This window comes from Scyliorhinus torazame, chromosome 15 (assembly GCF_047496885.1).
Source record: "Scyliorhinus torazame isolate Kashiwa2021f chromosome 15, sScyTor2.1, whole genome shotgun sequence".
Classification (NCBI taxonomy): Eukaryota; Metazoa; Chordata; class Chondrichthyes; order Carcharhiniformes; family Scyliorhinidae; genus Scyliorhinus; species Scyliorhinus torazame.
The window spans coordinates 42,165,329-42,237,417 of NC_092721.1; positions in this window are offsets into that span (position 1 = coordinate 42,165,329).

Sequence of the window (72,089 nt, forward strand, 5' to 3'; positions counted from 1 at the left end):
TGCTTCCACTGGGAAATAGTTTTAAGCAGGCAAGTCTTCTTTTTCAATTGCTGCCTTGTGGTCACCATGTGCAATCGTGCTGACATCAGACTGCGGGGTCTATTGAAACCTGCAGTCGTTAAAATGGGACTTGCCTCGTGATGCTTGCTTACTGAATCATTGATTTGATGATTTTGAGCCTCATTCAAGATTTATTTACCTTTCCTCAATTGTCGCTAGGTTCTTTGACTCTGCTGCCGGATCCGAACATTTTATGGACAACCACATGCTATGGTGCAGTGAACCAAATGGTTGATTACTCTGTCTGCATTTCAGCCACTCTATGGAGATGTTGTGACGATTCTCAACTGTCTCATCAAAGTCTTCAGTTCTGGCGCCTGTTTTTCACGTCAGACCTGCAAACTTGAACTTAATCTTTGGAGATTTTGAGGTCCTGACAGCTGCGCAATGTTGTAAGATCCTGACTCTGAGATTGGAATGTACGTTGGTTGTGCTGGTTAATGAAATGAAACATTTGCAGAGGAACAGACCAGGATCTTACAGCCCGCCATTTAAATTGCCCTTTACTTCGGCGGGGCCGTAATATCCCGCTGGGTGGGAAGGTCACTAAAATCTTGGCCATGGTTATGTCTGAACAATAACTGGTGACTTGGATTAACATAACTTCATACAGAATTACAAGACTAAGTGTTATTTTGTCTAAACCGTGGGCTTTCTGTCATAATATACACCAGTATATCATGGTGCAGACACACACACACACACACACTGATGGACATGCAGTGGGACCAATCAGCATACACAACACCGCAGCCAATCACCAGTGAGAGCACACGCACTATAAAGACAGGAGGCAGGAGAGTTCCCGCTCATTCTAGTAGCAGCTAGCTAGGAGCACAGAGCTCACAGCCTGCAACAGAGACATTCACCATGTGCTGAGTGCATCACCTGGTTTGGACTAGGCAAGGGTTAACAGTTAACGCTGGTATTACATTTACCCACAGTTCAAGTATGTTAATATAGTTAACCTTACAATAAAATAGAGTTGCACCACTTCAAGTGTTGGTGAGCTGTTCGTGATCAAGAACACCCAACACATCATGATACCAGGTGTGAACTGCTTCAGTCCAGATAGCCACACCTCAGCGTTCAGTGACAACCAGCAACGATACCCAGGCAAGATGTTCAAGATCCGGGTTCCACAGCATCTCCAGTGCCACGGCGATTTCCGCGAAAACTGGCGGGCATTCCGGCAAAAGTTTGAAATCTTCCTGCTGGCAGCCGAACTAGAAGACCTGGCCGATCCTGAAAAGACAGCGCTTCTCCTCACCATTGCCGGTGCCAGAGCAGAAGAAATCTTTAAAAAATTTAAGTTCTCCAAGGGGCAAAACAGGAGCGACTTCCAGGCAGTCCTGGGAAATTCGGCAAATACTGTGAAGAAAACACACTCCAACCAGCAAGGAAAGGTAAGAGAAGCGCCAGTACTCACCTCGAGGCTGAAATCCCAGAGCAGAGAACGATTTTGGTCGGCGGCCATCTTTCTAAAGGGACTGCACTTGCGCAGTTGCGCGATGCCGCGCATGCGCAATCACGAAAACGGCCATCAGTAAAGGAACCACGATCTGCGCATGTGCAAACGCCTCCGACGTGCTACGTCACGCGCGTCATGATGTCAGAGGCCCCGGACCACACCCATTTAAAGGGGAAACGTCCCAAATTAAAGAAAAAATCTTTTAAAGCTGTAAAACAACCTTCCTTCACCTGGAATGACAGCACAATGCCTCAAATTGAACCAGAAAATGAAATAAACCTCCGAAGAACCCTGCAACAAGCAGTTACCTACGCCCAAACCGAGTCCGATTCCGACTTCCCGCAGATCAGTGACACTGAGGACCCAAGGGAGCCTTTTAGAGTCGCTGTTATAACAAAGAACAGGCTGTCCCCAAATCAAAACCACCAGCCGCTGTTGGTGCACAGCATTGATCCAGACGACGAGTGGTGTGCCACCCTGATGGTCAACCGATCCCAGAATCGATTCCGCCTGGACACTGGTGCTTCCGCTAATCTCCTAGCGTGGTCAGCCTTTCAGACCCTTGGGGTTAAACCAATCATTCTTCGGTCGACCTGCCAACTAGTGGACTACAATGGCAACATCATTCCTGCTACCGGTTCATGCCAACTCGAAGTGACGTACAACTCGCGAAAAGCCGTCCTTCCCTTCGAGATCGTGGGCTCCTCGAAGGACTCTCTGCTAGGCGCACAGGCGTGCAAACTCCTAAACCTTGTTCAACGAGTACACTCTCTCTCTCCAGAGAACATGTCTGCCTTCCAGGATGCAGACTTCAGGGCGCAACTCAATGCCATCATTGACCAGCACCGCAACGTTTTCGAAGGCATGGGCACGCTTCCATACACTTACAAAATCCTGCTCAAACAAGACGCCACGCCTGTGGTTCATGCACCTTGCAGAGTCCCAGCATCCCTCAAGGACCGCCTCAAGCAGCAGCTACAGGACCTCCAGGACCAAGGAGTGCTCTCCAGAGTGACGAAACCAACCGACTGGGTCAGTTCCATGGTGTGCGTAAAGAAGCCTTCAGGCGAGCTCCGGATCTGCATTGACCCAAAGGATCTGAATTGCAACATAATGAGGGAGCATTACCCTACCCCCAAGCGGCGGAGATCACGTGCGAGATGGCTCAGGCCAAAAACTTCACCAAACTTGACGCCTCGAAAGGATTCTGGCAAATTCAACTAGACAGATCCAACAGAAAGCTGTGTACCTTTAATACCCCGTTGAGCAGATACTGCTACAACAGGATGCCGTTTGGAATTATATCGGCATCAGAAGTATTCCACCAGATCATGGAGAAATGATGGAGGGCATTGAGGGTGTGCGCGTCTATGTTGACGACATCATCATTTGGTCCACCACCCCGCAGGAGCATATCAGTCGCCTCCAGCGCATTTTCAAACGAATACGGGACCAAGGCCTTCGCTTCAACAAAGCCAAATGTTCCTTCGGCCAGACGGAACTCAAGTTCCGAGGGAACCACATCTCCCGGTTGGGTGTGCAGCCGGATGCGGACAAGGTGGCAGCCATCAAGGCTATGCAGAAGCCAGCAGATAAGAAGACGGTCCTCCGATTTTTGGGCATGGTCAACTTTCTGGGGAAGCTAATCCCCAACTTCGCATCCCATACCACAGCTCTCCGGAACCTGGTCAGGAAGACGACAGGCTTCCAATGGCTTCCCACCCACGAGCGCGAATGGGAGGAGCTTAAGACCAAGCTTACCATGGCCCCAGTATTGGCATTTTTTGATCCCACGAAGGAAACAAAAATTTCAATGGATGCCAGCCAATCCGGCATTGGGGCAGTGCTCCTGCAACGCGATGAGGCCTCATCATGGGCCCCCGTTGCATATGCATCACGTGCCATGACCCCCACGGAACAGCGCTATGCGCAGATCGAAAAGGAGTGCCTGGGCCTGTTGACTGGGGTCGACAAATTTCATGATTACGTGTACGGCCTCCCCCAATTCACTGTCAAGACCGACCATCACCCACTGGTCAACATTGTACAAAAAGACCTGAATGATATGACCCCCTCGCCTCCAGCACATTCTGCTTAAGCTCCGGCGGTACGACTTCCAGCTCCTATACACCCGGGCAAGGACCTGATCATAGCCGATGCTCTGTCCAGGGCAGTCAACACCCCGTGTGACCCAGAGGGGTTCGTCTGCCAGGTTGATGCCCATGTGGCCTTCACGGCCTCCAATCTGCCGGCCACGGATGAATGCCTTATCCACATTCGCCACGAGACTGCGGCTGACCCCCTACTACAGCGTGTCATGCGCCACATGACGGTCGGGTGGCTCAAGGGCCAATGCCCGCAGTCCTACAATATCAGAGACGATCTGGCAGTAGTCGATGGTGTCCTCCTGAAGCTGGACCGCATCGTGATCCCGCACAGCATGCGCCAGCTCGTTTTGGAACAGCTACACGAGGGCCATCTTGGTGTGGAGAAGTGCCGACGGAGGGCCCGAGAGGCTGTGTACTGGCCCGGCATCAATGAGGACATCGCCAACACAGTGCTCAACTGCCCCACCTGTCAGCAGTTCCAGCCGGCCCAACCACGTGAGACCCTAGAACCCCATGAGTTGGTCACGTCACCTTGGTCTAAGGTAGGCGTTGACCTGTTCCATGTGCTCGGCAGGGACTATGTTCTGATTGTAGACTATTTTTCAAACTACACGGAGGTCGTACGCCTACACGACATCACATCATCGGCGGTCATCCGTGCCTGCAAGGAGACCTTTACTCATCACGGCATCCCACTCACTGTGATGCCGGACAATGGCCCCTGCTTCGCGAGCCAGGAATGGTCCAACTTTGTCAGCAGGTACAACTTTGTGCATGTGACATCCAGTCTCCTGCACCCCCAATCCAATGGGGAAAAGGGCGTCCGCATCGTCAAATGGCTCCTCTGCAAGGCTGCCGATGCAGGATCCGGCTTCTACCTCGCCTTGCTGGCCTATCGTTCAGCCCCACTCTCCACGGGCCTGTCGCCAGCCCAGCTGCTCATGGGTCGCACCCTCAGGATCACGATGCCGTCCATTCACGTCCCAGACCTCGACCACGTTCCAGTCCTTCAGCGGATGCAACAGTCTTGTGCACAACACAAGGCGGCGCATGACGCTCGGGCGACTGATCTCCCTGCTCTGGTGCCGGATGGCAACGTCCGCATCCATCTTCTGGAGGGTGGCTGGCCTGCAACTGCTGTGGTTCTTCCGCAGGTGGCTCCCCGCTCGTTCCTGTTTCGTCTGTCAGATGGTTCCATTCGCCGCCTCAATTGTCGTGCCCTTCGTCTCGTTGCACACTCGCTACGTGATCGGAGATTCCGAATACTCTGCATCCTCCTCACTCTGCCGTGGCCCAGCCCATTCCTCAGCCGGTGGCTCCTGACCCACCCTTGAGGCAGTCAACCAGAATTCGTCGCCCACCTCAGAGACTTGACTTATGAGTTTTACAATGTTGGACTCTTTGATCTGTTCTGTTATCCTGTTTCATCGTTCCAGTAGTTTGTATATAATGTTCATTTCGTTGTTGGTGTGACACCCTATTTCTCTGCACCAGGCACCTTCCCGTGTAAATAGATCAGCCTCATGTACATAGTCATGTAAATAACACGCACACACATAGTCAGGTACATTCACTACATAATATTTATTGTCATGCAGGCACATGTTCTTTATATAAAAGGGGGGATTTCATAATATACACCAGTATATCATGGTGCAGACACACACACACTGATGGACATGCAGTGGGACCAATCAGCATACACAACACCGCAGCCAATCACCAGTGAGAGCACACGCACTATAAAGACAGGGGACAGGAGAGTTCCTGCTCATTCCAGTAGCAGCCAGCTCGGAGCACAGAGCTCACAGCCTGCAACACAGACATTCACCATGTGCTGAGTGCATCACCTGGTTAGGACTAGGCAAGGGTCAACAGTTAAAGCTGGTATTGCATTTACCCACAGTTCAAGTATGTTAATGTAGTTAACCTTGTAATAAAATAGAGTTACACCACTTCAAGTGTTGGTGACCTGTTTGTGATCCCGAACACCCAACACATCACTTTCTACTTCTCCACTCTTAGTCATGTGTCTCTCTCTTTCTCTTACGTCATTATGTGTGCAGCACCGTGCTCCAGTCTCCTTTCAACCCTGAGCACCCTAATACCACAGAGAGCTGGGGTGCATGGTTATAATGGGATTTTTGCTGCTTTTCCGTGGGGTAAACCAGTCAGGCATGTAAATGAGATGGCTGGAACTATTTCCAAACTTCCTGTTTTATTGTTCAGTTCAATTGCTTGCTTGGCATTAGCTCGAGCTCTACAGGAATCCTGAAATGAAATGATGAAATGAAAATTGCCTATTGTCATAAGTGGGCTTCAAATGAAGTTTCTGTGAAAAGCCCCTGGTACAGGCCTGGCAATCCTGATCTCTTAAGCTTGCATTTGGGCAGAAGAGCACAGTTTGCAACATTGCTCCTGTTTAGTGTGACATGGAAGCTTTGAGAAAAATCTGCCCTTCTATTGAGAAAAAGGAAGATTGTGAACAAAGATTGAGTTAAGTTAGAGTATGAAAAACAAAAATATCTACCCATAATGCTATCAGAATTCACCGTGGATCTGAAATATTTACTATTTGGACATAGATTGAACTTTTGATTACCTTCTGTGATCATTGTTTCTGAAACTTGGAATAAATTACAGAGGTCTAAGATTCTGTTTGTGTGTTGGCAGAGTCACACACCAGAAGCAGAGAGAAGGGAAATTTGGGTTTATAGTCAGTGAGACAGATTTGCGATTACCTTGCATTTCTCGATGGATGTGCCCTGAGGGTTCCTCTGACATTCTTAGAGACAGTTCCAGAGCAGCAACCTCCTGTAGCTAAGGGAGAAATGAATTAGGCATCTGCCTGAAAGAGGAAGTGTTGCAATCGATACAAAATACCCTCAGGCACCTTCCGACTGCTAATGAGTGCATGACAAACACATCTCACCTCAGGCTTCATGTCTGACATTCACATGTGTATTCATTGTTTTCAGCAGGAGAAACCGAGAGCACAGATTGCATGACAGACTGATTTCCTGATCTGAAAATTACAAAATATATCTGCACAGAGTGAACACGCATGGAACAGGAGGCTGGATGCAGCAATACTGGTTTATTCTCATCACACAAGTACCCTCCACTCCCCGAAGGGACTCCCCTCCTCAATCTAATAATAATAACCATTATCAGTGTCACAAGGAGGCTTACATTAACACTGCAATGAAGTTACTGCGGAAATCCCCCAGTCGCCACACTCCGGCGTCTGTTCGGGTCCACTGAGGGAGAATCCAGAACGTCCAATTAATCTAACAGCATGTCTTTCAGGATTTGTGGGAGGAAACCGGAGCAGCCGGAGGAAACCCACGCAGTCACGGGGAGAATGCACCCAGGTCGGGGTTTTCATACTATGAGGGCTCCCCTCGTTATAGGGGAATCTCCAACCCCTTACTGAGGAGGTTTGTATTCCGTCAAAGTCACGGGGAACCAGATGGTCCACGCACCGTGACCTCCATGGGGGCTGTAACAATAACCAACAAACCTGAACCACAGCAAAATCAAAGAACAAATTCAAAAGCACTCATTGGCTAAAATGGGATCATTTCTACTCGGGTGGATCACTTGATCACACAAAATTACATCTCATTAAATAGAAAGCAATGCGATGAATAAAACAGGCCATTCTAAACCACTCTAAGGATTTTCGGAAACTTGAAAGGTCTTGCCAAATCACTGTCATATCCTCACTTTACCAGTTGTGTCCAATTAAAGCTCAGTGTTATCTTTAATTCAGTTTAAGCGGGAAAAATATGTGTAAACACTTATTTGGAAATCCATTCTTTGGAAGTGTCCTTGGAAAGATCCGTGATATAAAATTGATCATCTTGAGGATCACTCATAGATAATTTGCTTAGTCGGGATACCTTTATTAATGGTTTTTAAATTGTGCAATATATGAAGATTTCAAGATTAAATTTGAAAAGTTAGCAGATTTAAAGGAAGCAAAGTCAAACATTTACATTTTCTGATTGGGCATAATTAAGCATTTGCTTGCTCATTTTGAATTTTTACTCCAGTGGTTTTTGGGAAGGGTTAAATGTAAATTGGAATTCCATGAGATGCAGTTTGTCATGATATACACTCACGCACATAATGAGATACAGACAGGCAGTGACAGACACCCAGTACAACCAATCAACACACAGGACAGAACACAACCAGTCACCAGGCAGAACACTAGAAGGGGGTTTCCCACTATAAAACACACGAGGCATCAGCCCTCTGCCTCTTTCCACTGACAGTGACAGTCAGGGTGTATATATCAGTTAGCACCTCCTACACATGGCTCAGAGCTAGTCTGGTCTAGTTAGTTATATTAAGCACACTTAGGTTAGTAGATTGTCAAACCCACAGCGAACTGTGTGCACTGCTTAGCAGGTTCAATAAAACGTATTGAACGAACATCAACGTTTGGAGTCTACTTTCCAGTACAACTGCATCCAGTTGCAGTTCATGTTACCCCAGGGTGATTAACACAACACAGTTCTTGTGCATGAAAGTTAATGATAGACGGCATCACGGTGATGCGCAGTGGTTAGCACTGCTGTCTTACGGCGCCAAGGTCCCTGGTTCGGTCCTGGCCTTGGGTCACTGTCCGTGTGGAGTTTACACATTCTCCCTGTGTTTGCATGGGATTCACCCCCACAACCCAAAGATGTGGAGGGTAGGTGGATTGGCCATTGGTCCCTTAATTGAAAATAAATTAATTGGGTACTCTAAATGTACATAAAATAAAAAGAAATTGAAGTCAAGGATAGGACATGTGATCACATCAATGGATGCTGCATTTGGGCTCTTCCTGCAGAAATTACTGGTACTTGTAATGGTAAGCCTTACACATAATTATAGTCAGACCATTGCAGCCACAGGCATCAATGTTGTACTGAAAACGCTTAGAAAAGGACGATATGGGTTGCCCTCTCTTGGTCAGTAGAAGTGCACACAGCAGGCTTTAGCACCAGCAATCGTGCAGTAGAAATAGACAGATCATATTTGATCCGATGCCAAGAGATTTCTTGGGATCAGGAGTCACATTTGAGGACTCCTAGGACTACTCCCTTCCAATTCTACAGCCTTTCCACCTTGAGTGGGACACAACATGCCCAGAAATAGTGATAGAGTCTTGCGCATTGGCTAATAGTTATGATTCTGTGAGTATGACTGTGTCAGGCTTCTTCTTCCCAATTTTTCCATAGTCTGCACATGTTAGCGAGGACGGCATTTCAGGGTTGTCTGGATTGAGTGTGCCTTTGTCCTGCCCAAAATGTGATGCCTAGGTCAAAGTCAAGCAGTTCATTTGTTTTCATTCTTATTGTACATTTTGTACCAGTTTGATATAACTGCGTGGCTTGTTAAACTTCCTCTGCTGTTCTTGAGTCACACTTTGGCTGAGTAATGGTAACAGGTTTCTTTCCCGAACAGACACCAGTAAATAATTTGGACCTTTATGAAAACCCACAAACTTCATAGTCACCAGAACTGTTACTTGCATTATATTCCAAATTTTATTTAATTAACTGGAATTAAATTCACAATGCCATGGTGATATTTGCATTATAATTTCAGGATTCTGGATTATTGGTCCAGTAACATGGGGCGGGGGGGGGGGCTGCTGGGAAGAAAGCCTGCTTAAAGGATCCATCACTCTTACCCAAAGTTTAAAAATTAAGAATCAATATGAAACATGCCTCAAGCCCTCAGTCCCCCAGCCAGCACATACTCCTCATGCCCCATCCACGCTAACCCAGGGAACGACATGCCACAGATGCATCCCTATGATCACTCATGACTCTATGACAACCTATTCCTCCACCAACCCCCATTGGCCTTCATACCCTCCTTGCTAAACGATGCCCCTCCACCCATCAACATGACCCTTTATATCCCCTATGCCAACTTAATGCTACTCATGCCATGCACACCACACACCACTTATTGCCCTTATACCAACCATGCTTGCTTACTTAGAATCCACCACGTGCAGACCTGGACTCATGCAGAGATAAAATAAAATCATGTTTTACAAAATGATGTTTTAAGTGTCTATTACAGGTTTACTATATTTGCATTACTTTTACTAAATAAAGCCTTATAAGAACATAAATGCCATTGAAGTACACAATCTCAGACAACAGCAAGTATTGGAATTCATAGCTCAACATAGCCATTTGGAAGTGTCAATTGGCAGGCACCCAATTGTGATAGTGGGTGGTTGTCAGTCATGCAGCATTAATCCAGTTTCCGAAAAGTGCAAGCTTACATATGTGAAATAACAAGCAGTCACTTTTTTAACACTCCAAACATTCTTTCCAAAGATTTAAAGGGCAGGGGCTTTAAATGATTCAATAAGTATTGTAAATTAATTGAAGGGCTGTGATATTTACTGGCAAGGCCAACATTTATTGCCCATTCCTAATTGCTCTTGAGAAGTTTGTGGTGAGCTGTTTTTGTGAACGACTGCTATGCATATGTTGTATGTACACCCACAGTGCTGTCAGTGAGGGTGTTCCAGCAATTGCACCCAGCAACAGTGAATGAATGGTGATATATTTTCAAGTCATGATGGTGAGTGCTTTGAGGGGCCTTGGTATTCTTGACCTTGACAACCCCTTTTGACAGGTGCTTTTGACAGGTTCTCTAGACAGTTTTGACAGGACCTCTGGACAGCTACCTTTGATGGGTTTTGACAGTTGATTTTGACAGGTCTGTTAAACAGTTTCAATGAGCTTGATAGGATTGTGTTCGTGCACCTTTTATATACATTTTGGCTTACTTTTAACAATTTTTAAAATCACCTTACCTCCCCAAAAGGCCATTACTTCCCCCAAACGGCACATAACTCTTACCAAAGGACATATTATCTCCCCGAAATGTGTACCAGGACCAGATTCAAAGGTGCATCTTACCTCTACAAGGGGTACCCTCACTATCTCAATGATTCAGCTTCGTCCAGACCTGCTCGAACCATATTCATACTCCAATTCATACTCCAAGGCTACCAAAATCCTACTCAGTGAAGGCAGCTGCTCAGTTACGTAGCCAGCTGTCTCCATGTAATTGTGCATGTGTGAAATGGGAAGTGCCATATTGGGGGGTAGAACTTGTAATTTTGAGGCAGTTCCACTATTTCCGCCAAGATGCACAAGGTCATGTTCATAGCAAAAATCTGGGCCAAAGGGTTCACTATTTGTGGACATGTATTTCTGTAAATCAGTAAAATGCTCTTTCTTTTTTTTAAACCTTTAATTGGAAGTTGTTCAGGGGTTCTTCCGACCTTCTGCCACAATTTCAATGGAACAATGATGGATGAATTCATGCACATGTGTGTCTACGAAAGTTACATTGGCCAATCAATAACTTGAGAAACTCCTAGTATTTCTGTGCAGAGTGATCCTGTGTTAGTTGGTGATCTAACTGTATTGATATGAATGTTAATATTGGGCTTTGTGCAGATGCGGTGCACTTGAGAATGGAAGGGTTGAGGTCGATGTTGGACAAGACTTATTGCAGAGGAGGAGTGATTGCTTTGCTGGAAGGTTCTTTACTGAACCCTGATTACAGGTAGCTGTTGTAGCATTTTTCCTTCCTCCATGTTATCAGTGTCTGCTCCACCGTGCTGAAGGACCACACCCAGCGGTCAGTATGTTGTCTGCACTGTAGGGCAAGATTATGCAGCACACAGGAAATCTTTATTATATGGGGCATGCTTTGTTGGGTGTATTGCTGGAACTCAGCAGACGTAGTCTGATGTCAAAATTAGTCCTTGCAGATACCAGTGGCTTTGTCAATGAGACTTATCCTCGAACCATGAATCTGTTTGTTCAGCCGCAGCTACATAGAATCAAGAATCCCTACTGTGTAGAATGCCATTCGGCCCATCGAGTTTGCACCGACCCCCCCAAAAGAGCACCCTGCCCAGGCTCACGGCCCCTCCCTATCATCATAACCGCACCTACCCTTTGGACACTTAGGGGCAATTTAGTATGGTCAATCCATCTGACCTGCACATCTTTGGACTGTGGCAGGAAACCGGAGCACCTGGAGGAAAGCTACGCAGACACAAGGAGATAGTGCAATCTCCACACAGTCACCTGAGGCTGGAATTGAACCTGGGTCCCTGGTATTGTTCGGCAGCAGTGCTAACCACTGTGCCACCATGCTTCCCCATTTCCTGAAATAAGAATAGGCATTTCCTGAAATACAATCCTAAAATGAATCATAAATTGAGTTGTTACGATCCTAGCTCGTGTTAAAACTGGACAAGTAAGATCCCAGAGTGAAAGCTGGTTTGATAGATTGAAACTTAATTTTTTTTTTTAGAAACCATGCAGGAAACTACCAAAATAATTCATCTGAGTCTCCTTATGAGCTTTTAACACAAAGCATAAAATGTTTATTAAACAAGATATTGCACTCGACAAAAAAGATGGAAATATCTCAATCCAGCACAATTCAATTATTCGAATATTCACCATTACTTCACCTCATCTTATCTTTACAAATGCGCAGAAATTTGGAAAGATACAACAATTTACCATATCTACCTTAAACTTGAATATTCAACGTAGGTATAAGGTATTTGTGAACCAACTGGCCAACTGTAGTCAGACACATAATACTCCAATGTAAAATGACAGATGTGACCAAAGCAGATTTGATGGATTCCTCAACAACCCACACAGAAGCTTGTCACACTGTGAGCCAATTGGTCTCACTGAAATTCTGTCTTTCTAAGGGGAGTTTCCAATTTCCATATTTGAAGAACTCACCATGAATTCTCTTCCAATGTTTCTCCCACTTGAATAGCTTCAACAACGATCCACCTCCAAAGTTTCAAACCCACCTTCTGAGATTCCTTTCCCCTGAATCCTCCAGGAACACTCAAGCTTCACCTGCCAAACATGCTCTCAGAATTTCGGCTGTGCCAAGCATAACATCAATGCTCCAAATACCGGCAATAAGGAGTCACCAACCTGGCTGCCTCCTTGGATCTTCAGGGCTTCTCTCGAGCCCATTTTGCTTCAATGTTGCTCTCTGCAGTTTCCTCTTTAACTCTAAACCTATTTCCCTGTTTCTTTCTTTTACTATACTTCTGTGATCTGTTTCTGATCTCTGTCTTTGTCCCTACCTTGGACTTTCTTCTTGAACTTCCTAATCCCTGGTTTGGAACATTTTCCCCGCCCTCCCTGCCATGACCTGCTCTCTGGGACACCTTCTCTGGAATGGCACCCCACCTCCAGGTGACCTGCAGTTTCATGCCATTTTAGTTCTTTTCCTCCTGCGCAAGGCAAGTTCCCAGCCTGAAGGATGACAAAAAGGCTAACTGTACGTCTGCAGCCCTTTTCTGGTTGCCCCTGAGCGAGTGGCCAAAACTACATTATAAAGTTACTGAACTGCACATGTGCAGCTATTTCCCGGCTAGTGTTTGCACAGAAAACCCGAAGCTCATATCTACAACTGCTGATTTCAAAGTAAGGTAAGTAATTGTGTTTCGTCATGGGGTATAGAGAGGTTACCCTTGGTGCCAAGCATCCAGCCTCTCATTTGCTGTGCAGGGTTGGAGAGTGAAGATTGGAGGATTGCTGCAAAAATGGAAGCATCAATGCCGGATGTCAAGATTGGAGTGAAAGAGCCGGTCGATGTGCTGCGAAGGAAACAAAACCATTGAAAGATATGAAGATGGTATGAAGAAACTTGCATGGTAGCAGTAGTATCAAAACCCAATTGGGCATGAGGGAAACTGAAGACTCCGAACCCTAGACATACATAGAACATAGAACATACAGTTCAGAAGGAGGCTATTCAGCCCATCAAGTCAGCACTGACCCACTTAAGCCAATCCACCTAACCTGCACATCTTTGGACTGTGGGAGGAAACCAGAGCATCCGGAGTAAACCCACACAGACAGGGGGAGAACGTGCAGACTCCGCACAGACAGTGACCCAGCGGGGAATCAAACCTGGGACCCTGGCGCTGTGAAGCCACAGTGCTATCCACTTATGCTACCGTGCTGCCCCTAACCACCTGTTGCATTTAACTCTCCTGGGGAAATGTGATGAAAATGTTTGTTCTGGCAACATGGCACCAGTTAGGGGAGGCAGTGGCATAGCAGTATTATCGCTGGACTAGTAATCCAGAGACCCAGAGTCATGCTCTGGGGACCTGGGTTTGAATCCCACCAGGGCAGGTGGTGAAATCTGAATTCAATAAAAATCTAGAATGAAAAGTTTAAAAGGTGCCCAAGAAACCATTGTCGATTGTCGCAAAAATCCATCTGGTTCACTAATGTCCTTTAGAAAAATCATCCTTATCTGGTCTTGCCTACATGTAACTGCAGATTCACAGTAATGTGGTTGACTCTTAAGTGACCTCAGGGATGGACAATAAATGCTGGCCCAGCCAGCGACACCCACATCCCCTGAACGAAAAAGAAAAAGTCACCCGCTTGGTGCATGTGTGGCTTGCAGACTAACTGTTACTGACATCTCCTGTTGCATCTGAGAAGGAGCCAAACAAGTTGATGACTGCGACTGCAACATTAAACAAGTGTAGCAGGTCTTATTGTCAGGAGAAACACAACTCTGTGGCAGCCTTGATGGTGCAGCATGTGTGCTACTCCTCAGAGAGCTCGACGTTACCCAGAAACTCAGCTGAGGGGAAAGATTCCTGCAGTCACAACGTATTGTACCATTTTGATGGTTCTACTGCTTCACTTCCTCTAACCTTTCGTCAGATGGAATTTCCAGAAGAACCTTCATGAGGAGCATCGGCCGAAACTCCTTCGTTGCTCAGAATATTCAACAACTGCTGCAAGTGCTTTGAAATTGTTTCACTTTTAAAAAAAGTGTCCCCAAATGTTCCGATACTTTAATGGAGCAACTGAGAATTTCTTCAAAATCACTGACACGACCCCCTCTTGTTCGGCACTGACCAGGCTTTCTGAGCCAGATGAATAAGTGGTACAATGGCAATATGGATGGAAAATTGGCAGAGTGACAGGAAACAGAGAGTAATGGTTAATGGATTCGAGGAAAGCTGGTGGTGGAGTTCCCAAGGAGTCGGTGTTGGAACCCCTGCTCTTCCTGATATATATCAATTGGCTGGTCTAGGTGTGGAGGCCACAGTTTCATAATTTGTGGATGATATAAAACTTGGGAGTATTGCGAACTGTGAGGGAGGTAGTGTTGAATCTCAAAGAGACAAAGAAAGGTTGGTGGGATAGGAAGACAAACGGCAGATGAAATTTAAAGAAAGGTGTGAAGTGATTCATGTAGGAAGAACAAAGTGAGACAATATAAAACAAAGGTTACAATTCTAAAGATGATGCAGAAGCAGTGCGATCTAGGAACAGATGTGTATAAATCATTGAAAGTGGCAGGACAGATTTAGTGCCTGGTGAATTAAAACATAGAGGGTGCGTTTCAGCTGACTTTAAACGGCACCTTTAGTGCCTGCAGCCCTGAGAAAGACTCCGCTATTCACCTGCACTTCGCTGTCTTTTTTGGCTTCAGTACGAAGTCTTACAACACCAGGTTAAAGTCCAACAGGTTTGTTTCGATGTCACTAGCTTTCGGAGCGCTGCTCCTTCCTCAGGTGAACGAAGAGGTATGTTTTTGGCTTCGGCGAGGAACTCCCCGACGGGGTTGCACTTTAAGTAATTTGGAATGTCATTCTATTTTTAAAGGCAGCCCCCGATGTTTCGACCCCCTCCATATAACTCCCACCGCAGCCTCCGGGCCCCCCATTACATTTAATCTACCTCATCCGGGCTCCTCAAGCCCCCCTCATCGAACCTCTTATGGGCAAGGGCCACCCTGGGCCCGACCCCTAGCCCTGGCAACATGGTACCCGCTATCTTGGCACTGCCAGCCTGGCACCCTGGCAGTGTCCCTGCCAGTCTGGCAGAGCCAAGGTGCCCAGGTGCCTGAGAGAGAGCCAGGGTGTCACCCTGCCCTGTCCTCGACCACCTGGGAGTCTCCAATGGCCTGGGAGACACCCCAGGCGCCATTATGATTGGTCCACATTTTTATGGGCCAGTCCGAAACAGGGCCCTGGCGAGGTCTCCCAGGCATGGCTGGCGAATCCTGGACCCTGAGTGAATCAACCGAATGCACATTTAAATGAGCCGAATGACTCATTTAAAGATACACACCTGATCCCGCCCAGCAAGAATGAGATCCAGATCGTGATGCCTCGCGAGATTCAACAGCCTCATCCCCACAGCAAGTCGGGAGCGACGAGGTGGCTGAATCGCGCCCATTGTATCCTCGGCTTTATTAGCAGCAGCATAACGTACAAAAGAAATGAAGTTATGTTAAAGCTGTAGAACACTGGTTCGGCCTCAACTGGAATATTGTGGCCATTTCTGAGCACCACACTTTAGGAAAAATGTGAAGGCATCAGAGAGAGTGCAGAAGAGAAGCACAAGAATCAAGGGTAGATTTACAATGAAGCACACCATGCTGTAGCGCTGGACCCCAAGACGCCCAAAATGATGAGTGAGTGCTGAACCATCTTTCAGCTGCTGGTGGTGCCAATGTAGCAAGAGACAATGGGATGCCATTTCATTGTGAAGCTATTCATTCAGAGGGAACCAGGTGGGTAAGGAGCAGTTTTGTTGTTTTCTTGAAGTTTCGGCTCTTTTTGTTGTGTTGCATCAATGGGACATCAAGCTGGCACTCCCTGCCACCAGGCTATCCAGCAACCAGCCTTACAGAATCAGATTATCCAGCAGCGGTCAGGTTCACTGTGGGAGCTTATATGTACAACAGTGATTGCAACTCAACAGCACTTCATTGGCTGTGTTGTCATCTTTCACGACCACCAGATGCCTCAAAGCATTATTTAATTCCAGTCTTTCTATTAAAAACTCCCCAATGTACAGGCAGGGAGGGAGATCGAAGAGAGTCACAGGTTAAATTAACCTGGAGACTGCCAGTCGTGGAGTTACATGATGACACCCCTTTCCACCCACACTTCAAGAATTTTATTGCCAACTTCGTACATTGATGCATTTTAAAAAGGCAATAACTAAGTTGAGGTGAGCTTGTGCATAAATTGAGCATACCCATGAGCATTAGTCTCTATCCTGAACGTTTAACCCACTCATAGTATCTTACATTAGCGATAAACATCGAATGGTTTAGATTATAGTAATCTTCGCTGCAAACTTTTATGATACGAGAAACTAGTAACATTTGGCCACAGCTGATTTCCAGCAGGAGCATTGACCATCTAAACTGAGCTTCACACAAAAATCAGAACAAGTGTGGTATCAAGCGATGGGAAGTATGAGGTCCTGTTTCTTATGTCAATAGGGCAACAAGGTGAAAGTTGCCTCCAAGGATTTGAAGGCCAAAAAGCAGATCGTCTGTTGGGTTGATGTGTTTTAACAAATAGGCTTATATGTCTTCTTTGTTTTCAAAAATTCTTACATATGCCAGAAATTCTGTGTAGATTTATTTTGAATGTGCTGCAGGGTGCATTGCTTTGTAATTTACTTCAAAAAAGAGCAATTTACATTGATGCCTGCCAACTGTGTGTGACATTTAAATAGGTTTGGAATATATGCTAATAAACTAATATACTGAAGTTGTGGAGTCAGTTCTGAAGCCCTCGAGATACAATTTGGTGTCAAAAATGTCCATTTAAACAGAAATGAACATGCTTCAATGACTACAAACTGGAATTATTTTTCCAAGTAAACTTCTCAAAAGGCAAAACTAATTGACACACCTAGTTTGGTAACTTCAAGCCCCTGTTGCTTTGAACCAGTGCTACTTCAAACTGTGCACAAAGTGCCAGAAAATCTGGTCTGAAAACTCAGCTGCGTTTCTGGAGAGAAACACATTGGTTTTCATTCAGAGCCTGACTGACACTGTGACAAACTTCAGTAAAATCCCAGTGTCTCTGCATTGTCTCAAGTGATAACCCTAAAACAATAACAGCAGACGATACTAAAATAGGTGGGACAGTAAGTTGCAATGTGGAAATAAGAACCTCATAAATGGATATATATAGGTTAGAAGAGTGGGCCAAAATGTGGCAGATGGAGTTTAACATGGATAAGTGTGAGGTCATGCATAGTCTCAGAATAAGGGGTAGAAAATTTAAAACAGAGATGAGGAGAAACTACCAACAGAATCCTCCGTTCCTGAGGCTAAGTGTTGACGCTGTGGCAGGATTTGCGGAGTTCTACAGCAAAACTGGCACTGAGCCTGGACCAATTCTGCGACCGTCGAGAGGCTCGTACCAGCACCACATGGAACACAATCGATTCCAATGAGAAATGGTGCTGGATTCGCCGAATTCGCGATTGACTCTCAGGAGGCCGACAAGCTGCAGCTGCACATACACACTTCACTCCCCAGGCAATGAGATGGCACTGGTTGCAGTGGGGTACACCCATCCCGTTGATGGGTGGGCTGGGGTCAGGGGGCACCGGTGTGCGGGATGCTGCGGGGGCAGCCATACGTTCACAGTGGTCAGTCAGCGACGTGCGCAGCTGCATGGCTGCCTTGCAGGCTGCAGCAATGGTGTCCCATGGCCGTCTACCCCAACACCACAGCCCGCCTCCTGGCCTTCACCCGCTACTCCCCCCAGCCCTGGCAAAAGCACCACGGCCAGTGGCACAACTGTCAGCGCACTATGGCGATGTTGGACACTTTCTGTACATCCTCTCCCTCAGCAGCCACGGCGCGTGTTTCATTTTTTGAAAGCACAAGTTGACCTCGCCGTCAGGAATTCACCCCAGTGAGTTCACCGAGGCCCGGGAGAATACTGGGTCAGGCCCACTAATGAAATGCAAATGGAATTTACTGTAAGTGTGGAGTAGAATGCAGTGACACCACTGATGAGGCACCAGAGAATTGCGATTTGTTGTGAACCCAGCCCTGCCACGAATACGCTGTCAAACCGATTCTCCGTCCAAACCCGTTTCATATTTCAGTGATGGCTGATGGAGAAACCCACCCCTCTTCTTCCATGGGCTTGAATCTATCTGTGGAACTCGCTACCCCAGAGCGTGGTGGATGCTGGGGCAGTGAGTATATTTTAAGGAGGAGTTGGACAGATTTTTATTTAGCAATGGGTTGAAGGGTTACGGAGTACGGGCAGGAAGGTGGAGTTGAGGCCAGGATGAGATCAGCCGTGATCTTATTGAATGATGGAGCAGGCTCGAGGGGGCTGAATTGTCTACTCCTGCTCCTAAGTCTGATGTTTTTAAAAAAGAACTATTCTGTCTGATTTCATCTTCCAGCTCTTGGTCTGTAGCCCTGTAGGTAACAGCACCTCAATCTGGTGTTCTTGATTAATAAGGGGATTTCTTGATTATAATGGAGATCAGGGTTTATGGGGAAATGGCAGAAGAACGGGGATGAGGAACATATCAGCCATGATCGAATGGTGGAGCAGACCCGATGGGCCAAATGGACAAATTCTACTCCCATATCTAATGGTCTAACAAGTCAAGAACTCTCTTTACAACAATGAAGCTTCATATCCATCTGCCATTCCTTAAACAGCAGAGCAGCTATTGCATCCCTCATTCACACTCACAATCCATTTGATAGGCTAAGTGCCAATGCTGGGACTGAATGGCGGGTGTTCCATGGTCCTGATGGAAGTGTTGGTCACAGAACAATACAGGACATGCTAATGGCACAGCACTCGCACCATGTGGTGCTAGTGCAATTCAAACTGATGTGGGTGTCAGATTCACTGCGCTCAGGATTGGAACTAGAGAACCTGACAAGCTGGAGCTACAGATAAGGCGGGGCTTGGTGCCGGCTGGTGTTCCTGCAGGATAGGCTGGCGGATAGTGCCACTGGTGGGGCATCCACCCTGGGGGTGGGGGGACAACGATAATGTGCCTGGGAGAGTGGCAAGGGTTGTTTAGGGTGCACTCTGCATCCCCCCCCCCCCCACGTCCCCCTGCAGTGGAGCAGCATCTTGGATGGTTGCATTGAAGGGTGCCAGCACCTAGTTGGGCACTGGCTGCGCTGGACCACGCACGTCTGTTGATGGATTGGCTGGTGTCTGGGGGTTCCTGGGGGGTGACCTCAGGGAGCGCGGGCACCCATACTGTCGGTGGTACTCTGCACATTTAAGGCTCACAGTGGGCAGTCAGTGGAGTGTGCAGCCAGATGGCTTCCATACAGGTCGTGGCAATGACGGTCCGTGCCCAGACACCCCGGTCCTGGGGTGGACACACCAGATCCTACCTCCTCTTCACAGGCCTACCTCCTGTTCACCCCCCTGGCCCTGGCGGACAACCCCCCCAGCAAGTGGCACATCTGGCAGTCCACGGTTGCACCTTCAGCAGCCACAGCGCTCAGTTCCCGTTATTAGAAATCACAAGTTAACCACGCCAGTGTCACTTCTGCCTGGTGGAGGCGGAGCATTGCGGAAGACCATAAACTACCAGGTCGACTCTGTTAATGACACGCTAATGACCGTGCTGTACATTCTGCATTCGAACGCCATCGTATGGCGTGGACCTCATTCACGTCATTATCACAGTGCCAGAACACGGTACTCCATTGGGCACCCAGCGCTGACCTTGTTTTATGGCCGACACCCAATTCTCTGCCTGATGGCGATTCTGGCGTTGCTGGACGGAGAATACCGCTCTCTCCATTCGACCTTTGTCATGATATGCAAATATGCAGCTAATGAACACATAGAATAGGACACGACCAATGAGCAGTCAGGACACTAAAGGATGCCATCTCACTATAAAAGGGTTGAGGCACTCACACCCCGCCTCTTTCCACAGACCAACATCTACAGAGTGAGACAGGGTGTATCCTCAGCATCACACCCCAGCACGTGGCTTAGAGCAAGGCTGGTTCAGTGAGACTGAGTTACTACATTTAGATTAGCAGAGAGTCAAACTCATTGAGAACCGTGCTAATAGTTCAATAAAACACATTGAACTCACTTCAAAGTCTGGAGCATCATTTACTCAAAACTGCATCAAGTGGCAGCTTGTGTTATTCCAAATTACATACCACAACATGATACCAGGAGTCTGTTCAATCTAGTTAGTTCAACTCAGCAAGATCCGTGATGACCAGAGAATATATACCGGCACAATGGAAAAGATTCAGACTCCTCACCAGCTCAGGACCTCCGGCAATCTCAGTGCCAGCTGGCGGACACTCAAGCAGAAATTTCAGCTTCACATCGAAGCGGGTGATCACGCCTTGGAAATATTCAACTCCTTTCACTTAGCTGAAGACCAGGACAAGCCAAAGTTTCAGACCATCCTGGATAGGTTTGACAGCCACTGTGTGGTGGACACCAACAAAATCTTCGAGCTCTACATATTCAAGCAGCGATTGCAAGGTAAATACAAATCCTTCAACTCATATTTAACTAATCTTAGACTGCTAGCGCAATCCTGCAACTTCAGTGATATCACTGAATCCATGATCAGAGACCAAATCGTTTTTTGGAGTTCACTCTGATCCTCTGAGAAGATCAAGCATATGACCCTGCCAGTTGCGATTGAAACATGCACAGTGCATGAGCACGCTGAAAATCGCTATTCCCAGTACAAAACGGCAGAAAATGACTAGCCTCCCATGAGGCGGAGATTGTGCAGGCCATCTCCCGGATGCAGCGCCTCAACATTGACGAAAGCGGGCATTTTGCGCGCTTTTCCCGGGGCCTGACGCATGCGCGATGCGAACGGGATAACGAAGCGTCCGAAACCCGCACTGCACAGGTGCAGACGTCTGAGAACCGCACTGCGCATGTGCAACGACGCACGATGCATCAGGACGCCGACGTCATGACGTGTTTGAACTGTGGCACCGCCCATTTAAAGAAACACTGCCCTGCAAGAGGCAGATGCTGTTTAAACTGCGGGAAGCCAGGCCACTATGCAGCCCTGTGCAGATCTGCACCGCCAGTCAGGAGCCAGTGCTCCCAATTCCAACGACGGCGCATCCGGAGTGTGCAACAATGCCAACAGGATTCTGATCCCGGCAGTGCAACGGCAGTGATACAGATGATGAATGCCTGGATAATGCCTACAGTGTGGGCATTATTACAATGTGTGAATATGCCACACCAGACTCATCGCAAGTCCAGTCTATCCTAGCTGTTGATTCCGAGGACAAATGGTGAGCTGTGGTGAAGGTCAACCACTGCCCCATCCAGTTCAAGCTGGACACAGGTGCCTCTGCCAACCTCCTCTCACAGGCAAGAAGCCACCCACGGTCCTTCCAGCTGCCTGCAAGCTCCTGGATTATAACGGGAATGCCATCACGGCACTGGGATCCTGCTATCTGCACGTATCCAACCGACACACACAAGCACGGTTACGCTTTGAAATTGTCAAGCCGGACAGGGCACCCCTACTAGGTGCGCACGCCTGCAAGCAGCTGAACCTCATTCAAAGGGTTTACATCACAACATCCTCCCATGTGGATCTTCAGGCCGGCATCGATGACATCCTCACCCAGTATCCAGATGTGTTCAATGGTATGGGCACGCTACCGTACCGATACAAGATTCTGCTACGACCTGATACCAAGCCAGTGGTCCACGCACCACGACGTGTCCCTGATCCACTGAGAGAGCGCCTGAAGGCACAGCTCAAGGATCTTCAGCAAAAAGGCATCATATCCAAGGTCACCGAACCGACTGACTGAGTCAGCTCGATGGTGTGCATAAAGAAGCCTTCGGGGGACCTGCACATCTGCATTGATCCCAAGGATCTCAATAAGAATACCATGCGGGAACACTACCACATTCCGAAGCGGGAGGAACTCACGAGTGAGATGGCACATGTGCACGCTTCTTCACCAAATTGGATGCATCACAGGGATTTTAGCAAATCCAGCTGGAAGAGTCCAGCAGAAGGCTCTGCACTTTCAACACGCCTTTTGGCAGATACTGCTACAATCACATGCCATTTGGCATCATCTCGGCATCGGAGATATTCCATCGTATCATGGAGCAGATGATGGAAGGCTTTGAAGGGGTTCTTGTGTACATAGACGACACCATCATATGGTCCGTGACCCCTGAAGAACATGTGTCCCGTCTCCAGAAGGTATTCTGCTGTGTACATACCAACGACCTAAAGTTAAACAGGTCCAAATGTTGTTTTGGCACATCAACACTCAAGTTCCTAGGTGACCAGATCTCACAGCATGGTGTGCGCCCGGACACAGACAAAATCAAGATCATCGAGGTGATGAAGGTCCCTGAGGACAAAAAGACGGTGCTGCGCTTCTTGGGTATGGTGAATTTTCTGGGCAAGTTCATTCCAAACATTGGCACACACACCACGGCCCTACGCAACCTGGTGAAAAAGTCAATTGCCTTTGAGTGGAAATCGGCACACCAGACAGAGTGGCTGGAGCTGAAAGCCAAGGTCACCACTGCACCAGTCCTGGCATTCTTCGACCCGGACCGGGAGACAAAGATATCCACAGATGCGAGTCAGGATGGCATCGGTGCGGTGTTGCTTCAATGAGATGACACATCATCCTGGGCACCAGTAGCCTACGCATGAAGGGCGATGACGCCCACTGAAACCAGATATGCACAGATTGAGCAGGAGTGCTTGGGTGTTTTCACCGGCATCCTGAAATTTCATGATTATGTCTACGGCCTGCCGGCATTCACTGTCGAGACGGATCATAGGCCTCTGGTCCACATCATCCACAAGGACCTGAACGACATGATGCCTCGGTTGCAGAGAATCCTGCTTAAACTTTGGCGGTATGACTTCAACTTGGTGTACACACCTGGCAAGGAGTTCATCATCGCTGATGCATTGTCCCGCTCCGTCACCTCGCCCAGTGAGCCGCTGGAGATCATCCAGCACATCGAATCGCAGGTGCAGCTATGTGCGAGCACTCTCCCGGCGACAGATGAGAAGGTAGTTCTCATCCGTGATGAGACAGCCAAAGACATCCTCTTGCAGCGCGTCATCCACAACCTCACCAATGGCTGGCAGAAAGGGCAGTGTCCACAATTTTACAATGTGAAGGATGACCTGACGGTGATTGATGGTAGCCTCCTCAAGCTGGACAGGATTGTCATTCCGCTCAGGCTCCAGAGCTTGCTGCTCCGCCAGATTCATGAGGGACACGTGGGCGTTGAGAAGTGCAGACGCAGAGCCCGGCAAGCTGTCTACTGGCCCGGCATCAGCCAGGACATCACGAACATGGTCCTGAACTGTGCTACCTGTCAGCGGTTCCAGCCAGCGCAGAGCAAGGAGACGGCCCAACAGCATGACATAGTGACCTCTTCGTGGTCCAAAGTTGGCATCGACCTTTTTCATGCGAATGGTCGCGACTACGTATTGATCATCGACTATTTCTCAAATTACCCTGAGGTGCTGAAGCTCCCGGACCTCACCTCTTGGACCGTCATTAAAGCATGTAAGGAGACGTTCTTAGGACATGGCATCACAATCATGAGCGACAATGGCACGTGCTTTACCAGTCGAGAATGGTCCACGTTTGCAAGCTCATACAATTTCCAGCATGTCACCTCCAGTCCGCGCTATCCGCAGTCCAATGGAAAAGTTGAGAAACGGGTGCACATTGTGAAACAACTCATCTGCAAGGCCGCAGTCTCTGCTTCTGACATACACCTTGCACTGCTCGCGTACAGGGCAACTCCATTATCCACTGGCATGTCACCGGTTCAACTCCTGATGAACAGGGACCTGTGGACGACGCTTCCAGCCGTACACCTGCCCAACCTGGATCACCTCCCGGTGCTGCAGAAGATGCAGCAGCTCAGAGACCATCAAAAGCAGGACTATGATGCCCATGCCACCGATCTGGCCGTGCTATCCCCGGCAGACACTGTCAGGATCAAGATACCGGATGGTGGGTGGTCTGCCCCGGCTGTCGTTGTTCGACAGGCCGCATCCCGCTCTTATGTTGTACGTATGGCTGATGGCTCCATCGTGCGAAGGAATCGGCGGGCACTGCGCAAAGTTGCCTGCCTGCAACCACTTTCTCCTCCATTTGCATATGTTGAATTGCCACCTCCTGATACCTCGCACCACGAGGCCACCAGTCAGGCTTCCATCCTGCCTGGCAAGGCGCCGTCGTCCCCTCCGCGACCTCTCCGGCGGTCGACCAGAATCAGCCGCAAGCCTCAGAGACTGGACTTGTGAATGTTTGCTCTGTTCTGTTGTCCTCCATCAGTCACGTTAGACAGACTTATTCACATGTAAATACATTCACATACGCCAACAAAACATAAAAAAAAGGGAGATGCCATGATAAGCAAACATGCAACTAATGAACACATAGAATAGGACATGACCAATGAGCAGTCAGGAGGTGGTATCTCACTATAAAAGGGTTGAGGCACTCACACCCCGCCTCTTTGTACAGACCAACATCTACAGAGTGAGACAGGGTGTATCCTCAGCATCACACCCCAGCACGTGGCTTTGAGCAAGGCTGGTTCAGTTGGACTGAGTTACTACATTAAGATTAGCAGAGAGTCAAACTCACTGAGAACTGTGCTAATAGTTCAATAAAACACATTGAATTCACTTCAAAGTCTGGAGCATCTTTTACTCAAAACTGCATCAAGTGGCAGCTTGTGTTATTCCAAATTACATAACACAACAACCTTCACAATGACTTTCTTTTCATTTCATTTTTTCAACTCTCCTCGGGCAGGACTTTACCATCCTCACCCTGACTCCCCCTGCCCCCCCCCCTCCCCCCCCCCCCCACCCCGAACCCGCAGTATGTTATGCAGAGGTGATGACTAGAAGATTCTGCCCAGTGGGAAAGGCTGGAAAATCCCAGTCCAACCCTCACCAAGACTCAATAGCCGAAATTACTTTAGAAGTTTGGCAAAACTGATATATCTATTTGCCTGCAGATACAAGCACTTATGTTTAAATGTGTGCAACCCTTTAATTTGGGTTTGACAGCCAGAACATCCTACTGGGTTATTTCACTGCACACTGGCAAAGTATATCAACAATTATGTATCATTATTCAGGGCAGTCAGTGCCCTGCCGTAAGGAGACATCTTCTGGTACTCGCAAACCCTCAATTTTGCAAGTAGCAGAATTTCAAGCACTAATAGTCTTTGTGATGGATCTGTTTGCATTGCCATTGTCTCTTACTTATATATTATTTATGAATCAGCGGCAACTCTTTTAATCCAATGAAGATTTGATAATGCACAAAGGCACTTCTTAAAGTCTTTGGTTGGCTATAACTCATTGTCATTCATGTTACTTATGTGTTCAGTTTTGTATTTCTACCTACACAATTACAAAATGTTGTTATGCAGAGATGTATACATCTGAGACCCATAAAATGCAATGATGCAGAAATTTCACTGTCTATAAAAAGCATAATTGTCATAGTAAAAATGTCAATTATCTGCATACATAATAACTCACACATAGATTTCTCCATGGTAAGCACAAAAACAATGGAAAGAAAGTTATGGCTAACGGTAGTTACTGTCACTTGTTGAAACAGCTTTGACAATGTTTATTAATCTATAGTTATCTATGACTTGCCTAAAGCTATCCAAAACAATTTTCTGCTCTCCCTGTAATTTCAGCAACTACTGAGGCCAAACCTACGTCACATCTTCCCTTTATAATTGTTTCCAACTTCAGGCTGTTGTTATGTCACCTAATTCACAAAAAGAGATTTGTTTGTGATTTTTTTTGGAGCCGACACTGGTGACAAGGCGCTAACAGGAAGCATGCACATTCCAATGTAAGGGACCAGAATGTCTCTTTGTAGTCAGGTTGTTAAAAAATGACAGGTTACACAGGACATGGTAGAAAGAAAACTTGTGGAGACTGAAAGTCTATTGCTGACAGCTAGTTACAGAGACAGTGGGCCAAATCGTCCGAGGGGCGGCAACCATCCTCGGGTTGCCGCCGCACTCCACTTTTCTTACCCCTTTCCAGAGCTCCAAAAGGCCCGGACCTCTGAACCGGGCTTCTTCAGAAAGGCAGAGGATACGTGTTCCTCGTTATGCAGCATCATCTGGGGAAGGCAGGCCATGCCCTCTATATCACAGCACTTGGTAAGTGTTCGTTCAGGAACACAATGAAATGCTTTGGGACATTTAAAAAAGATGTTCAGTATTTTTGAGAAACTGCTGACCCCAACCCACCACCTTCCAAACCCGTGACCACTACCATTTAGAAGGAAGAGCAGCAGATTCCTGGAAACCCCACTGCCTATAGGTTCCCCTCCAAGTTGCTGAATGAATGTGAGTGAGGTAATCGGCTAAGGGGTAGGGTGGGTAAGGTGGGAGGGTGTGCAAGGTACCAGTTCGATAGTGTGCTAGAGGATAGATTGGCAGGGTGGTAAGGGCAGGGTGGTAGGGGTGGGGATGGGGTGGGCAGGATGCGTAGCGTGGGGGGAGGTGTACAGAGACATATGATAGATGACAGGGTTTGTTGGTGGTAGGGCCGAAGGTGTTCAGGATGGTAAGGTGGCATGGTGCTAGATGGCAAGGCAGGTAGGGTGGTAGGTGGGAGCTGCATTGTTGATAGATTCGTAGTTGGCAGTGTGGGTAAGGTTGGCAAGGTTGTAAGGTGGCAGTGTGGGTAGGGTGACAGGGTGGATAGTGGAGGATAAAGGCTTAACATCGAAGTACACATGATGCTCATGTAATAATGATGCCACATCACATGACTAAGAAGTAAGTCACCTGGAAGGAGGGAAACTCCAACCTTGTGAGAGGTTTAAATGTGTAACTACCTACTATAAATTAAGAGTAATAGTTTTGAGAAACTTCAGACTCCAAACCCAGGAATTTCCAAACCCATAAACACTACCATCGAGAAGGACAAGAGCAGCAGATAGCTGGGAACCCCACCACCTGTATGTTCCCCTCCAAGTCACTCACCACCCTGACTTGGAAATATATCGCCATTCCTTCACTGTCGCTGGGGCAAAATCCTGGTACTGCCCCCCCCTAACAACACAATGGGGGTACATATGCTTCAAGGAATGCAGCGGTTCAAGACGGCAACTCAGCATCACCTTCTGAAGGGCAACTAGGGATGGGCAATAAATGTTGGCCTAACCAGCGACACCCACATCCCCCAAACAAATTAAAAAAAAGACTCACACAACACACTTTGGGAGAATACACAATCCCCAAAACACCAACACACAACAAAACATGGTGGCAGCGAGAAAAAAAAATGCAGTGAACCTTATAAAGAACATACAGAGCTGACAAGAAAAGAGATTCTCAATAATGACTTCGAGAAGATGCAGCAAGGGATTATCTCATCGGTTACCATGCCAACAAACTAGCATTCAGGAATGGTCTGACAGCTCGAAAAAATCTGCATGGATTTAACTCAACTTAACAAATCAGTGGAATGTGAGATTTACCCAATGGCCATAGTGGGGGAGTGCCTTGCCAAATGGCCAAGAGTAATTAACCAAATTGGATGTGAAGAGGGCATTTTGGCATTTACCTCAGGAGATAGAATCCAGATTGCTGACTGCACTTATAATGCCAGTCAGTCATTATTTTTTCAATAGATGGACCTTTGACATAACATGAGCTCTGGCCAGTGCCAGGACACCATCTAACCAACGAAACAGATACAGGAAAGAATTTTAGAAAGTAAAACTAATTCATAAAGAGCATTAAAATACTGCTTGTAACATTAACCTTTAAATGGACTCCTATAAATATGAAATTCAAGCAGCCCTGCATGGCTACTTTCTAAGGATAAGTGGATAAACGAGTTATATGCATTGGTGTAAGACTTGGAATAGAATGTACATATAAATAGAATAATTTGAGTCCAATTTTCCAATAATTAGCCGCAAAATGGTGGGTGTTTCCAGTTACAGTACAAGACATGACCAATTACCTAGAATATAACTTTCAAAGACCTTCACTTTTGTTCTTTCCTTCTCTTCCCCTTTTACTCCTTTGTACTCAATTAAAATCAGTTACATCTCAAACATTTTCTCATTCTGACAAAAGGCCATTGGGCTGAAATGTTCGGCTGAATTTTCTCAGCCCCACAGACTTGGCTGTCGGGTTTCAGAAGCAGATGATTTTTTTTTTAATTTAGAGTATCCAATTCATTTTTTTCCAATTAAGGGGCAATTTAGCATGGCCAATCCACCTACCCTGCACATCTTTGGGTTGTGGGGATGAAACCCACGCAAACACGGGGAGAATGTGCAAACTCAACATGAACAGTGACCCAGAGCCGGGATCAAACCTGGGACCTCAGCGCCATGAGGCAGCATTTGGATAAGATATAAGAGAGTGTCCTGGGAGATACCAGAGATAATGGTGAAGAAGCAGGAATAGAGGCCATTACAAATGTTACTCTAGCCATGACTAAATAGAAAAAATGGTACCAGTTGAAAGCAGTCCCACTGCATGACTGTGGAGAGTTCGAGGAGGATGGTGTGGTCAAAACATGTCAAAGGCATGGTCAGGAACAGGTCAAGAAGGATGAAGTTAGTCATTGGATAACAATGTGACTTTAAATATCGTGGCAGGATATAACCTGAATGGGATTCTGGGCAAGGTGGATACAGAACCTCAAGCACTCATTTTACAGACAGCCACTGATTCATCTTCTTAGATGATCTTCTCCCAAATGCCTCTATCTTTATCTATCTTTATAGACTCCAACCCTGCACAACCACCTTCTACTTCCTTTCCAAGATCAATAAAAAGGACAGCCCAGTTAGATGCATTGGGCTGAATTTTCCCAGCTCCTCAAAGGCGGCTTTGGAATCGGAGGAATATGGAAACTTTGATGAAATCCTGTCAGGCTGGCTCCACAACGTGTCCCGACCTCTGCGTGCTCTCTCTGGAGGTAGGTTCTCAGCAGAAATGGCTACCTACCTGACAGCGAAGGGTAGTCAATTAGGATACTTAACAGGGCAATCAAACCATATTCTTGTAAACATTGGCGTTTTTTTTACGCTACACAATCCCCCAACCCTCTATGTCAGGAACTCTGCAAAACAATGGAGGTGGTTTCACAGTTGGAGGTCCAAGATGTAAAACATTTGAGACCTTGTATTAATTCCCATGCATTAAATTTCAGAAGGTATGCCATTGCAGCCACTTCACATCCCTGCTAAGGAGGCTCCATTGCAATAGCAGCCACTCCTGTTGTCGGGCTTACTGCATCACCCACTCTGCGAACACAGTCAAAGACCATGCTGAACAGACCTCCCAATGCGAGAAAATGGCTGCCAACCCCAGTTAGGTGGGGCTTCCGGAGGCAGATTTAATTGGTCGCCTCAAACAGATTCTCACCCGACATCCCATCGCAGTCATTTCCGGTCCCCCATTATCATTGCTCATTGCTTTTGCACGTGCAATATCATCAAGAATTGGCTCCACAGTTAACTTTTAAATACAATCATAGAATCATAGAATTTACAGTGCAGAAGGAGGCCATTCAGCCCATCGAGTATGCACTGGCTCTTGGAAAGAGCACCCTACTTAAGCCCACACCTCCACCCTTTCTCTGTAACCCAGTAACCCCACCTTACCTTTTTTGGACACGAAGGGCAGTTTAGCAGGCCAATCCGCTTAACCTGCATATCTTTGGACTGTGGGAGGAAACCGGAGCACCCGGAGGAAACCCACGCAGACACGGGGAGAACGTGTAGACTCCGCAGGTAGTGATCCAAGCCAGGAATCAAACCTGGGACCCTGGAGCTGTGAAACAACAGTGCTAACCACTGTGCTACCATGCTGCCCATTTTTTTCCAAGTAATTATTTTGCCTGTTCCCATGAGATTATTTTGCAAAAAGCTGCAGTTTTCTCTGTTAGTATCTTTAATGTTAGCCATTTCTCTCTTTTATCATGATCATCATTTATAATTTATTACAACGCTAAACAACTATTTACAGTGTGCTTAAAATGGTCTTTCCATTCTCAACTCCAGGGTCCAACTGCTGGGAAAAGACCCAACACTGCTGTTTGTCATTTTTATAAATGACCTGGAGGAGGGCGTAGAAGGATGGGTGAGTAAATTTGCAGATGACACGAAAGTCGGTGGAGTTGTGGACAGTGCGGAAGATATGTTACAAGTCACAGAGGAACATAGATAAGCTGCAGCGCTGGGCTGAGAGGTGGCAAATGGAGTTTGATGCAGAAAAGTGTGAGGTGATACATTTTGGAAGGAATAATAGGAAGACAGAGTACTGGGCTAATGGTACGATTCTTGGCAGTGTGGATGAGCAGAGAGATCTCGGTGTCCATGTACATAGATCCCTGAAAGTTGCCACCCAGGTTGAGAGGGTTGTTAAGAAGGCGTACGGTGTGTTAGCTTTTATTGGTAGAGGGATTGAGTTTCGGAGCAATGAGGTCATGTTGCAGCTGTACAAACTCTGGTGCGGCCACATTTGGAGTATGGCAGCAATTCTGGTTGCCGCATTGTCGGAAGGATGTGGAAGCATTGGAAAGGGTGCAGAGGAGATTTACCAGAATGTTGCCTGGTATGGAGGGGAGATCTTATGAGGAAAGGCTGACGGAGTTGAGGCTGTTTTCGTTAGAGAGAAGAAGGTTAAGAGGTGACTTAATTTAGGCATACAAGATGATCAGAGGATTGGATAGGGTGGACAGTGAGAGCCTTTTTCCTTGGATGGTGATGTCTAGCATGAGGGGACATAGCTTTAAATTGAGGGCAGATAGATATAGGACAGATGTCAGAGGTAGGTTTTTTATTCAGAGAGTAGTAAGGGCGTGGAATGCCCTGCCTGCAACAATAGTGGACTCGCCAACACTAAGGGCATTTAAACGGTCATTGGATAGACGTATGGACGAAAAGGGAATAGTGTAGATGGGCTTTAGAGTGGTTTCACAGGTCGGCGCAACATCGAGGGCCGAAGGGCCTGTACTGCGCTGTAATGTTCTATGTTCTATGTTCCAACACTTCCCAGTGAATTCCCAACTCCCGTCCTTGATTGAATTAGTGAGTCACATGACATCTCTTAAAAGGGATCATGTCTCTACATCATTATGTCTCTGTAATTTTCCTGTAAATCTGTTCCTCTATGTCTGTCCCACTTGTTGGTGCCCGTAGAATACATGCAGCAATGTAACTGCATTTTGTAACTCTTAACTCTTTTCTGATTACTTAAATCAAACCAAATTGATTTAATCCTTTGCCCATCCAGAACATCCTCTATCTCCAGCACTGCAATATTCTCCTGAATCATTACTGCTGCTCTCGTCCTTTCTTACCCATGTTATTGTTCCTTGTACCCAGGAATATTTAATCCCCAGTCCTGCCCTAGTTTGATCTGGTTCTCTATTATTGCCATATCATAGTCCCATGTGGCTGTTTGTGCTGCAGCTCACCAACCTTATTCACTACCTCACTGTGAACCAAATTTGGACATCATTGTATTCCATTTTAGCCTGACCCCGGATAACTTCTTACTATTTCTTGTTCTAGTACCTGCCATCTCTCCAAGTCTTTTGTCAACCTAATTCAAACCCTTTCCAACAGTATAAGAAAACTACACTGGAAGGACATTAGTTCCAGCTCTGTTGAGGCGCAACCCACCTGGCCAGTTTCTACCACTCAAAATCCCACCCTCGTGCCCCAGGAAGCTAAAGCCCGCTTTCCTGCACCATCTTTCCAGTCCTTCATTAACCAGCTCTACCCTTTGATTTCTATGCTCACTGGCATGTGGCACAAGGAGAAATTAGAACTTACTATCTTTGAGATCCTGCTTATTAGTTTCCTTTCTAACTACCTGCAGGAGTTCAGTCCTATTTTTACCTTGGTCATTGGCACTAATAGGAATCATGATGTCTGGCTGTTCACCTGTCCCATTCTTTTTTAACCTCCAAGACCTGTCCTGTCCCCTCCTCCATCCCCACTTCCCAGGGCCACAAACATTCATTCCAGCCGAAGCAGCGATTTACTACACTTCTTTCAAGTTGGGATTGATTATTCGCTGCGCATGATGCAGTCTCCTCCATATTGGGAAGACCATTGCAGATTTGGTGATTGCGTTGCTGAAGACTTACATCAGGTCTATAAATGTGACTCAAAGCTCCGGTCTCTTCCCATTTTAATTCTCTATTGCAGTCCAACTCAGGGGTGACACGGTCACACAGTGGTTAGCTCTGCTGCCTCACAGCGCCAGAGACCTGGGTTCAATTCCGGCCTTGGGTGACAGTCTGTGTGGAGTTTAAACATTTTGCCCGTGTCTGCGTGGGTTTCCCCCGGGTGTTCTTTTTCGTCCCACAATTCAACGATGTGCAGGTTAGATGGATTGGCCATGATAAATTGCCTCTGCGTGTCAAAAGGTTGGGTGGGGTTACAGAGGTAGGGTGGGGCATGAGCCCAGGTAGGGTGCTCGTTCAGAGGGTTGGTGCAGACTGGAGGATCCAAATGGTCTCCTTCTGCACTGTGGGGACTCTATGATTCTATGATGCCTCTTATCTCAACCCCATGCATAGTGCCGAGGAAGTTGAACAGAACATTGAGAAATAGCGCCTCATCTATTGATTAGATACATTACAACCTTCGGAATTACAATTGAATCGGATCTTGACGATTATTTCTATTTCTTGGGGCAACTGGTTTGTTGTTACCATTTATAGATTCTCTGATCCACGTTTTGTTTCACTACTTATCGCATTACCATCCCCTTCTGCCTTGCTGCATTGCCCATTCTGTCATTTGACCACTTCTACATTTCACCTTAAACCTTCCTGCTTGTTCTTTCCACCAGTTCCTGACCCCAACTTTCTGAACTTGCTAAAACAGGCTGCGGCTCTAATTCTTTTCAGTTCTGATAAAAGATCAGGGGCGGGATTCTCCGACCCCATGCTGGGTCGGAGAATCGCCGGGGGGGGCGGGGGGGCGCAAATCACGCGACGCTGCTCCAAAGACAAAGAACAAAGAAAAGTACAGCACAGGAACAGGCCCTTCGACCCTCCAAGCCTGTGCCGACAATGCTGCCTGTCTAAACTAAAATCTTCTACACTTCCTGGGTCCGTATCCCTCTATTCCCATCCTATTCATGTATTTGTCAAGATGTCCCTTAAATGTCACTATCGTTCCTGCTTCTACCACCTCCTCCGGCACCACTACCCTATGTGTAAAAACATGCCTCATACAGCTCCTCTAAACCTTGCCCCTCGCACCTTAAACCTATGCCCCCTAGTAATTTACCCCTCTACCCTGGGAAAAAGCCTCTGACTATCCACTCTGTCTATGCCCCTCATAATTTTGTAGACCTCTATCAGGTCGCCCCTCAATCTCCGTCGTTCAGTGAGAACAAACCAGGTTTATTCAACCGCTCCTCATAGCTAATGCACTCCATACCAGGCAACATCCTGGTAAATCTCTTCTGCACCCTCTCGAAAGCCTCCACATCCTTCTGGTAGTGTGACGACCAGAATTGAACACGATACTCCAAGTATGGTTCTATACGGCTGCAACATGACTTGCCAATTCTTATACTCAATGCCCCGGCCAATGAAGGCAAGCATGTTGTATGCCTTCTTGACTACCTTCTGTGGACCTGTGGACCTGTACACCTAGATCTCTCTGACTTTCAATACTCTTGAGGGTTCTACCATTCACTGTATATTCCCTACCTGCATTAGACCTTCCAAAATGCATTACCTCACATTTGTCCCGATTAAACTCCATCTGCCATCTCTCCGCCCAAGTCTCCAAACGATCTAAATCCTGCTGTATCCTCTGACAGTCCTCATCACTATCCGCAATTCCACCAACCTGTGTGTCGTCCGCAAACTTACTAATCAGATCCGTTACATTTTCCTCCAAATCATTTATATATGCTACGAACAGCAAAGATCCCAGCACTGATCCCTGTGGAACGCCACTAGTCACAGCCCTCCAATTAGAAAAGCACCCTTCCATTGCTAATCTCTGCCTTCTATGACCTAGCCAGTTCTGTATCCATCTTGCCAGCTCACCCCTGATCCTGTGTGACTTCACCTTTTGTACCAGACTGCCATGAGGGACCTTGTCAAAGGCCTTCCTGAAGTCCATATAGACAACATACACTGCCCTACCTGCATCAATCATCTTTGTGACCTCTTTGAAAAACTCTATCAAGTTAGTGAGACACGACCGCCCCTTCACAAAACCATGCTGCCTCTCGCTAATACGTCCATTTGCTTCGAAATTGGAGTAGATCCTGTCTCGAAGAATTCTCTCCAGTAATTTCCCTACCATTGACTTAAAGCTCACTGGACTGTAATTCCCTGGATTATCCTTGCTACCTTTCTTCAACAAAGGAATAACATTGGCTATTCTCCAGTCCTCCGGGACATCACCTGAAGACAGTGAGGATCCAAAGATTTCTGTCAAAGCCTCAGCAATTTCCTCTCTAGCCTCCTTCAGTATTCTGGGGTAGATCCCATCAGGTCCTGGGGACTTATCTTCCTTAATATTTTTCAATACGCCGAACACCTCGTCTTTTTGGATCTCAATGTGATCCAGGCTATCGACACACCCTTCTCCAGACTCAACATCCACCAATTCCTTCTCTTTGGTGAATACTGATGCAAAGTCAATTCCTTCTCTTTAGCGAATACTGATACAAAGGTTGACTGGAGAATTGTCGCCATTGCCGCCAGCGCGGTCGGCGCGGCACCGGTCAGTGACTGCTCAACGCGTAACCCACTGCGATTGTCTGCGCTCAGCAGGCCGCGTGCCCGCCGAGTTAGGCCGAGTCCTGCCAGCGTCGTTCTCGTATGGTCCTACCCGTTGGGACCTCGGCGTTCATGATGCAGGGGGCGGCCTGGTGGGGGGGAGGGGGGATCTGACTCCGGGGGGTGGCCTCCACGGTGGCCTGGCCTGCGATCGGGGCCTACTGATCAGCGGGCGGGCTTATCCTGGTGGGGGTCTATGTTCCTCTATGCCGGGCCCCTGTAGCTCCCTGTCATGTTGCGCGGGGCCGGCGTGGAGACAGCAACCCACGTGCATGGGCAAACTCACGCCAGCCGTGGCGCGCATGCACGGACCAGCAGCGCCCATCCTGATGCCCGTATCGACAGCTAGAGCAGCGTGAGGCTCTCCTGTGCCATGCTGGCCCCCTGTGCGGCGCAAGATCGCTGATCCTAGGGGCCTGTTGACGGCGTTGTAAAGTGCTCCAGCGTTTACGACGGCGTCAACACTTAGCCCCAGGATCGGAAAATCCCGCCCCAGATGCTTCTTGACCTGCAGAATATTTCCAGCTATTGCCCTTCTTATTACTAAAATAGACCATTTTGCTCTATCAGTCTTTGCTGGTATTAACACAGCACATTAGTCTTTTCCCAGTCTACCTGCTTCATCTCAGCATTTTAACACATCTTTCAATTCTCCTTTCTCTCGTGTCATTGACTAGGTTCATTTTGAAAGCATCTGAGCCATGTACATTGAACCACCTCCTGTGGTAATGAGTTTGACATTGTAATCGCTCTCCCGCCATTTCCTTATTAGATTACCTGGTAACTGTCTTTTATTTAAGGCTCCTAGTTTTGGATTCAAGTTTTGCATTCAAGTGAAAAAATTGGCACAGATCTCCCAGTCTCTGGATAATTGGAGACAGGATGAAAAGCTGATTTAGCTCAGGGCTAGACAGCTGGTTTGTGATGCAGAACAAGGCCAGCAGCGCGGGTTCAATTCCCGTACAGCTTATCCGAACAGGCGCCGGAATGGGGCGATTAGGGGCTTTTCACAGTAACTTCATACTTGTGACAATAAAAGGTTATTCTTATTATGGTCCAAGATGTGAGCCTGATCCCAGCGGAAGTCTTAACGCATTAACCTCTGTGGGAATTTCTGTGAAAGTTTGAACTTCTGCTGGACATACCTGAAAAGTTACCAAGGAAATGTTAAACTGAAAAATCCCTAGTCTAACTCCTGGGTAACTACAGAATAGAACTCCACAATTACCCCTAACACCTCGTCAACCTCCCCTCTAAATACCTCTAAATACCCCCCAACACCTTGATTACTCCCCTGACCCGGCAACTACCCCTCAACCAGATCTGACTAATCCCCAACCTCCTGATTCAGCCTGACCTGACAACTCTCTGACCAGACCTGACTACACCCCCCACCCAAAATCTCCCCCGACCTGACGAGTCTCTGACCTGACTATTCCTCCCAACTAGACTCCACTATTACCCAACCCACCTAGTACCTCATCCACCTGTCAGACTATCCATCTGCCACCCAACTCACCTGGGTCCTCGCCCACCTGCCACCTCTCTGCTATCCTACCCATGTATTCATTTACCTCACTCACCAATCCCCTCCATCACTCTATCCATTCACTCATATTCATTGACATTCAAACTGGACATTTAAACTGCCCAAACAGCACCTGGTGTCATTAAAAGGGCCGTGACATAACTTCCCCTGATGCTATCATCCTGCGATGGAGTTCTCTGAAGGCACTGCACTCCACATTTCTATTGAAGCTGGGTTCAGAAGACCTGGAATGAAATGCAGAGCAGTGTCCACATGTGGGAATCTTGAGCAGAGCAGCAAACCCGAGAGTTGCTGCTCCACAGAAGGTCCATGCCATTCTTTCCACAATGTGGTGAACGTATTCTGGTAACCATTCACGACTGTATTACATTGTACCACGCTGTTGCCCATGTGGGCTCCACCTATGGACCATTGTGCTGTACTACACTGATTGTATCATGTTGGTGCCCTTGTGGGCTCCGCCCCTGGCTCTGCCCCCTTGAGGGGAGGTAAAAGGAAGGACGGTAGAAAGACGGAAAATCGACCGTGGATATCTAAGGAAATAAGGGAGAGTAACAAATTGATGGAAAAAGCATACAAAGTGGCAAAGATTAATGGGAGACTTGAGGACTGGGAAATCTTTAGGGGGCAGAGGAGATTCACTAGGTTAATCCCAGAGCTGAAGGGGTTGTATTACGAGGAGAGGTTGAGTAGACTGGGACTGTACTCGTTGGAATTTAGAAGGATGAGTGGGGATCATATAAAACCATATAAAATGATGAAGGGAATAGATAGGACAGATGCGGGCAGGTTGTTTCCACTGGCGGGTGAAAGCAGAACTAGGGGGCATAGCCTCAAAATAAGGGGAAGTAGATTTAGGACTGAGTTTAGGAGGAACTTCTTCACCCAAAGGGTTGTGAATCTATGGAATTCCTTGCCCAGTGAAGCAGTTGAGGCTCCTTCATTAAATGTTTTTAAGATAAAGATAGATAGTTTTTTGAAGAATAAAGGGATTAAGGGTTATGATGTTCAGGCCAGAATGTGGAGCTAATCAAAAGATCAGCCATGATCTCATTGAATGGCGGAGCAGGCTCGAGGGGCCATGTGGCCTACTTCTGCTCCGAGTTCTTATGTTATTATGTTCTTATAAGAGCAGCTGCCCTGTAGGCGGCACTCATTGCAGAGCAGTCGCAGGCAGGCACTGTTCTAGCTGATTAAAGCCACAGTTCACTTCCATTCTCTGTCTCGTGTGAATTGATGGTCGCATCACACATCAATTCATTACTTTAAATATGCTAGCATATGAAAGAGTAAAGTAGGAACAGGAATAGGCCTCTCGTCTCCTCAACCCTTACTGTAACCTTAACTCCACATTTCCGCCTACCCCCAATATTCTTTCGCCCCTTGTTAATCAAGAATCTATCCAGCTCTCCCTTAAAAATATTCAAAGACTCTGCTTCTATTGCCTTTTGAGGAAGATTCATGACCCTCTCTATTTGTGTATTCAGATATGCCAGTCAGGCACCTCAATTTTTTTCTTTTCTCGGGAAAGAGGCCACAGCCTATTAAATCTTTCCCGATAGCTGTAATGACACAGTTCAGGTATCATCCCTGCGCACCTTTTGAGATACCCTCAATTACAACTCGAGAGAGATGATTGGTAATACAAAGGCTTTAATTAGCAGAGAACCATTCAGCTACCGAGAAGTGTGCACACTGCACACTGCCCACTGGACATTACCTTATAAATGACTCCCTGGGGGATGGAGCCAGAGGCGGTGTCCCCCAGGGTTCCAAACTCGGTCTTAAAGGGATCATTACATTAAAGGTGCAGTAACCATTCATCACATTCACCCCCTGTTTTAAAAGAAAACACAGAGTCCGTCGGGGGTGAAGTGGAATTACATTTCCAGTCTTGTGGGTGGTCTGATTGTCCTTGTTGACCTTCTCAGCTCCGGCGGTGGTGCGGCGGACACGGGCGTCTTCAGTGGGGGTATATCCGGGAGCACGGTGGTCTGAGCCTTTGCCCACGGTGGAGCAGGGGGGGGTATGTGGGGTAACTAGGATGATTGGTGCCGGCGGGGGTAACTAGGATGATTGGTGCCGGCACCGGCGGGGGGGGGGGGGGCGGGGGGGGGCGCTAGAGGGGGGCCGCTGTCGGTGTTGGCAGCCGGTGCGGGGAGGGGAGCGGCGGTAGAGGAGGGGCGTCGTTGGGAGAGCCAGCGGGTGCAAGGTCTCGCAGGGAAACTGAGTCTTGCCTTCCGTTCAGGTGCTCGACGTAGGCGTATTGGGGGTTCGCATGCAGCAGCTGGACTCTCCCGACTAGAGGGTCCGTCTTATGGCTCCTCGCGTGCCTCCGGAGTAGAACTGGTCCCGGAGTCGTCAGCCAAGATGGAAGCGAGACCCCAGAGGTGGACCTCCTGGGGAAGACCAACAAGCGAGTGTGAGGGGTCTCGTTCGTGGCCGTGCAGAGGAGCGACCTAATGGAGTGTAGGGCATCGGGTAGGACCTCCTGCGAGCGGGTGGTTGGGAGACTTCTTGACCGTAGGGCTAGTAGGACAGCCTTCCAAACTGTTGCGTTCTCTCTCTCCACCTGCCCGTTTCCCCGCGGGTTATAGCTGGTCGATCTGCTTGAGGCGATACCCTTGTTGAGCAGATACTGACGCAGCTCATCACTCACGAACGATGTATCCCGGTCGCTGTGGATATAAGCGGGGAAACCAAACAGGGTGAAGATGCTGTGCAGTGCCTTGATTACGAAGGCCGCGGTCATATCGGGGCAGGGGACAGCGAATGGGAAGCGGGAGAATTCGTCAATGACAGTGAGGAAGTAGGTGTTGCGGTTGGTGGACGGGAGGGGCCCTTTGAAGTCCACGCTTAGTCGCTCAAAGGGCCCAGAGGCTTTCAGAAGGCGAGCCTTGTCTGGTCGATAGAAGTGCTGTTTGCACAGATCTGGCAAGCCTTGATCATGGCCTTGACCTCCTCGGTGGAGTAAGGTAGATTCTGGGACTTGATGAAATGAGCAAGCCGGGTGACCCCCGGGTGACAGAGGTCATCGTGGATGGCTCGCAGACGGTCTTTCTGTGCGTTGGCGCACGTGCCGCCCGACAGGGCACCTGGGGACTCGTTGAGTTTCTGCGGATGATATGTAATATCGTACGCGTAGGTGGAGAGTTCGATTCTCCACCTCAAAATTTTATCATTTTTTATTTTGCCCCGTTGTGCATTATCAAACATGAAGGCTACCGACCGTTGGGCGGTGACGAGGGCGAACCTCCTACCGGCTAGGTAGTGCCTCCAGTGCCGCACGGCCTCCACAATGGCTTGTGCCTCCTTCTCGACTGCAGAGTGCCGAATTTCCGAGGCGGTGAGGGTTTGGGAGAAAAATGCTACTGGCCTGCCTGCTTGGTTGAGGGTAGCAGCCAGGGCGACGGCTGATGCATTGTTTTCTACCTGAAAGGGAAGCTTTCGTCCACCCCGTGCATGGTGGCCTTGATGATATCGGCCTTGATACGACTGAAGGCCGACCGGGCCTCAGCCGTGAGGGGAAAAACCGTGGTCTTAATGAGTGGTCGGGCTTTGTCCGCATATCTGGGGACCCACTGGGCATAATAGTAAAAGAGCCCCAAGCACCGTTTGAGTGCCTTGAGGCTATGGGGAAGGGGAAGTTCCTTAAGGGGGCGCCTGCCATCGGGGTCTGGGCCGAGGACCCCGTTTTCCATGACGTAGCCGAGGATGGCTAGTCGGGTTGTATGGAAAACGCATTTCTCTTTGTTGTAGGTCAGATTGAGGGCCCGGGTGGTCTGGAGGAACTTTTTTAGGTTTGCGTCCATCGCCCTTTGAAAAACGGAGACCCCACTTGTGACGCCAAAATGGACCCTGAGGAAGTGAAAAAGCCGACCGGCTGCTTCGAAGGCCGTGTAGAGGCGGTCCTCCAGGCGGATAGGGAGCTGATGGTAGGCGGATTTTAGGTCAACCGTGGAGAATACCCGGTACTGGGCGATCTGGTTAACCATTTCTGCTATGCGGGGAAGGGAATACGCATCGATCTCCGTAAAACGGCTTATGGTCTGACTATAGTCCACCATCATCCGTCTCTTTTCCCCAGACCAGACTACCAATACTTGTGCTCTCCAGGGGCTGTTGCTAGCCTCTATGACCCCTTCTTTCAGCAACCGCTGAACCTCTAACTTGATGAAAGTCATATCTTGGGCACTGTACCGCCGACTCCTAGTGGCGACGGGCTTACAGTCGGGAGTGAGGTTCGCGAAGCGGGGGGGTGGTGCAACTTTAAGTGTTGCCAGGCTACGTACCGTGAGTGGGGGCAGGGGTCCACCGAACTTCAGTGTCAGGCTTCGGTGGCTACACTGAAAGTCTACACTGAGCAGCAGGGGGGCGCAGAGGTGAGGGAGGATATAAAGTTTGAAACTGGCATATTCGGCGCCCTGGATCGAGAGGTTCGCGACACAATACCCCGTGATTTGGACCGAGTGGGACCCGGAGGCGAGGGCGATAATTTGGGAGGCTCGCAAGGAGCAGCGCCTCACCGTTTCTGGGTGGATAAAGCTCTCTGTGCTCCCGGAGTCGAAGTGGCAGGGAGTGTTGCGCCAGTTGATCTGGACCTGCGTCATGGAGTTCCGCAGGTGCTTCGGCCGTGATTGGTCGATGGTGATGGCTCCCAGTTGTGGGTAGTCAGAGTCCTCAGCTGAGTCGGACTCACAAAATGGCTGCCCGGAGTCACGAAATGGCCACCGCCGTCGGTCGCACGTGTCAGATTTTGAAGAAGGCTGCTGCCAAGATGGCCGCCCCCATGACTCGCACGAGGCTGACGACGCGTAAGAGGGGTGCGTGTCCGGCCGGCGTGCAGCCGCGTTGCGGGGCCTGTGGGCCTGGGAGCTCGGTTTTTGGGCCTGATGAGACTTTTGTTTCTGGGCCTTGGGCCCAGCCAGGCAGACCTTCGTGAAATGCCCCTTCTTTCCGCAGTCATTGCAGATAGCGGAGTGGGTGCTGGCCTTGCCCATAGAAATAGCGTGGTGTGCCCCCGGTGTGATTGGGTTGCCGCGCGGCGCAGGCCTGTAGTGTGGGCGAGTCTGGAGGGGTCCGAGAGGGGCTAACAGGGTCCGTGCAGTACGTGCGGAGATTATGGTGGGCCCTTCCAGAGAGGAGGCGAGCATTACCGTGCCTTGAAGGTCTTTTGCTCAGTCTTCGAGGAATCGTTGCCTGATGTATGTGGATCGTAAACCGAACACGAAAGCATCTCGAATGTACAAGTTCATATGGACTTCTGCCGTCACCTCCTTGTAGTCGCAGTTCCTAGCAAGCGCAGTGAGTCTTTCCACTTACTTGTCTAACATTTCCCCGGAGCGCTGCCGGCAGGTCGATAGCAAATTCTGGGCGTGTGCCTTGTTTATTGGCTTAACGAAGCGCTTCTGCAGGATTTCGACTGCCGCCTCGTGTATGGTGGCCTTCTCAATCGTGGAGGAGAGTCCGTGGCCCACCTGGGTATGTAGTAGGCTCAGCTTGCGAGGTCCATTACTGTAGTGTCCAAGGAGTTCAGGTAGGCCTCAAAACACCGGAGCCAGTATTTAAAAATTTCTGCGGCCTCCGGCGACCGAGCGTCCAAATTGAGCTTCTCCGGCTTTAGACCGCTGTCCATCTTGAAGTAGTCTGCTCACTAAATTAAGATACCCTCAATTACAACTCGAGAAAGATGATTGATAATACAAAGGCTTTAATTAGCAGAGAACCAGTCAGCTACCGAGAAGTGTGCTCACTGCACACTGCCCACTGCCCACTGGACATTACCTTATATATGGCTCCCTGGGGGGTGGAGCCGGAGGCGGAGTACCCCAGGGTTCTAAACCCGGTCTTAAAGGGATCATTACATTAAAGGTGCAGTAACCATTCATCACACCTTTTATGCACTTTCTCCATTACTTCCATGTCCTTTTTATAGCATAGAAACCAGGGGCGAGATTCTCCGACCCCCCCAACGGGTCGGAGAATCACTGGGGGCTGGTGTGAATCCCGCCCCCGCCGGTTGCCGAATTCTCCGGCACCGGATATTCGGCAGTGGCGGGAATCGCGCCACGCCGGTTGGCCTGGCCCCCCCCCGCGATTCACCGGCCCGGATGGGCCAAAGTCCCACTGCTAAAATGCCTGCCCCGCCAGCGTAGATTAAACCACCTACCTTACCGGCGGGACAAGGCGGCGCAGGCGGGCTCCGGGGTCCTGGGGGGTGCCCCCATGGTGGCCTAGCCCGCGATCGGGGCCCACGATCCGCGGGCAGGCCTGTGCCGTGGGGGCACTCTTTTCCTTCCGTCTTCACCATGGTCTCCACCATGGGGGAGGCGGAAGAGACTCCCTCCACTGCGCATGCGCGGTAATGCCGTCAGCAGCCGCTAACGCTCCCGCGCATGCGCCGCCCGGAGATGTCATTTCCGCGCCAGCTGGCGGGGCACCAAAGGCCTTTTCCGCCAGCTGGTGGGGCGGAAATTCGTCCGGCGCGGGCCTAGCCCCTCAAGGTTGGGGCTCGGCCCCCAAAGATGCGGAGCATTCCGCACCATTGGGGCGGCGCGATGCCCGACTGATTTGCGCCGTTTTGGGCGCCAGCCGGCGGACATCGCGCCGATACCGGAGAATTTTGCCCCAGAAGTGTGTTTGGAATTCTTCAGTGCAGTCTGACCCTGATTCTTCACTAGTTGAGTACAAGCTTACTCCTTTTGAATTTTCATAGAGCGAGAAACAAAACTCCTTTTCAACAAATATTTGCTCTTGCTTTGCCAGCCTGCAATGCCACCTTTAATGATCTGTTCACCTGCACCCCTAAAGGTTTTGTTTCTTTACTCCATCCAGCTTCTTATTTTCTTAAGGTGATTGTGAATGGCTTTTTTTTCCGACTGAAGTGTAACTACCTTACATTTATCTATGTTAAAAGTTCATTTGGCACTCCACTGCCATGTTCTAATGTCTTCTTGTATCATTTTGCATTCCTCTTCAGTTTGGTATCATCTGCAAGTCCTGGTATTAAGATGTGTGTTTCTAAATTCATATCATGAAAGTAAATCATGAATAACAGAGGTGAGTTTGAATGGGGAGAAATATCACATAACTTATGTCCACCAACCTTTCTGATATTTATGCCCTCCTTATGTTTACTCAGTGCAGCCAAGTGGAAAAGGTAGCTTAATGTGTCAGAAAAATGCCAGCCAATAGACAGTATTCTCCACATAACTAAGTTGCAAATGACTTATACTGCCTGAAATATTATTCAGCAGTCTGGGCAATCTGGTTGAATAATTAGTCAACTGAACTGTTCCAGAATGAAATGCCATTTTCCTGCAATTTTCTTATTTATAACAGTAGCCCTTCAAAAAAGGACGTTTGTTTTTCAAGAAGTATACCATGAGGAAAAACCAGTAGCAATCACTGGTTTAATCTCCACAGATTTACCTTTGGGTGATCTACTATATTTTGATGCAATGCTGTGGTATGGCAGGGCAGCACGGTGGCGCAATCGTTAGCTCTGTGACTGCGGCGCTGAGGCCCTGAGTTCGAATTCCAGCCCTTGGTCACTGTCCGTGTGGAGTTTGCACATTCTCCTCGTGTCTGCGTGGGTTTCACCCCCACAACCCAAAGATGTGCAGGTTTGGTGGATTTGCCATGCTAAATTGCCCCTTAGTTGGGAAAAAAAAATAATTTAAATTTTAAAACCAAATACCGTGGTATGTTCTGAGCAAATTTCAAAAGATTAACTTCCGACACTTCTCCAAAAAAAGCAGCGGTCGTTTGGGCAAATACAGGTTAGGGTTCGTGTTTGTGTCTCGTACTTTAGGTAAGAAGTTGAACCAAGACCCTTTCTGCTCTCTCAGGCGGACGTGAAAGATCCCATAGATCTTTGGAAAAAGAGCTGGGGAGTTATCTGCAGTGTTCTGGCCAACATTTGGCCCGCAGTCAACACCACACAAACAGACTATTGGGTCATTATTACATTGCTTTTGTGGGATCTTGCTGTGTGCAAATTGGCTGCTGTGCTTCCTGTGTTACTTCAGAAGTACTTCATTGGCTATAAAATACTGTGAGACATCCATTGGGCATGTTAGCGACAGAGAAATGCAAGTTTTCTTTGTGTGTATAAGGTTTATATGTACTACCTAATTTGATTCCTGAATGGTCTTGTACAAATGATTAAGCTGTTGCTCTTGAGCAAGAGTTCAGCCAGATATTGGTTGACAAGCTAATTCATGTCTAGTTCTTGCCTCACCTCAATTACATCAAATATGATGACATAATTTGATAAGTTACTTTGTGGTATTTTGTTTATTTGCTCTTGCACTGCAGGCAAAATAGAATGCAAATGTCACAATAATGGTTGCAAACTCTGCAATAATTTAGTTTCAGAATTACAACACCCATTAGCTAGGCTTAACTTCACATTGCATAGTTCTATTTAGAAATGCAGTAGCAAACTGTTAAGTAGCTTGAAATTTACAGAGCACGACACTGGCATTTACATTTGAGGGTTGCGTTTGCGCTTATCAGCGCTTTACAGTTTGTACAGCAATGGAAGATGATGAACATATGCTGTAGTTTGTAAACTTTGATGCTACTCGTACAAAGACATGAAACTTCAGACATTCCTCCTGCTTACTACCCCATTTGTGGTGGATTTGAGGTGGATGGTAGAGCAAAATTGAGCATGGAGGTCTAATGATCATTTCCCACCAATCTAAACCTACATTGAAATTAAACCTGGCCTCCGATTTAGGCAGCTCATTGCACTCAATGTCCCACACATATAAATTAACTCAACTTTGCATCTTCCTCCCTTCCTCCTGTGACCAGCTTTCAAACCTTTGTGAAAGAATTGGCTGCTGGTTGGTATGTGACATTGGCATGATGGAAGTGCTGGTCATGGTGGAATCAAAGAATCATACAATTCCTGCAGTGCAGAAGGAGGCCATTTGGCCCATCGAGTCTGCACTGACTCTCTGAAAGAGTATTCGACCTAGGCTTACTCCCCTGCCCAATCCAGGCAACCTAATCTGCACATCTTTGGACAATAAGGGACAATTTAACATGGCCAATCTACCTAACCTGGACTTCTTTGGGCTGTGGAAGGAGCACCTGGAGGAAACCCTCCCAGACATGGGGAGAAAGTTCAAACTCCGCACAGTCACCCAAGGCTGGAACTGAACATGGATCCCTGGCGCTGTGCTAACCACTGTGCCACCATGCCACCCCAAATTATATTCAGAAGATTATTTTTATCTGTTCAATATTTCTGGTTCACTTATTTGCTTATTGTCTTACTTTACACTTTAAGAACAAAACTTACAGTACAGAAACAACCTAACTGGCCTATTCCAATACTTATACTCCATGTGATCATCCTCCATTTGTCTAACCCTATCAGCAAAACCTTCGATTCATTCTCCATCATGTGCTTAACTGGCTTCTCCTCAAATGCATCTGTTCTGTTCACCTCAGCTGTTCCATGTGGTAGCAAGTTCTACATTCTAAACATTCTCCAGATAAAGGCACTTCTGGCTATAAAGTACAGTGGCTGTATTCCTTTATTGTTTTATACTTGCAGCCATCTCCTCCAAGCCCCGTAAATTCTATTCTAATCCTGTATTATGAAAAGAATGGAGAGGAGGATTATGAAGAACAAGTTCCTCAGAAAAGTGAAACTGTTATCTCGTCCAGGAAAGCTTGGGTACGTAACTTGAGGGATTTTAACTGCCCACCTTCCCAGTTTCCTTCAGTCATGTAAGGTTAAAACCTTCTTTAGGTCTTTATTCTTTCTAACAGAATTAACAGTCAGCTCACTTTGTTAAAAGCGAATAGCCTAAGATTCGGTTGGTACTTCACTGCTTCTGGAAGTGTGCTGGGTCGATGTCTAGCTCTCTCTTTGATCTCAACCTGGCCTTGTCCAAGGAAAATCTCTTTTGAATAAAAAGAGTCTGAATCTGCACCATTACTGGCATTATAATAGGATGGTCACTTCAGGCAGGCACCTTCCCATTCCATCAAGAGAGGCACAAACTGATCACCCCAAGAAACTGAAAGAATTGCATTTCCTCATCTGCTAATCCTTCACTGATGGATCCCATCTGTAAATGATGCTAGCTGAATTCACACTCCCCATTTCAAAGGGCCTCCTGATTGGGGGTGTAGTGATTGTCCTGTTAAGGGAAACACAGCAAAGTAGGGGTCAACTGACTGGTGGGCCCAATTGGGACTCAGGAGTGGATAATCCCCCCTGGGGGGTAAAGTCCTCTCAGACAGGAGACATATACGGAGCTAGATGCAGCCATGACACTACTGTTTTCTTGTTAATAATTTCTTTCTATATTCACAAATGAAGTCGGCGAAAGTGCAGCTTAACATTTGGTGATGAGGTGAAATTATCATGACACTGCCTCTGGCCCAACACCAGTGAGTATCCTATTTTAATCGAAGTCTAAAAAAAAAGTATTCACCAGAGTGCCTCTCTTTGGGAGAAAGGACCCATTTGAGATATTTCCACATCCTGAGTGATGTAGAATCAAAAAACCTGGACAGTTACAAGGTACCTGGACAATGGGGAGAACATGGGAAGACCCCTGGGTATGAATCCCCAAGAAGGGTGAACTAAATGCAAAAATGTACCTCCATTTACATTGCAGACCAGGTGCCAGTCTGGGAGGCTCAGTGCATTGGAGAGATTGAGGGACAGACAGAGAAGAAACCTGAATTGGTTGGCAGAGTCAAAAGTTTAGAAATAAATGCATAGAGAGAAAAAACAAGAGAAAATATAGTGCAAAGCGAGAGCTGCGGCTTTAAATTATAAAACAATAAATTTAACTGAAGAAAGAGATGCTGCAACGTTTTTTTTAGAAAGAGCACACAGAAAGCAATGCAGTTCGTGAAAAGAATGCCCCCAAGTAAGCTACACGACAGTCCAGAAGTGCGGGAAAAATCACGGAGCTGAAGTTAACACGCTCCTGATGTGCAGAGTCAGGGGACAGCCTGTGAGGGGCCCCTGGAAGCAATCCATAGAATCCCTACAGTGTAGAAGAAGGCTATTCAGCCCATCAAGTCTGCACCGACACTCTGAAAGGCCCACCCCTCTGCTCTATCCCTATAACCCCACCTAATCTGAACATCCATGGACACTAAGTGGCAATTTTACAATGGCAATCCACCTAACCTGCACACGTTTGGACCATGGGAGGAAACCGGAGCACCCGGAGGAAACCCACAGACTGGGGTAGAATGTGCAAACTCCACACAGTCACCCGAGGCCACAATTCAATCCAAATCCCTGCCGCTGTGAGGCGGCAATGCTAACCACTGTGCCACCATGCCATCCGGTCCCTGCACTAATCATCTTCAATCAAGCGGGGATGTTCTGAAGTTTTAAAAGTAAAGAAGTTAACAAGTGTTCAAAACAATGTCTCCTTGGACCTCGAGCATGCCGGGTCACCGAGAGTGATAGACAAAAAAGCCGGCACATCACAAAAAAAACGAGAAGAAAAAAATGGACTCTTCAGAAAGAAAATTTCAGAGATCGCTGAAAGGGTTTTCCTTTAAGAACAAAGAACAATACAGCACAGGAACAGGCTCTTCGGCCCTCCAAGCCTGCGCTGACCATGGTACCTGCCTAAACTAGGCACTTATGGAGTCTGTATCCATCCATTCCAACCCTATTCATATATTTGTCTAGATGCCCCTTAAATGCCACTATCGTACCTGCTCCCACCACCTCCCCCGGCAGCGCGTTCCATATATTTACCACCCTCTGTGTAAAAAAACCTGCCTTGCACACCAGTTCTAAACTTTTCCCCATCCACTTTAAACCTATGTCCCCGAGTACTTGACTCTCCTACCCTACGAAAGAGCATCTGACTATCCTCTTTGTCCATGCTCCTCATAATCTTGTTGACCTCTATCATGTCGCCTCTCAACCTCCGTCGTTCCAGTAAGAACAGACCAAGTTTGTGTAACCTCTCCTCATAGCTAATTCCCTCCATACCAGGCAACATCTGAGTAAACCCCTTCTGTACCCTCTCCAAAGCATCCACATGCTCCTGGTAGTGTGGTGACCAGAATTGTAAACAATAATCGAAACGAGGCCTAACTAAGGTCCTGTACAGTTGCAACATGACTTGCCAATTTTTATATTCAATACCTCGACCGATGAAGGCCAGAATGCCGTATGCCTTCTTGAGCACCTTATCCACATGCGTTGCCACTGTCAGTGATCGGTGGACATGCATGCCCAAATCTCTCTGCCTGTCAATACTCACAAGAGTTCAACCATTTATTGTATATTTCCTACATTTGTACATGGAGAGTCTTAAAAGTTCAAAAAAAAAAGAGCGGACAGATTTGCACGAAACTCCAAAAGCACAGAAGAAGCACGCAGAGAAATCTGACAGCTGCTGTGAAAGAAAAGGATGACAGTCTTAATATGGCAATAACCTTAAAGAGGTAACGCATTCAAAGTGGCAAAACATTTACAGGAACAATCACAAGAAGAAACAAATAGCTACGACAAGAAAAATGGAGACGGCCCCAGAGAGAGGGCAACCCTCAAAAAAAGTCCATAAGCGATGAAGACCTCAAGAACGAGGCAACGGAAGACTTCAAAGGAGATAACGAAGACCTCAAGAAAGAGGCAACGGAAGGCTTCAAAGGAGATTATGAAGACCTCAAGAAAGAGGCAATGGAAGACTTCAAAGGAGATTATGAAGACCTCAAGGAGGAGGCAATAGAAGAGCCAGAAAGAGGACAAAACAGACCTCAGTAGAAGGCAATAGAAAACATCAGAAAGGAGGCAGCAAAAGACCCCATAAGGAGGACAATGAAAGACTGCAGAAGGAGGACCATGACAAATCTCAGAAGGAGGGAAGTTCAAAAACCCGAGAAGGAGGGCAATGAAAGACGCCAGTAGGAAAACAATGAAAGACCCCAGAAGGAGGGCAATGAGGGAATTGCAGAATGAAAACAAGTCAACACGCCATCAGTGACAGACTTGATCAAGAGTGAAACCAAAGGGGTTTGGCTGAAGTTATGTCAAGTAGAAATGAAGGTTCCATCTGTGAAATGTATATGTCCAGTAAGAACAGGACAGATTCCCTTTAAAAGAAACACAGAAATGAAAGACTCCAAAAGAATCTAGGAACTATTGAACATGGAGAGGAATTTGGGAGGCGTGATGGTGCAATGGTTCGCACTGTTGTCTCATGGCGCTGAGGATCCGGCTTTGATCCCGACCCCGGGTCACTGTCCGTGTGGAGTTTGCACATTCTTCCCGTGTCTGCACGAGTCTCACCCCCGCAATCCAAAGGTGTGCCGAGTAGGTGGATTGGCCACGCTGAATTGCTGCTTAATTGGAAAATGTTTATAACAAAGAACACACAGAGGAATCAGATCTAGAGAAGACATTAAAACAATAAGATGAAATGACTGAGAGCAAATTTGATTAAAAAGTTGCAACCATTTGCAAAACAAAGTTAAAATAGAGAAATTAATGAGACAATGGAGAATAAGCTGAATTCCATGACAAAGCAAATGGAAAATAAGAACAACTCCAGTATAGAATTGAATCGCGAGAATAAGAGCTCGAAGAAGGGAAGCTTGGCAATGAGAAATTAACTTAATAAATAAAAACATTGGGCGGGATTCCCCGCTTCTGAAACAAGGTATTGACGCAGGTGCAGGATCCGTGGAGGTCCACGACAGCAAACTGGCGTCGCCCCTGGACCGATTCAGCTACTGTTAAGGGGCTAGCACTGGCACCACGTGGAACACAATTGACTCTGGATGCACCTGTGCACTGAAGTTGTGGGTCCCCTCCCCCGCTCCCCGCACCCCCCCGCAGTGCCAGGGGCGTCATGATCTGGCAGATACGTCACACTGTCTCCCTGCTCTGCCAGGGTCTTCAACGGCAAGCCCGATCTGGCAGGCCCGTAAATGACAGTTGCTGCCGGTACATACAATGCCTCATGCGGAGCCTCCTTGACCCCTCCGCCCCTTCGGCCTGATGGGTGGCTGGCTCTCCATCCTGGGCGACTACCTCCTGTTCTTCTGGGGCAGACTCCGCTGCTACGCTCCGCTGCTACGCTCTGCTACTGCAGTTTCCTCCTCCTCGATCAGCGGCAGCTCATACAGCCGCAGGGCACGGCCAGGGCTGAGGCAACTGGCAGGAAGGCCAACATTGCTGGTTGTATTCCAATATCCATTGTCTACAGGAGGTGAATGGCCGACATGTTAGCATGATTCGTGCCCCCAGGCCCAACCAGGTCCAACGGGCTACACGCCGGTTGGCATGACTGTGCCCATGCATGCATCCCTCATCCCCGTACTCCTGGCCCTGCCTTGCCCGGCACTGTGGGGACCTTTGGACCTGTCGCCTGTCCGTGATGCTAGTGGTGCCATTAGCTGGCACTGCCTTTGCCAGCGGTACACTCCGTAGAACCCATCCAGGGCCCTCATAGCAGCTATAGTGGGCATTGCCCTGGGTGGGCCACATTATGCCCCACCAGCAGGTGGTGGTTGAGTGGGGGGGGTTGTGAAGGTGCGGGAGTGGTGGGTGGGGACACCCACATGTCCGGTGTCACTCTGCAGAGCCAGGGGCCAAGGTGGGTGGTCAGTGAGGTGTGCAGCAGGATGGTTGCCTTGCAGGCCGTGGCAATGGTGGTCCATGCCTGGACACTGACCCAGTCACACGGGGGGGGCACTCCGGCCACTCAGCCTGTTCCCCCATCACCTCTCCTCCTCCCTGGCCCGAGCAAGGGCCCTCCCACGCCAGTCAGCTTGGCCAGTGTCCGGCCCAGCAGCCCACAGTTGTGCCTCTCTGTGTCCTACATCCTCTCTGTCCTCATCAGCCACAATGCCGGTTTCACGATTTTTAAAAGCACAAGTGAACCGTGCTGTCTGGAGCTCGGCCTTATAATGTAAGGTGCTCGGCAGAGCAATGATTAACGTGGGATTGGAGAGTGGCTCCACCCACAGACCGAACAGTCTAGGACAGAACCTGGTAAGCAACAAGCTGGCATGGCACAGCTCCATGCATGACTATATTTGGAACTGTAAATAGTTAAAGTCTACCAAAAAAAGTGTTTATGTTGAAACAGTAAGAAGTCTTACATCATCATGTTAAAGTTCAACAGGTTTATTTGCAACGAGCTTTCGGAGCGTAGCTCCTTCATCTGGTGAGTGAAGAGGTAGGTTACACAAACACAGCATATACAGACAAAGCCAATGATGCAAGATGATACTTTGAATGCAAGTCCTTTCAGGTAATTAAGTCTTCACAGGTCCAGACGATGCGACTGGAGAGAGGGATAATCACAGGTTAAAGAGGTGTGAATTGTCTCAATCCAGGACAGTTGGTAGGATTTTGCAAGTCCAGGCTTGGTGCGGGGTTAAATCGAGTGAGACATGAATCCAAGATCCCGTTAGAGGCTGTTCTCATGCGTTCGGAACTTAGCTATCAATTTCTGCTCGGCGATTCTGTGTTGTCGCGCGTCCTGAAGGCCGTCTTGGAGAAAGCTTACCTGAAGATCAGACGCTGAATGCCCTTGACTGCTGAAGTTTTCCCCGACTGGAAGGGAACATTCCTGCCTGGTGATTGTCGCGCGATGCCTGTTCATCCGTTGTCGCAGCATCTGCATGGTCTCACCAATGTACCACGCCTCGCGACATCCTTTCCTATAGCATATAAGGTAGACAACGTTGGCCGAGTCGCACGAGTATGTACCGTGTAACTGGTGGGTGGTATTCTCACGTGTAATGGTGGTATCCATGTCGATGATCTGGCTCGTCTTGGAGAGGTTGTCGTCAATGACGATGAACATCTTGCCAAGGCCATCCCCACTACTTGCCTTCAAACAACCGCGCAACCTCAAATAGGCCATTGTTTGCAGCAAACTACCCAGCCTTCAGAAGAGTGACCACGGCACCACACAACCCTGCCATGGCAACCTCTGATGTGGTACACTGGCGACACCATGCAGACTCTGCAACAACGGATGTACGGATTACGATATCGGCGTCAGGCATCGGAGAATCCTGCCTACTTCCTTTTCAGACATAAAGCACATCTGACCTCAGACACGATCTCATGATGTTCCAATGTGTCCCAGAGTAATTTTGAAAGTTAATCCGCTCAAACTATTTGTTATATGATCATAAAATACTGGCACTCTGAGACAATCCCTTGAAAGAAAAACCCGGGCTTTCTTAATGATATTATGTTGAAAAATGGCAGATGTGACTATGTAAAGTGAAAAGGTTTTTTCAAACGCGTTGGAAAAATAGCATCTGCGACAGCAGGATGCATTTTTGAACGGTGATTAGATTTCCTTTCAAATTGCTACATTCGTGCTTTTCGACTGGAAGCTTGTTGATGAAGATGTGTTTCCTCAGTTCTCAGTCGAGGAATTTTTCCTTTATCGATCACAATTAAGTGGAATTTTCCACCTTGTGTGGCTTCCAACCATTCTGAAACATGTGTCAAGTTAATGAGACAATATGAGAAAAAGCTATACAGTGTAGAACAGTTTGTCACTTCAGCACCAAATGGATGTGCAAATGTGGCAGCTGTTAATTGTCATAATTCCGACATGGAGCCTTTCTCATGATTATGCAATTATGCCAATTTGTATATGGAGATTTCCATTTGGTACATTTTAACAGTTCACAAACCCAAAGGGTAAAAAAATACATTTTCTACATTTTATCTTCATTGAATAATACAAAATGAATAAAGTTAGAACAGACTTCATCGAAGCAGAGGGTCTGTTTTTTAAATTTGTTTTCAGGATGTGGACAATATTGTCATATTGATTTCTCACCTCTCGTTGCCCTGAGGAGCTGTTGGCAGGTTAGTCCTCGTGCCAACGGCACTCCGACCAATGGACTCCAAGCTTTTGATCATGTAACCATGAAGAAGGAATGACCATATATGTCCAAGTCAGGAATGGTGTATAACTTGAAATGAAATTTGGGGCGATAAGAACATAGATGGTTCTCCCATCACTTTGATGGGTGAATGTTTAACAAGGAGGCTAACGACTTCTGGTGGTGGCTATGAAGGAGTAAGTCGCACATTTGGTGGCTCCCGCTCTGGTCGGACTTTTGGACCTTTACCCCGTTTTTCTACCGGTCTGGTATTGTAAAACGGATGTTAGTGGCAATTGTTTCCTGAATTCCCACTTCGGTGCATGGAGAGGACTAGAAGTGTTCGTAAGGGCAGAAACAAAAAGACAGAGAAGACTTGGGCTGAATCTGCAGCAGGGGACAGCATGGCAGAGGTTCGGACCTCTGGCTTGTCGACCCAGCAATCTATGGAGCAGCTGATGCAAGTTATTCAGGAAAGCTTTGCTATGCAGAAACGGGACTGCTTGGACCTGATAAAAGAGTTGACTGAGCGGTTGGAGCAGAGATTGGACGCCCAAGACTGGGCGATCCAGAAGGTGGAGAAGGCGCTGGCTGATCAGGAGGAGCATCAGACTGCGGTGGAGCTGGAGGTGGGGATACTGAGGGACCAGCAGAAGAAGCTCTTGGAGAAGGTGGAGGACCAAGAGAATAGATCGCGCCTGATGTGTTGGGTAAGCTGGGTTGAGGTGAACTGCACTTGATGCAGTGTAGCGAGAGACAGACCTCCAACACTTGATAAAATGCAACACAATTTTATTCAACATCCAAACTATGATACATGTTCAACTGTGGGTTGACACTATGCTGACTTGACTGGAGACCTGACACTAGCCTGACCAGACTAACTTAGCCACCACATGGTGTAGGCACTGGCTAGCTCACGGGCTTTGACTGTCTCAGAGGCTGGGTCCCGAGAGAGCGGGAAAACTGGTGTCCTCTGGCTTTATAGTGGTCGTGTCCTGTCTGGTGATTGGCTGCTCTGTTCTGTGTGCTTACTGGTCATCCTGTGTCTCAATCACTGCCTGTTGCACTCCATTGTATACATAGATGTATATTATGACATCTCCCCCCCCCACTTTTTTTTTCTCTCTATATTGTGTGAGGAGATAATATATATTAAGGTGCATGTGCGTGTGGATGTGTATATGTGCGTGACGATATACAGAATGTGGTAAAATGACCTCATGTACACAGAAAGGTGTCGCTAGTGCAGATATAGGGCAGATGAAACGGTAACAACGCTATTTACAGATGTCAAAACGATAAGGTAACACAGTTGTGTAAATGTTCAGTCCATAAATTTAGTCTCTGCGGCGGGCGACAAATTCTGGTTGACCGCCTCAAGGGTGGATCAGGGGCCGCCTGCACTTGGATAGGTGGGACCGCCGCCAATGCAGTGGTCGCAGAGGTTGGCAGGATTGCTGGTAGATCGGTGGCCTCGTGGGAGGGCACGTCCGGAGGAAGCATCGTGTGAGGCGGGACATCATGGTTGGGTGGTGGTAGTGGAACGCTGCGCAGCGCCCGTCTGTTGCGTCGTAGGAAGTAGCCATCAGCCATGCGGGCGAGGAACAATCTTGGGGCCGCTTGCTTGACCACCACAGCTGTGGCGGACCAGCCGCCGTCAGGCAACTGCACACGAACACGATCAGTTGGGACCAGCTCGGGGAGATCCGTGGCATGAGCGTCGTATGCTGATTTCTGTTGGGCCTGAGACTGCTGCATCTTTTGTATGACCATGAGGTTGTCAAGGTCTGGAACATGGATGGCTGGAACCGTGGTTCGCAGAGTCCGATTCATGAGCATCTGCACGGGAGACAGCCCAGTGGACAGCGGGGATGCTCTGTATGCCAGCAGCGCCATGTTGAAGTCGGAGCCAGAGTCTGCAGCCTTGCATAGTAATCTCTTGACGATATGGACCCCTTTTGCGGCCTTCCCATTTGACTGCAGGTAGTGAGGACTGGAGGTAGTGGGGGCTGGAGGTTACGTGACAAAAGTTGTATCAGCGGGCAAAATCAGGCCATTCCTGGCTGTAAAAACGGGGACCGTTGTCACTCATCACCGTGAGCGGTATCCCATGCCTGGCAAATGTTTCGTTGCATGCTTTAATCACCGCCTTTGACGTGAAGTCGGACAGTTTCACCACTTCAGGGTAATTGGAGAAGTAGTTGACCAGGAGGACATAGTCACGCCCCTTGGCGGGAAAAAGATCGACACCGACTTTGGACCATGGGAAGGTTACTATCTCATGTTGCTGCAGAGTTTTTTTGGGTTGAGCTGGCTGAAATTTCTGACATGTGGGGCAGTTGAGGACCGTGTCGGCAACGTCCTGGCTGATGCCTGGCCAATAGACTGCCTCTCGAGCTCTGTGCCGACATTTCTTGACCCCCAGGTGACCTTCATGGAGTTGGCCGAGCACCATAGCTCGCATGCTCTGCGGAATCACAAGCCTATCGAGCTTCATGAGGATGCCGTCCACCACCGTCAGGTCTTCTTTGATGTTGTAAAACTGGGGACACTGTCCCTTCTGCCAGCCATTCGTGAGGTGCCGCATCACACGCTGTAGCAGAGGATCCTTGGCCGTTTCTTCACGAATCTGGATGACCCTCATCAGTGGCCGGAAGGTTGGAGGCACACAATTGCACCTGCACATCGATTTGGCAGACAAAGTCAGTTTGTTCACATGGTGTGGTGATAGACCTGGAAAGGGCATCTGCAACATGAGTTCTTTGCCTGGCGTGTAGACAAGTTCAAAGTCATAGCGGCGTGGTTGAGAAGGATTTGTTGTAAACGAGGCGTCATGTCATTCAAATCCTTCTGGATTATGTGGACGAGTGGCCTGTGGTCCGTCTCAACTGTGAATTTTGGGAGGCCATACACAGAGTCATGAAATTTGTCGATTCCCGTTAGGAGGCCCAGGCATTCCTTCTCGATCTGAGCGTACCATTGCTCAGTGGGCGTCATGGCTCTGGAGGCATACACAACTGGGACCCATGAGGAGGAGTCATCCCGTTGGAGGAGCACCACCCCAATACCGTCCTGGCTCGTGCCAGTGGATATTTTGGTCTCTTTGGTAGGGTCGAAGAATGCCAGAACAGGGGCTGTGGTGAGTTTTGCCCTGAGCTCACGGCATTCGTTCTCAAGAGCGGGCAGCCACTGGAATTCCGTCGACGTTTTGACGAGATGGCGGAGGGCTGTGGTGTGTGCCGCCATGTTGGGAATGGATTTCCCGAGGAAGTTGACCATCCTTAGAAAGCGGAGGACCGCCTTCTTGTCCTCTGGGGTCTTCATGGCGTTGATCGCCGAGACCTTGTCAGCATCTGGCCGCACGCTTTGCCGCGAGATGTGGTCACCAAGGAATTTGATTTCTGATTGACCGAATGAGCATTTGGCTCTGTTGATATGGAGGCCATGCTCATGGATTCTGTGGAATACCTGCTTGAGGCGATCGATGTGTTCTTGAGGAGTTGTTGATCAGATTATGACATCATCAACATACACGCACACCTCTTTGATACCCTCCATCATCTGTTCCATGATGCGGTGAAATACCTCTGAGGCAGAGATGATGCCAAAAGGCATCCGGTTGTAGCAGTGGCGACCGAACGGGGTATTGAATGTGCACAGCTTGTGACTGGATGCATACAGCTGTATTTGCCAGAACCCCTTGGAGGCGTCCAGCTTCGTAAAGAGTTTGGCATGAGCCATCTCGCTGGTCAACTCCTCTCGTTTTGGTATCGGGCAATGTTCCCTCATGATGTTGCAGTTTAAATCCTTGGGGTCGATGCAGATTCAAAGCTCCCCTGACGGCTCCTTGACGCAGACCATGGAGCTGACCCAGTCCGTGGGTTCTGTAACCTTTGATGTGATGCCCTGGTCCTGGAGGTCCTGTAACTGCTGCTTGAGGCGGACCTTGAGGGGTGCCGGTACCCGACGTAATGCGTGGATCACAGGGGTGGCGTTCGGTTTGAGCAGGATTTTGTATCGGTATGGGAGTGTGCCCATTCCGTCGAACACGCTGTGGTACTGCGTGATGATGTCATCAATTTCAGCCTGGAAGTTCTCATCAGGTGAGGCCGTCGCCTGTGAGGATGACATGGTGTGGACTCACTGAACCAAGTTCAGGAGTTTGCAGGCCCGAGCACCGAGCAGGGGTGCTCTGTCAGGCCCCACAATCTCAAATCGCAGTGTCGCTTTAAATGACTTATTGGAAACTCCGAGTTGGCATGAGCCACTGGCAGCTAAGGCATTGCCATTGAGGTCATGTAGCTGGCAGGCCGGTGGAAGAATGCTTGGTCTGACACAGATGGTGTCGAGATCGGATTTGGAGATGAGGTTCGCCGATGCGCCGGTGTCCAGTTTGAACCGGATGCGAGCCTTGTTGACTGTGAGGACAGCACACCACTCATCATCGGGAACCACACTGAGGATCGGGAGGTGCTTCACTGTCTTGGAGAAAGGCAGCACATGCTTCGTAATAATGCCCACCCGGTATGGAGATTTGAGGCATGCAGCATCAGGATCTGTTGGGCTGTCGGGCATGGCCTGCTGTATTGAACAGAGGCTTGATCCGCGGCTGGGATCGCTGGATGCTGGGCAGTGGAGCAGATCTGCAAAGGGCTGTGTAGTGGCCAAGCTTGCCACACTGTCGACACCGTCGTGAGTTTGACGGACATTGCTGCTTTAAATGGGCGGAGCCACAATTCAGACACGTCATGACGCCAACGTCAGCGCGTTCCGTGCGCCATCCCACATGCGCACTGCGGTCGAACGACGTACGCACCTGTGCAGTCTGGTCGTCGGTCTCGCCGTCCCCTCGGTCGTGGCGCACATGCGCAGGGGATCGGGAAAAGGCCACTCTCGTCGATACTTAGGCCCTGCATTTGTGCGATGGCCTGCACCCGTTCCACCTTGTGGGAGGTTAGCTTTGCCGTTTCTGCCGCCCTGATGTGGGAGTACTGATTGTTAGCATGTTCGTGGAGAACGCACGTTTCGATGGCGACGGTGAGGGTGAGCTGCTTGACTTTCAGGAGCCGCTGGCGAAGGGAATCGGAGTGGATCCCGACAACGATCTGATCCCAGATCATGGAATCAGTGGTCGAGTCATAGTTGCATGACTGCGCGAGGATGCAGAGATGGGTCAGAAAGGATTGAAAAGGTTCATCCTTACCCTAATGCCTCTGCTGGAAAATGTACCGTTCAAAGCTCTCATTCACCTCAATGTCGCAGTGGCTGCCGAGTAGGACTGTTTAAAATGTTGTCTTGTCTTCACCTTCAGCGAATGTAAGGGAGTTGTAGATGTGGATGGCGTAGTCCCCGGCTGTGGAGAGGAATAGTACGATTTTCGTAGCGGCGATGCGGCCTCAAGATCGGCGGCTTCGAGATAGAGTTAGAACCTTTGTTTGAAGATCCTCCAATTTGCACCGAGGTTGCCGGCGATGCGGAGCTGTGGAGGAGGGCGGATGCTTTCCAAGTCACCGGATGGCTGTTTGCTGGTCAGCGCTGATTCACTCAAGGTAGGCCCGTCAAATTTTCAGCATCACTCAGCTGGTACCATGATGTGTTGGGTAGGCTGGGTCGAGGTGAACTGCACGTGATGCACTGGCTAGCTCACGAGCTCTGACTGTCTCAGAGGCTGGGTCCCGAGAGAGCGGGAAAACTGGTGCCCTCTGGCTTTATAGTGGTCGTGTCCTGTCTGGTGATTGGCTGCTCTGTTCTGTGTGCTTACTGGTCATCCTGTGTGCCAATCACTGCCTGTCTGCACTCCATTGTATACATAGATGTATATTATGACACCGCTGGCAGAACCTAAGAATCGTCGGGCTCCCGGAGGAGTCCGAAGGAACGGACGCTGGGGGATACATCGCAGACATGTTTGTGAAGCTGCTGGCAGATGGGGCATTTTCCCAGCCCTTGGAGGTGGATAGGGCTCACAGAGCACTCGCGAGGAAGCCGCGAATGGGAGACCCCCCGAGGGCAATGGTGGTGAGATTCCACAGGTTCTCGGATAAGGAATGCATTCTACAGTGGGCCAAGCAGACATGGAGCTGTAAGTGGGACAATAGCATCCTGCAGGTTTACCAGGACCTGAGTGTAGAGGTGGCCAGGAGGGGAGCAGGCTTCAACCACATCAGGTCGATCCTTTTTAAGAAAAAGGTGAAGTTTGGACTGTTATACCCAGCCCGTCTCTGGGTCACGAGTGAGGATCAGCACTTCTACTTTGAGTCGCCTGAGGACGGGTTGGACTTTACGAAAAAGAAAGGGCTGGTGATGGATTGAGAACTTTTGAACTTGGCTGCAACGTTCATGTTATGTTTTTTCTTTTTGTTTCTCTTTTTTTGTGAAATGTTTCTCGTTTTGTGTTTCTGGTTGCATTGATTTGGATCCAGCGGTAGAGCTGAGTGAGTTCAGGTTTTCATTTGGACTGTTGGGGGATGGAGGTGTGCTTGTTTTGATCTCGGTATTTTTCTGTTGGGCAATTGTGTGGGGTTTGTTTGATGTTGGAGTTTGTTTGTATGAGCGGGGTGGGGAGGGGGGGGGGAGGGAACAATAGGTGGGAGACTATCTGGTGCCGGGGATGGGGGCCACTAAGCTCGCTGGGCAAGCTAGCTCTCGGAAGCGCAGTGGGGGGTGTGCATATGTTTGGTTTAGTAAAGGGGTTGTGTTACAGGGTGTTGTTCCTAGGGGAGGTGGGGGGGGTGAATGTTCTGCTGACGAGGGAGGGACTTGCGCTGAGGGACAGAGAGGAGGTTGGGAGCGGGGGCTGCCTGGGGATGGACCGGTGGAGGCGCGGAGCATGGGCTGGAGGTGGGCCTATAGCCCAGCTCGGCTGATCACCTGGAATGTTCGAGAGTTAAATGGGCCGGTCAAAAGGGCACGTGTGTTTGCGCAACTTAGAGGATTGAAGGCGGACGTGGTAATGTTGCAGGAGACGCACCTTAGAGTAACGGACCAGGTTAGACTGAGGAAAGGCTGGGTCAGACAGGTCTTTCACTCGGAACTAGATTCAATGACTAGAGGGGTCACGATCCTGATCAATAAGCGGGTGTTTGAGGCGAGTAGAATAGTCTCGGATGTGGGAGGTCGGTACATTATGGTCAGTGGGAAACTGGAGGGGGGGCAGGTGGTATTAGTGAATGTGTATTCGCCAAATTGGGATGATGTGGAGTTGATAAAGAGGATGCTGTGGAAGATACCGGACCTGGAGTCATGCATGTTGGTCATGGGAGGGGACTTCAACACAGTTATGGACCGTGGCTTGGACCGGTCAAGCTCGAATACGGGCAGGGTGCCAGCAATGGCAAAGGAACTAAGTGGGTTCATGGAGCTGATGGTGGGGACGGGGGGGGGGGGGGATCCATGGAGATTTGGGCAGCCAAGGCTGAAGGAGTTCTCCTTCTACTCACACATGCATCAAGTGTATTCCCGGATTGGTTTCTTTATTTTGAGCAGGGCCTTGCTGGCTGGGGTGGTGGACATGGGGTACTCATAGATCATAGAATTTACAGTGCAGAAGGAGGCCATTCGGCCCATCAAGTCTGCACCGGCTCTTGGAAAGAAGACCTTATCCAAGGTGACCATCTCCACCCTATCCCCATAACCCAGTAACCCCACCCAACACTACGGGCAATTTTGGAAACTAAGGGCAATTTATCATGGCTAATCCACCTAATTGGCGATTACAATCTCAGACCATGCTCCGCACTGGGTTGACCTGCAGGTTAGTAAAGACAGTAACCAGTGCCCGCACTGGAGGTTGGATGTGGGACTTTTGGCGGATGAAGGGGTGTATGAGCGGCTGAGGAAATGTATTCAGAACTACCTGCAGGTCAATGACACTGGGGAGGTTTCAGCAGCGGTGTTGAGGGAAGCACTGAAGGCGGTGGTCAGGGGGGAGATGATCTCGATCTGGGCCCATAGGGAGAAGGTGGACAGGGCAGAGACGGACCGACTGGTAAAGGAAATACTCCAGATTGATAGAAAGTATGCGGAGACCCCAGAGGCAGGGCTTTTAAGGGAATGGTGGATTTTACAGGTGGAGTTTAGCTTGCTGATCACAGGGAGGGCGGTGGAGCAGCTGAGAAAGGCGAGGGGGGCGATCTATGAACTTGGAAAGAAGGCCAGCAGAATGCTTGCACGGCAGCTTAGGAAGAGGGAAGCAGCTAGGGAGATAAGGAAAGTAAAGGATGGAGATGGGAACCTGTTTGGTGATTCAGTAGGGGTGAATAAGGCGTTTAGGGATTTCTACAGCAGGCTGTACATGTCGGAACACCCTACGGGGCCGGAGGGGATGAGGCACTTCTTGGAGGGGCTGAATTTCCCAAAGGTGGACGGGGAGCGGGTAGAAGGGCTGGGGGCCCCAATCGGGCTGGAAGAGATAGTGGCGGGCTTGAAGACCATGAAGGCGGATAAGGCCCCGGGTCCGGATGGGAACCCAGGGGAGTTTTATAAAACGTTCTCGGGGATATTGGGGCCGGTGTTGGTGAGGATGTTCAATGAGGCAAGGGAAAGAGGTGTGTTGCCCCCGACGATGTCACAGGCAACGATTGCACTGATTCTTAAGCGGGACAAGAACCTGAAGCTGTGGGGTCCTGCAGGCCGATCTCCCTGTTGAATGTAGATGCCAAGTTGCTGGCCAAAATATTGTCCTCCAGGATCGAGGATTGTGTTCAGGACGTTATTGGGGAGGACCAGACGGGGTTTGTTAAGGGCAGGCAGTTGGTGGCCAATGTAAGAAGGCTGTTAAATGTGATCATGATGCCCCCGGAAGGTCGGGAGATGGAGGTAGCGATCGCAATGGATGCAGAAAAGGCTTTTGATCGGGTAGAATGGGACTATCTGTGGGAGATATTGGGACGGTTCGGATTCAGGCGGGGCTTTAATGCCTGGGTCAGGTTACTGTATCAGGCTCCTGTGGCAAGTGTACGGGTGAATAGAACAACATCTATTCAGAGTGCACCGGGGGACGAGACAGGGATGCCCCCTCTCCCCACTGTTGTTTGCGCTGACTATAGAGCCATTGCAATTGCCCTCAGAGCCTCGAGGGGCTGGAGAGGACTGGTCTGGGGGTGGGGGGGGGGGGTGGGGAGGGTGTGGAGCACATGGTTTCACTCTATGCGGATTGTCATAATATACACCAGTATATCATGGTGCAGCCACACACTGATGGACACACAGTGGGACCAATCAACACACACAACACCGCAGCCAATCACCAGTGAGAGCACACTCACTATAAAGACAGGGGGCATCAGAGTTCCCGCTCATTCGAGTTGCAGCTAGCTAGGAGGGCAGACCTCACAGCCTGAAAAACAGACATTCACCATGTGCTGAGTGCATCGACTGGTTTGGACAAGGCAAAGGTCTTTAGTTAAAGCTAGTATCGTATTAACCCACAGTCTAAGTATGTTTAAACAGTTAATGATTCAATAAAATAGTGTTGCACTATTTCAAGTGTTGGTGACCTGTATGTGATCCAGAACACCCAACACGTCATGATACCAGGCGTGGTGGGATACTAGCACTTCTTACACCTACCTGCAAGTGATCTGCCTTCCGCCAGCATTCCGTCATCTTGCGACATGGACAACATCAGCCCGCCGCCGCCGCTCCGCATCGCCAGCAACCTCGGGGCCAACTGGAAGATTTTCAAACAACGCTTCCAGCTCTTCCTCGAAGCCACGGGCAGGGAGGGCGCCTCAGTCAACCAGAATTCATCGCCCACCTCAGAGGCTTAATTTGTGAACTTTGTGGCCTTATGGACTTTCTAATTTGTTCAGTTCTTCCATTTAATCATTCAAGTGGTTTGTATATAGTGTTCATCTCGTTATTCTTGTGACACACTGTTTTTCTGCACCAGGCACCTTCCCATGTAAATAGCTTAGTTTTTATGTACATAGTCCTGTAAATATTTCGCACACACATAGTCAGGAACATTCACCATACACTATTTATTGCCATGCAGGTACATTTTTTTATAAAAGGGGGATGTCATAATATGCACCAGTATATCATGGTGCAGACATACACTGATGGACACACAGTGGGACCAATCAACACACACAACACCGCAGCCAATCACCAGTGAGAGCACACGCACTATAAAGACAGGGGGCATCAGAGTTCCCGCTCATTCGAGTTGCAGCTAGCTAGGAGGACAGAGCTCACAGCCTGCAACACAGACATTCACCATGTGCTGAGTGCATCGACTGGTTAGGACAAGGCAAAGGTCTTTAGTTAAAGCTAGTATCGTATTAACCCACAGTCTAAGTATGTTAAAACAGTTAATGATTCAATAAAATAGTGTTGCACTATTTCAAGTGTTGGTGACCTGTATGTGATCCAGAGCACCAATGCCCCTTCTCCGCACTGTTGTTTGCGCTCGCTATAGAGCCGTTGGCAATTGCTCTGAGAGCCTCGAAGGGCTGGAGAGGACTGGTTCAGGGGAGGGGGGGCGTGGAGCACAGGGTTTCACTCTATGCGGCTGACCTGCTTCTGTACGTTTCGGACCCAATAGAGGGGATGGAAGAAATCATGAGGGCTCTAGGGGAATTTGGCCGGTTTTCGGGGTATAAGCTTAATATGGGAAAGAGTGAGATGTTTGAGGTCCAGGCAAGGGGACAGGAGAGGCGACTGGGAGAGCTTCCGTTTAGGTTAGTAGAGGGAAGCTTTAGGTACCTAGGTATCCAGGTGGCGCGGGAATGGGACTGGCTGCATAAACTGAAGCTGGCCCGGCTGGTGGACCAAATGAAGGATGATTTTCGGATATGGGATATGCTTCCGTTGCCTCTGGCTGGGAGGGTGCAAATGGTGAAGATGACGGTCCTCCCGAGATTCCTATTTGTATGTCAGGGTCTAAAAATCTTTATTCCGTGGTCCTTTTTTAAGCGGATCAACAGAGTGATCACGGGCTTCGTCTGGGCGGGCAAGACCCCGCGTGTAAGGAAGGTAATGCTTGAGTGGTCGGGGAGAAGGCGGGCTGGCGCTGCCAAATTTTAGCAACTATTACTGGGCGGCTAATGTAGCCATGATCACGAAGTGGGTGGTGGGGGAGGGGTCGGCATGGGTGCTTATGGAGGCGGCCTCACGTAAGGGCACCAGTTTGTGGGCGTTGGTAACTGCGCCTCTGCCGTTCCTGCCGGCACGGTACTCCACCAGTCCAGTGGTGGCGGCGGCCCTGAGAGTTTGGGGCCAGTGGAGGCAGTATGTGGGAGCAGTGGAAGCATCGGTCTGGGCCCCACTCTGTGATAATCACCGGTTTGCCCCGAGGAGTATGGACGGGGGGTTCCGGTTATGGTGGAGAGCAGGGATTGAGAGGAAGGGGGATCTGTTCATAGAGGGGAGCTTGTCGTGTATGAGGGCGATGGAGGAAAAGTTTGGGTTGGCGAGGGGAACCAAATTCAGGTATCTGCAGGTGCGAGACTTCCTTCGTAAACAGGTGTCAACCTTCCCGCTCCTACCACTAAGGGGGATTCAGGACAGGGTAGTTTCCAGAGGGTGGGTAGGAGAAGGGAGCGTCTCGGACATTTATAAGGAGCTGATGGGGTCGGAGGAGATGCAGACCGAGGAGCTGAAGCGCAAGTGGGAGAAGGAGCTGGGAGGTCAGATAGAGGATGGTCTCTGGGCAGACGCATTGAGTAGAGTCAATGCGTCCGCAACATGTGCCAGGCTCAGCCTGATACAATTTAAGGTGGTTCACCGGGCTCACATGACAGTGGCCCGGATGAGCAGATTCTTTGGGATGGAAGACAGGTGCGCAAAATGTGCGGGAGGACCGGCGAACCATGTCCATATGTTTTGGACATGTCCAAAGCTTAGGGGATTTGGGCAGGGGTTTGCGGACGTCATGTCCATGGTGTTAAAAACAAGGGTGGCGCTAATTCCAGAGGTGGCGATTTTCAGGGTGTCAGAAGACCCGGGAATCCAGGAGGAGAAAGAGGCAGATGTTCTGGCCTTTGCTTCCCTGATAGCCCAGAGACGGATACTATTAGCATGGAGGGATTCAAAGCCCCCGAAGTCGGAGACCTGGCTTTCGGACATGGCTAGCTTTCTCTGTTTGGAAAAAATCACGTTCTCCTTGAGAGGGTCACTGTTCGGGTTCACCCGGAGGTGGCAACCATTCGTCGACTTGTTTGCAGGAAATTAATCGTCAGCAGACCGGGGGTGGGGGGGGGGGGGAGCGAGGGGGGGGAGTAGTTTAGATTAGAGTAGGGGGTCAATAAGGGTGGGACCTGTACGAGAGGTAAGTGGCTTTTGCACTATGTTTATGGTTTCATGTATATTGTTTATTTTGTTGTTACTATACCAAAAATACCTCAATAAAATGTTTATTAAAAAAAAAAACAAGGAGGCTAACTGTTCACCATTCAGGTTTGTGTCAACTCATATACGATGTTAAACCAAGTTTTGATTTACAGACATGATTGCAAATGTTAATGGCACTGAGGTCCCAGGTTCAATCCCGACCCCTGGTCACTGTCCATATGGAGTTCGCATATTCTCCCCGTGTTTGCGTGGGTCTCACCCACACAGATCCAGAAAGTTGTGCAGGCTAGGTGGATTGGCCATGCTAAATTGCTCCTTAATTGGAAAAAAAATAATTGGGTAAACTAAATTTTTTTTAAAAAATGAGTGCAAATGTTGTATATGAAATCACTGGCTTTACGATGTATTTGATCCTGTAGGGATCTGGCTCTGTTCTCCTCAAATGTTCAAATTGCTTGATGACAGAGACTTCTCCATCTGGATGTGTCCATGATTATATTACCCATGTAATTTACAGGCTCTGAGACTGGCTTGCAGAATGCCTTCCTATCCAAGCATGGGATTGTCTCTGGTGCATAGAATAGCACCTTTGGTAGGTATGAATCCTCCATGCGAACCACATGGCCAGCCATTCAAAACTGAGTTCTAGAACATAGAACATAGAACATAGAAAGATACAGCGCAGTACAGGCCCTTCGGCCCACGATGTTGTACTGAAACAAAAGTCATCTAACCTACACTATGCCATTATCATCCATATGTTTATCCAATAAACGTTTAAATGCCCTCAATGTTGGCGAGTTCACTACTGTAGCAAGTAGGGCATTCCACGGCCTCACTACTCTTTGCGTAAAGAACCTACCTCTGACCTCTGTCCTATATCTATTACCCCTCAGTTTAAAGCTATGTCCCCTCGTGCCAGCAATTTCCATCCACGGGAGAAGGCTCTCACTGTCCACCCTATCTAACCCCCTGATCATTTTGTATGCCTCTATTAAGTCTCCTCTTAACCTTCTTCTCTCCAACGAAAACAACCTCAAGTCCATCAGCCTTTCCTCATAAGATTTTCCCTCCATACCAGGCAACATCCTGGTAAATCTCCTCTGCACCCGCTCCAAAGCCTCCACGTCCTTCCTATAATGCGGTGACCAGAACTGTACGCAATACTCCAAATGCGGCCGTACCAGAGTTCTGTACAGCTGCAACATGACCTCCTGACTCCGGAACTCAATCCCTCTACCAATAAAGGCCAACACTCCATAGGCCTTCTTCACAACCCTATCAACCTGGGTGGCAACTTTCAGGGATCTATGTACATGGACACCTAGATCCCTCTGCTCATCCACACTTCCAAGAACTTTACCATTAGCCAAATATTCAGCATTCCTGTTATTCCTTCCAAAGTGAATCACCTCACACCTCTCTACATTGAACTCCATTTGCCACCTCTCAGCCCAGCTCTGCAGCTTATCTATATCCCTCTGTAACCTGCTACATCCTTCCACACTATCGACAACACCACCTACTTTAGTATCGTCTGCAAATTTACTCACCCACCCTTCTGCGCCTTCCTCTAGGTCATTGATAAAAATGACAAACAGCAACGGCCCCAGAACAGATCCTTGTGGTACTCCACTTGGAACTGAACTCCATTCTGAACATTTCCCATCAACCACCACCCTCTGTCTTCTTTCAGCTAGCCAATTTCTGATCCACATCTCTAAATCACCCTCAATCCCCAGCCTCCGTATTTTCTGCAATAGCCTACCGTGGGGAACCTTATCAAACGCTTTGCTGAAATCCATATACACCACATCAACTGCTCTACCCTCGTCTACCTGTTCAGTCACCTTCTCAAAGAACTCGATAAGGTTTGTGAGGCATGACCTACCCTTCACAAAGCCATGCTGACTATCCCTGATCATATTATTCCTATCTAGATGATTATAAATCTTGTCTCTTATAATCCCCTCCAAGACTTTACCCACTACAGACGTGAGGCTCACCGCTCAATAGTTGCCGAGGTTGTCTCTTCTCCCATTTTTGAGCAAAGGGACCACATTTGCTATCCTCCAGTCCTCTGGCACTATTCCTGTAGCCAATGATGACATAAAAATCAAAGCCAAAGGTCCAGCAATCTCTTCCCTGGCCTCCCAGAGAATCCTAGGATAAATCCCATCAGGCCCGGGGACTTATCTATTTTCAGCCTGTACAGAATTGCCAACACCTCTTCCCTATGCACCTCAATGCCATCTATTCTATTAGCCTGGGTCTCAGCACTCTCCTCCACAACATTATCTTTTTCCTGAGTGAATACTGACGAAAAATATTCATTTAGAATCTCGCCTATCTCTTCAGACTCCACACACAACTTCCCATCCCTGTCCTTGACTGGTCCTACTCTTTCCCTAGTCATTCGCTTATTCCTGACATACCTATAGAAAGCTTTTGGGTTTTCCTTGATCCTACCTGCCAAATACTTCTCATGTCCCCTCCTTGCTCGTCTTAGCTCTCTCTTTAGATCCTTCCTCGCTACCTTGTAACTATCCATCGCCCCAACTGAAACTTCACATCTCATCTTCACATAGGCCTCCTTCTTCCTCTTAACAAGAGATTCCACTTCTTTGGTAAACCACGGTTCCCTCGCTCGATGCCTTCCTCCCTGCCTGACCGGTACATACTTATCAAGAACACGCAGTAGCTGATCCTTGAACAAGCTCCACTTATCCAGTGTGCCCAACACTTGCAGCCTACTTCTCCACCTTATCCCCCCCAAGTCACGTCTAATGGCATCATAATTGCTCTTCCCCCAGCTATAACTCTTGCCCTGCGGTGTATACTTATCCCTTTCCATCATTAACGTAAACGTCACCGAATTGTGGTCACTGTCCCCAAAGTGCTCTCCTACCTCCAAATCCAACACCTGGCCTGGTTCATTACCCAAAATCAAATCCAACGTGGCCTCGCCTCTTGTTGGCCTGTCAACATATTGTGTCAGGAAACCTTCCTGCACACACTGTACAAAAAACGACCCATCTAATGTACTCGAACTATATCTTTTCCAGTCAATATTTGGAAAGTTAAAGTCTCCCATAATAACCACCCTGTTACTTTTGCTCTTATCCAGGATCATCCTCGCCATCCTTTCCTCTACATCCCTTGAACTATTTGGAGGCCTATAGAAGACTCCCAACAGGGTGACCTCTCCTTTCATGTTTCTAACCTCAGCCCATACTACACCGGAAGATGAGTCCCCATCTAGCATCCTCTCCGCCACTGTAATACTGCTCTTGACTAGCAGTGCCACACCTCCCCCTCTTTTGCCTCCTTCTCGGAGCTTACTAAAACACCTAAACCCCGGAACCTGCAACATCCATTCCTGTCCCTGCTCTATCCATGTCTCCGAAATGGCCACAACATCGAAGTCCCAGGTACCAACCCATGCTGCCAGCTCCCCTACCTTATTTCGTATACTCCTGGCATTGAAGTAGACACACTTCAAACCACCTACCTGAACACTGGCCCCCTCCTGCGACGTCAAATCTGTGCTCCTGACCTCTATACTCTCATTCTCCCTTACCCTGAAACTACAATCCAGGTTCCCATGCCCCTGCTGCATTAGTTTAACCCCCCCCAAAGAGCACTAACTCTCTTCTGATCAACTCTCCATACAGGGTGCAGAACCTTGCAGGAAGTCTGGTGTTGGAAATTTCATTCTGTCACTTGATGCTTCAACTGTTGTTAAACATTTTGAAATGTTCAACAAAGCAGCAAAGGTGGAATGCAGTTCGGTGTTTTATGTAATACCAGTAAATTCTTCATGCCTTCATGAGAAAAAGGTGATAACCGCTTCCTAGTAGACTTTAATATTTGTTTCCAGTCAACCTCCATGCTTTCTCTGGTGTGTGAACCTGCCAATGCTGAACCTTCTTTTGTCAGGCAGTGGTTGATTTCATTATCCAACATAGTGCTATTATCGGAGATGATAGTCCCAATATAGAAGAACATCTGGACTTAGTTGAGAGGTGTATTGTTGATTGTGACTATGTGGTCTAAAGGTGGTGAGATCATGAGAACATAAAAAAGTAGGAGTAGACCAAGAGACTGTAGAAGTCTAAAAGCATTGAACTGCATTACTTACATTCAATTTCATGAACTATTACATTTCACAAGCTTTCTGATTGACAAGTCCAGGTAGTTTCAAAGAGAAGATTAAGATTGTATATTTATATAGTTCTGCAGGGATCCTTTAAATCAGAGGAGCAACTGCTTTCCTAACTGCAGTTTTTTGAAAGGCTGTATCTTTGTGCTCAAGAACTGAGAACAAAGAGACAACAGCTTAAAAGAAATTGCAACTAGAAAAACAGCTTCTCCTCTGAGTGAATGGACCCCTACAGAGCAATATAAGCAAACAGTCCTGATCCTCTCTTTGTAGCTGCCTGGACCTGTCAATTGCAAAGCTTGTAAAAGGCAATAATCCGTGAAATAGAATGTAAACAATGCAGTTCAAAGCTTTTCGGCGTTTCCGCATACAAACTGGCTGAAAATAATTAAAGTACAATGAAATTGACTGAAATTGACAAAAAAAAACTTCAAAGGTTTCCACTGCATTAAAGGGAATACTTTTACCTCCAGCTCACAGATCTTTGAACTTGGCATACTGACAGGCTGTTTAAAGAGTTCAGGGCGACGGATGGGACCACTTCCACTTTATTATCACAGAATTGTATTTTTGAAACACTGGCAGACTGTTTAAAAGCTTTAAAGGCTGCAGATGGATGAGGTGTCAAACAACCTCCATGCCAGTAAAGACAACCAACCTGAGCCTGATAGACCAGCACAAGACCCCCTGATCTCCACCCCCCACTCTTGGCACCCTGGAGGCATTTGGAGGGAGGGTACTCACTCCCTCGGTACTCCCTGTAAGATTGGCACTGCCAAGGGGTGAGGCCTGAAGGGGGAAAATCCCAGAGGCTGAAGAGGCAACAAGGGGGTGCAGGGAATTAAAAGGGCTGAATGGGGTACACAGGGTGTCGGTTGAAGGCAGGGATTGAGGAAGAGCCTTTGACAGTGATATGGAGGAGGGGCTTACCAGCGATATGGGGAAGTGAAGGCTGCAACAGGAGCATCCTGAAATCAGGGCACCCTTCAAAATGGGCGCCCCAGTCTCTGAGGAACAGGACGTGTCAGGGAGATTAATACCCGCCCCTCTCAGGCCCAGTCAGAACCCCTGGGTGCCACTGAATGGTATTGACAACCTGGTTGAGAGTAAAGTTTATTCTAAATGCCAAAAAATAATACATCGGAGTCACTCCTTGTGGCAAGGGGAATCACTCCAGTTTTCCCACTGGTGGAAGCACAGTATCCAATCGGGAGAATCGAGGCCCTTATCTTGTTTATTAGCCTTTTATTAAATGTCTTTTAGGAAATCCAAGTATACTATGTCTAATGGTGCCCTTTTATCTACCCACCTAATTGCATCCTCGGAAAACTATGATGCACTTGCGAAATATAATTTCCCTTTCATAAAACCATGTTGTCTTTGTCTGTTCATATTGTGACTTTCTAAGTGCATAGGAAAGACTTTCTGAATAGGAGATTCCAGCATTTTCCCGATGACTGATATCAGATTAACTGGCCTGGCTCCTCTCCACTTTCTTTCTTGAATAGCAAAGTTACATTTACTAACTTCTAATCCGCAGGGACTGTTCTAGAATCTAGAGACTTTTGGAAAATCACTACAAACGCACCCATTACCTGGGCAGCTATCTCCTTTAAAAACCCTATGATATGGATGGTCAGGTCTTGAGGATTTTTCAGGTCCTAAAATAATAGAATCCCTGCAGCACAGAAGGAGGCGTCAACACGGCCTCAGGATCAGCAATTCTGGCTCCTAGAGGGGCCAACACAGCACTGGAGCGGTCCACGCCGCTCCAGCTGCTGGTCCTGGCGTGAGCTGAGCGGCGTGGGTCTGCGCATGCACAGTGGCGCTGGCG